Source organism: Mirounga leonina, unplaced genomic scaffold (genome assembly GCF_011800145.1).
Source record: "Mirounga leonina isolate KUSES-001 unplaced genomic scaffold, KU_Mleo_1.0 Mir_127, whole genome shotgun sequence".
In the NCBI taxonomy this organism is placed as follows: domain Eukaryota; kingdom Metazoa; phylum Chordata; class Mammalia; order Carnivora; family Phocidae; genus Mirounga; species Mirounga leonina.
In genome coordinates this window covers 67,148,675-67,220,763 of record NW_023270316.1, presented here as the reverse complement: position 1 = coordinate 67,220,763, position 72,089 = coordinate 67,148,675, and positions in this window count along the sequence as shown.

The window sequence follows — 72,089 nt, the reverse complement described above, 5'->3', positions numbered from 1 at the left end:
TAAATAAAAAGTACATTTCTGGAACTTCAATGCCTCATCCTCTGGCTACTATAAACCAGCCCCTCTTGTTTCTTATATGCTCCTCCTTCCCCAGCTAGAGTTTTAGACTGTAATGTAGAAGTCTGTATGTTTGGATTATCCAAGATATAGTAGTAGTTAGGGTGTTTTTGGGGAGAAGGGAGGAATAAAATAATTCCTTGGGAATAATAAAAATGCTATGATGAGAATTTTTAAAACATAAATATTATAAAAAATTTTCATAGTTTTCTCTGCCAATGAATAAATAAATCATATTTCTTTAAGGCATGTATTAGTATGCTGATGAAAATTTTAGGATACAAGAGGATATCCTCTTGTACCTCTTATGGTACAAGAGACCAATTATACTGTAACATTCTTACAGTATCTGAGATTTAATTTCAATGACTCATAGACATAGAAGTAGAAAAATTAATACACTGGTATGATAAAGCACAGCTTTTAAAAGTGAAAAGGACTTTAGTAAGGTAGTTTAAACATTATTTATGAATAAAGGAGGGTTATCTTTTAATACCTGTATCCCATGATCAGGGAAGAATTGACTTTTCTGTTCTATAACTTTCCTCATGGTTTATTTGTCATTGAGTATGATAGATAAGGAAGGCTAGAACTTTGTGGAACTGGAATAAATGGTCAGGTACACCTAACCAACCCTCTCATTTTATGAGGGGGAAGGCAGGACTGGGGAGGTCAGTGTCTTGACTCAGGTCTTGCACTTTGCTGGAACCAAAACCTGGGAAGTTTATTTGTCCAAAGTTTATTTATGTTAGGCATGCTTTGCCCATTGGATAAAACGCAGATTTCTAGGACTCACTGCCAGACCTCAGAGCTTTGAGGATAGCATCCAGAAAACTGTGGTGTTTAAAAACTTTCCTAGAATGAGTCTTATCTACATTGATGTTTCAGAATCAATTTCTTCAGTCAGGAGTTCTTCTCCTCCCATGTATTTTCCATGTAGCTTAGGAATTGGGGTGGGGGTACAGAGAAATCACCCATGGGGTTAGATGGTGGTATGAAGCAAGGGAACAAAAGCCATAGAATGAACCAGGACCATCAATCCTCAGGATCCATATAACTTGAAGATTTGGGAAAAATTTTATTTTTATACCTAACATTACATATAAAGTGGTAGTGAAAGAAGCATCTACACAACCTTTAAACCAAGACTTCCAAGAAATTTGGGGCTAAATTGCACAGCTTCACCTTCCAGCCAGAACACAATGTTTTAGCTGCTTCTGGCTTAGAGGTGCTTTCAGTGTTTTTTACCTTGAATTTCTCAATCAGCAATTTCTCAGTCACTGTTATTAACATGATCTTTGTAGAGTCCTTCCTGCATCAAAACTGACTTAAAGTTTTTATTTAAAGTAACTTACTCTTTTTATATAAACTGATCTTAGTAGCCTTCTAATGTATATGCTCTGACACCAATTCTCTGACACCAGCTGTGTCCTATTATTCAATTCAATCTGACACCAACTACCCAAATTTAGTGCAGACCCTACAAATAAAGGAGCTAAATTCCACAAAACTTCAATGCCAGACACAAGTCCTGGGTGTCCTTAATCACCTGCATTTATTTCTGCCCAACCAGCTGCAAATTCAAGGTTTCCCATGAACCCCTCTGGTTTGATAATTCACTAGAACTCAGAGAACTCAGGAAAAGGCAATACTTATGATTACAGTTTCATTATAAAGGGTGCAACTCAGGAACAGCCACAAGGAAGGAGATATATAGGGCAAGGTCTTGAGGGGGTGAGGTGCGAGAGCTTTGTCCTGGTGGAATTGGGATGTGCTGTCTGCCTAGTACATCTATGTGTTCACCAACCAGGAAATTTCCAAGCCTCATTCAAGGTTTTATTACTTAGTCATGATTGATGAAATCATTGGCTAGGAGATGAACTCAATCTTTAACCCCTTTCCCCTTTTTAAAGGAAGAGAATTGAGAATCCCAAACTTCAATAATATGGTTGGTTTTTATGGTGACCAGCCTTCAACCTCAAGCTACCTAGGGCCCCTCTCATTAGCATACTCAGGTACAGTTGAAAGGGGCTTCTTATGAATGACAAAAGACACTCCTGTCACTCAGGAAATTCCAAGGGTTTTTGAAACTCTGTGCCAGGAACCAGGGACAAAGTACAAATATATATATTTATTATATAGCATATACTTATATATAATATATATTAATATTACATTATATATTTGTTGTATATATTAAATATAATCATTATGTCACAATGTGATAATTATATGTTTTTTTTCTAATGAATCTTTAAGTATCAAAATATTAAAAATAGCATTGTGCCTCTGTCTGTGTCCTTTTTGGCTTAACAATGGTAGATATATCCGCTACACGTGGGCAAATCCTGCTTCAACACATTGCCATAAATACTGGAAAGGAGAATTTGTAGTTTAATGTATTTGTTTTAAGGTTTTACTATCTAAATTTCTATGCCTCACCAGTACGCGACCCATCCTTTAATGAAATGTGGATCAGTTCAGATTGGGTTTAAGAATTGTATTGGTCAGAGTTCTCCAGAGAAACAGAGGCTGAGAAATCCCATGATCTATATAAGCTGGACTGTGTATCTATCTATCTATCTATCTATCTATCTATCTATCTATCTATCTATCCATCTATCTATGTAGACTATATATTTATAAGCAGGGCCCTAAAGAAAGCCAATGGTGTAGTTCAAAAGGCTGAGAGCCAGAGCGTAAACGTAAATTCCAGTCCAAGTCTGAAGGCCTGAAAACCAGGGTGCTGAGAACAAAAGATTGATGCCCAGCTCAAGTAGTCAGGCAGAGAGAGAGAGAGAGAGAGAGAATCCTCCCTTCCTCCTCCTTTTTGTTTTATCATTGCCCAGTTAATTAGATGATGACCACCCACACTGGGAAGGACAATCCACTATCTCTAGTGCTAATCTCTTCCAGGAACTCCCTCAGAGGCACACCAGAAATCCAGCTAAATTGACACATAAAATTAACTATCACAAGAATCAAGGATCATTTTTTATAAGTTAGGATATCAATATTTCTTGAGGGGGGATAGTAACTAATCACTAAGATTTACACTTACATGTCTGAAATTAAATGCCCAGCACACCCACTAGCCTATGAGATCTTTGAAAGTAAGGGGTATATTTTATTCTTACATCTCCAGAGTCTGGGTGAATGTCTGGCACATATTGAATGTATAATTACTATATTTTCTGAAACTATATATCAGTCTATTAATTTAGAAACTCAATATAAACAATTACTTTACTCTGGTACTTGGATATGTAGCCAAATTAAAACCACTAAAACAAAATGATAATTGGTCCTCACAAATACAGCCCTTAGCTCTTCAAAGGTTAATTGAATTAAACTGGAATAACTAAGTGTTACACTTTAGATTTCAAATAATAATAATTATTATTACATCCACATTTGACATCAAGTTACAGGTGTTTTGACATCTTAAATGATAATCACATTTTCAAATCTACCATTCAATAGCCTGAACCGCTACTAGTGACCTGAAATATCAGAAAGATTTTTCTCTATCCTAGTTTCATTTGTTACATAACATTACCTTGTTTTGGGTATGTAAAACCATGGGCCACATAGTTTAAATATTTTACAACAAATTTGAAACCACCTGGTTGACCATGCAAAGGAATGCCCATGTTTCAACTTAACTATTTGATTTTTCCAAGGATCTCTCTCCTCTAAAATTATTTTTGAAGAAGCTATTTGACATAAACCAATTTATTACAGTCCTGAATGGTCTCAAAATATATCTGCAAACAATGCAACTTTAAATGGGAATGTTACCTATGTTTTTTAGCTTGAATGACATGTGATATATAAGCAAAAAGCATAAAGTTAATATAAAAGAATAACAACAGTATAAACAAAATCAATTGGATTTTAGTTACTATTTGTTGAGTGGTGACTATATGTCAGGTAGTGACCTAAGAACTGTATGTGCATTATCTCATTCTGACTACTCAACTGTATAAATTAGGTACCAATTTACCCTCATTTGGCAGAGTCTTGAAAAGCTGAACAGTCCACCCAAGGTCACTCAGCCTCTAAATGATATAATCAGAAAAATTAAATGGAATTTACAGGTTGAGTAACCTCAGATAGAAGCACAGGCCTGCAAAAAGGAATGAAAAACATTAAGAATGGTAATTATGTAGGTAAATCTAAGTGAATATTGACTATAAAATAATAGCATGTAGTGAAGTTTTATATACACAGGATTAAAATGAACAATGATAATGCTAAATGTGGAAAGGAGATAAATGGAGTTAAAGTGTTTTCAGAGCCTTGTGTTGTCCAGAAAAATTTAAAAGTACACATTTATATGAGGTTTTAAAAACCAAGCATGGGATGCCTAGGTGGTGCAGTCGGTGGAGCATCCAACTCTTGGTTTAGGCTCAGGTCAGATCTCAGGTTGTGGGATTGAGCCTTGTTGTCGGGCTCCATGCTCAGCACAGAGCCTGCTTGGGACTCCCTCCCTCGCCCTCTGTCCCTTCCCTCACTCTTTCTCTCTCTCAAATAAATAAATAAATCTTAAAAAAAAAAAAAAAACCAAGCATGTGTGTTTCAATCTCACTGCAATTAAAAGAATTAAAATAAATTCTGTAACTAGAAAGCTAATAGAGTAGTGAAATTATCTTATTAAGGAAAAAACCAGCATGAAAACAAAAATAAAACAATGATAAGTGGTATATTTTATGCCAATATAGCAGTAATTACATTAAATATAAACTGACAAAATTGTCTAATTAGATGACAATGATTGTCAGATGAAATTAAAAACAAAACAAAAGAAAACAAAACAAAATCTTTGCATTGCTTACAAGAGACACATCTTAAATATAAGAGCACATAAAGGATGAGAGTAGAAGAACACATAAAGTTATATCATGCAAAAATGAATCAAAAGAATGCTGCTATAGCTATACTAATATAAAAAGACAGGCTTTCGGTCAATAAATAGAAAATAGAACAGAGTATGTAATTTTTTAATAATAAAAGAGGAAATTATAAAAAAAAGAAAAAGGAAACTGTAATACTTTAAAATTTGTGTGCTACTATTCCCATAATTCCAGAATATACTATAAAACTGTTGGCAGACTATAGAGGAAAAAGACAAATTCAAAATCATAGTGGGCAATTTTAATATATTTCTTACCATAATTAAAAAGAACAAAGAAAATATTACTAAGGATAAAGAATATTTAGAGCATAATTATCAAATCTAACCTCAATTTATTTTGCATCCCCCACCTACAGATTTAATATTCATTTGTAATGCACATGTAGTATTTAACAAAATAAACCATAAGTTGGGCCCAAATGCAAACCTCAAATCTCAAGGACTGAAATCATACAAAAAAAAGTTCTCTGAACCCACTGGAATTAAGTTAGAAACCAATTTATAAAGAGATTCTAGGTGGAAAACTAGCAAATGTTTCAAAATTCAGCAATTCATTTCTGAATGTCTCATTCAGATTCAAAGAAAAAATATTTTAACCTGAATAATACTGAAAATGCAATGCATCAAAATTAGTGGGATGCATCTAAAGCCATACTTCGAGAAAAATTTTAGCCTTAAGTGTGTCTATTAGAAAAGAAGTTGAAAATTTATGATCTAAGTATTGACCATAAAAAGTGAGAAAAAGGATGACAAATTAATGCAAAAAAAGTTGAGCAGTGAAATAAAGATATTTGCAGGCATTAACAAATTAGAAGGAATAGTAATAATAATAATAATAAACAATGAAACCAAAGTCAATTCTTTTAAAAAAATTACAAAATAGGTAAATTTCTAGCAAGATTAAACAGAAAAAAAAAAGGAGGGCATAATGTATCAATAATATGAATGAAAAAAAGGTATATCACTAGAGATCTCGCATTTATTGGCAGAATAATAAAAGGGTACTATACACAATTTTATGTCAATAAATTTGAAAATTTAGATGAAATAGACACATTTATTGAAAAATACAATTAAAAACTGAATCAAGAAAAAAATGAAAAATTGAATAATCCTGTACTTGTCAAATTAAATGGAATACCTAGTTTAAAACCTTTACCTCCACCCGACCAAAGCAAATTTTTTTAAGCTCTAGTCTTAGATAGTTTTACTGTTGAATTTTGCCAAATATTTAAGGAAAAATAGTACCAAATAACACAAATTTCTCCAAAGAATAGGGGGAAAGGGAATATTTTTTAATCCATTTTACAATGCCAGCATAACCTTGATACCAAACCTGCCAAAAAAAAGTTCAAACTGTTATCACTCATGAATAAAATTGCAAAATCCCTGAATGAGATAGATAATAGCAAATCAAATCCAATTATATATAAAAAGGAGAGGCACCTGGTTCAGTAGGTTAAGCTTCTGACTCTTGGTTTCAGCTCAGGTCCTGATCTCATGGGTCCTGAGATTGAGCCCCACTTTGGGCTCTGCTCTCAGTGTGGGTCTGTGTGTATATTCTCTCCCTCTGCCCCTTCCACTTGTTCTCTCTCTCTTTAAAATAAATAAATCCTATTAAAAAAGGATAATACATCATCATCAAGTAAGATTTATTCCAATAATGCAAGGTTGGCTTAATATTAGAAAATCAATCAATATAATTCATCAAAAGATTAGATTAAAGGAGAAAAACGTAATATCTTAGTATATGGAGATAAGTCATTTGATAAAATTCTGTCCCTTTTCAATATAAAATCTCTCATCAAAGTAGGGACAGAGGAGGAATTTCTTAATTTGATCAATGATATCTAAAAATCCCTACATCTAACTTCAGTATAAAGGTAAAGTATTGACTGCTTCTTACCAGAAGTTGGCAACAAAATAATTATGTCAACATTGTACTTGAATACTAGCCAGTGCAGGAAAGCAAGAAAAAGAAATCAACATTATAGAGATTGGAAAGGTGGGGAAAAGTCATTATTCTCTGAAAATGTGATTATGTATGTAAAAAAAAAATTTAAAAAGACTCTATAAACTATAAAAATAATAAGCAAATTAACAAAGTCTCAGAATACAACATCAATTACAAAATCAGCCATATTTCACAAAAGTCATTATGTGATTGGGGACAAAAAATAACAAATAGACCAATAAAATAGAAAAAGACCCAGATATATAGATTCTCTTGATATATAATAATGTTCTGCTTCAATTCAATAAAAAATGACCTTTTCAATAAATGGTGCTGGGTCAATTGGACATCTACATGGAAAAAAACCCCATAACTTCTATCTCATATTATACATAAAAATTAATTTGAAATGGGTCATAGACCTAAAAAAAAAAAAGACAGTAAAATTTCTAGAAGAAAATGAGAGAGCATATTCAAGACTTTGTGGTAGGCAAAAATTTCTGACATAAGACACAAAAACAGTAACAATAAAGAAAAGATTTATAAGATGACTTCATTAAAATTAAGAACTTTTATTCATCTAGAAAAAAAACATTAAAATAGTAGGCAAATCACAGAATGGGAAAAGGTACTTATAATAAATGTACCTGATAAACGACTCATATCCAGAATATATAAAGATCTCCAAAAAAGAACGAACCAGTTTTTTTCAAATGTGCAAGAGAGATACCATTCAGTTGATAAAAGAGGATATCCAAATGGTCAAAAAGTATATAAAAAGATGTTCAACATCATTAGTCATCAGGAAAATGCAAATTAAAATTACAGTGAGATACCAGAATACATCACCAGAATGGCTAAGCTTAGTAAGACTTGTAATATATTTTGAGGAAGATGTGGAGCAACAGGCACTTTATACATTGCTTTTGGGAGTGTTCACAGGTACTTTGGAAAACACTTTGGTAGGAGCTACTAAAGCTAAACATTAGTATCTTTTATGATCCAGCAATTCTACTCTTTGGTACTCACCCAAGAAACTTAGAGTTTATGGTTACAAAAATGACATATATAACAATGTTCATCGCAGGGTAAATATTCTCATTTCAGGCCACTTCTCCTTCCATACAAAGGATATGACCAGATGCACTGCCCACATTTCTGTCCATTGGGAAGAGTCTCCCTCCCTTCTGCCTTTCAGGGCAATTCCAGGGTGACTGTAATGTGGCCACCATCTATTTTGGGCTTGCATCAATTTGTAAGCCAAGCTTGAGGTTTTCCCTCCTTTTCTGATAGTTGTATAGAGTTTGTCATTCAGCTATAGATGCAAGGCTGAGGGAGTTACATTTAATTTGGACACCTACAAACTTTACTAAAATGGTATATCCCTGAATCTTTCTAGGATTTATTTTCCACCTTCTGGACTCCTATGTCTTACTATGACTTCCGGCCATCTCTTCCTTGTTCTGCCAGATCAACATGATGTCACCAATCTAATTGACAGCATCATTATATTCAGGATGCACACATGGTTTAGATCTCTTCAGATTGCATTATGATCTAGGGTGGGAGAGTTAATATAGCTCTAGAGCTGAACTCTAAATGAATGTCTAATCCATGAGAATAAGCACTGTTTCTGAAAGAGAAGGTATTCCAGTCTGTGCACATTCACTAATACACACATTCACTAAAGAACACATTCATTCATTAAATATGGCATCTTATCATATACTATTATTATTAATCTAATTTAGTATCAATACCATCTAGCATGGCAGCCATGATCAGTGCTACTAGTTGGTTGAACTTGCAGTTTTCCAAGACCCATCTTGTTTCTGCAGGGGGCAGACTGGGTGAATTGAATGAAGATGATAGGGACCACAACCCTTACATCCTTTAGACTTTAATGGGGATGCTCATCACCATCTTTCACCCTGAGATGCTATATTGATTTTTATTTGCCATCTTGACTAGGGTTTGGGACAGTTTCAGAGGCTTCCATTTTGCTTTCACCAATATGACAGTACCTAACCTACAAAACAAAGAGCTACTGAATATAAGGGTATATACTGCCCAGGTATATATACTGATATACTGGCAAGTATATCAGTCACAATTATTACTTGGGGATTGGGGAAATTATAATCAGTGGATTTGTGGGCCTAGCAGTCCCATTGTAAGTCAAACATCAACTAGGATTCCACTTTTTACCTGGCCACTATATGCTTCCACTCTAACAAGGGGCCATGGTGACACATCACATCTCTGAGTATCAATGTCAATTCAGACCCTTTGTCCAGTAGTCCTTGAAATATCTGGGTATCCTCCTTCTCCCAGTGTAAAATCACCCAAGTAAATGGGCACAGTTACCTCTGGGAAAGAATTGCAGGAATCATCACAGTATATATTTACTATACGTGTCCTTCCTCCTGAGGATCTGGGCATCCATTCAGTCAATGGGTTCCAGACCTTCTTCCCCTCCAGTCTTTCTTCTGATTATAGATGTGAAGAAGATTTCTCAGTAGCTTCCCATCTCCTTTGCCTCTAGAAACAATTTTTTTTAACCATCTCCATAACTCCCTACAATTAATGCTTCATAGGCTGTGCCTCCAATCTTGCCAGTCATTGCAGTATTATGGCTCTCTGGCTTCTGGCTTCTCTATTGCTTCAGGGTCCAATCATCCTTATGGATGGTACCAAGCCTGGCTCTGTGACTGCCTGCCCTACTGCCTACAGAGGAAAAGCTCCAATGAGCATTTTAGAGATGCTGGTGTCCCTCTCATCCATGCATTCCTGATGGCCTTGGTGAATGGTATGTCCTCTGGGTCTTTTCATAGAAAGAATCCTCTGGCCTTTCAGCCTCACATATCCCCTCAATGTATATTCTAGTGTGCCAGCATCCCTGAGCTTTTTACCCCTTTCTATGTCATCTGCCATGGCGCTCAGGCATTTCATCTTCATCAACAAAGGCCAGCACTCTCTCTATGCCTCTTAGACCCACCCTAGTATTAAATCTTTCCTACCCTCTGGGGTCTTTGCCAGAGTGTTAAATCCTATGTCTCAAAAGAGTGCCCCCAAATCAATGAATTCCTGCTTATCAAATCTTACTCTCCAGCCCCCTTGGTCAAGCACCCTCAAAATCCAGGCCCAAGGGTACTTCCCTGGTTCTTGTTAGTATATGCTAGCTAATTCTTGCTGCTCCTTTGGGGTATAACTTCCTTCTTCCCTTTCCATGTCCAGCACATCCCAGCAGGTTACCCTGGGATTTAACCCTGCTTTTTGGTCCGACATCCAGGACAGATGGTGAGACAATTCCTGGGGCAGTGAAGGGGTAAGGGGGCACTTGTTGTCTTGTTGAGAAGCCTCCACAATATCTTCCTACATTGGGAAAGTGTCAGTTCTTGGAAGAGATGAAGACCATCTCTGTAAACACTGCCGGTCCAGGGGAGTCTACAGAAGCACAGTCATCAGGGACATCCATCCAGATGTCCCCAATCCATATTTCAGAGTCTCAAGTTTTTTAGCCAGTGACCTGGGCTTCACGTGACACAACTCTAACTAAGTCTTATGCTTGCTGCTTAGCTATGTCTACTCTTCTACTATAGAACATGAGGGCCTTTTTGTAAGCTATCAAGTTCTCACCTATCCTTTAACTTTTCATGAACCATCTCAGCTCATTATCCCTCTATAAACCATCAATACAAATCAGTAATAACCAGCCAACTCCACTGACCTTTTGCTTTGGTCCCCCAATGTCAAATGTTGGAATCACTGCAATAGTAAAGGTATTGCCTTCCACCAGGATGTTTCTCCAGGTTTCCACTGGTGAAAGCCTTAAGAGCTGGCTCACCACCTTGTGTCAGGAACTATCTGTGCCCCACATACCAGTCACAATGGGGTCTTCACTGAGCTTCTTCCTTGCGAACCAGATGGTGAGTGATCTGACCCTCGAACTCTATCTTTCTATCTCTTTTCCTGGTACCAGCTGTCTCCATTAGGGTCTTCTGGGAAGGAGACACCATGATAGAATTAGAAGTGAGAGAGATTTATTAGAGAAATGCCCATGAACGTAAAGGGAGGAGGGAGCAATTGTAGGTGGGAGAGCCTCAACCACAATGCAGGTCTGACTCCCATGAAGAGAGAGAGGCACAGATGAGAATTTGGTTGGGAGAGCCTCACACTACAGTTTAGCTCTGAGAAGATCTTGGCCAAGCCTGTATGGGGCCCCAGAGCAGAGACTGGCCATGAGAGGAGTCCTGGATTGTGCAGGAATGGCCTGGTCTAGGGTTTGGGCCTTGTGTGGTCATTGGCTGGGAGCAGCCCAGGGAGAGAGTTGCCTTGGTGTGGACACTATGGTAGATTGCAAAAGTACAGCAGCTGGAGACTGTCGCTAAATCCACTCCTCCTAATGTGTGCTCCTGAACGGGATCTGAGTGAAGAGAAGATTGGAGTGCTTAGAATAGTCTATATTCTGACCTAGGATGTGGTGAGATAGGTGTGTGTACTTTGTGATAATTAGTCATGTACAGAGGACTTGAGTACTTTTTAATGTACATTTTATACAAGTATGTATGTTATGCAAATAAATTTACTTTAAAGATGTCAAGTAAAGAATTGAAGCTACCATTCTGAATATTCTTCCTCGATATTCTAGAAACAAACTTACTGCTAGAAACAACCATCTAGTGAATTACAAGTAGTTTTGTTTTTATGTATGTTATTTAGAGAATTGCCTCATTTCTCCCGCCACACTGTACAATCTCAAAATAATGAGTTATCTCTGCATGCTTTATAGTAATGAAGATAAGGGCTTCCTTTTTGAACCGCAATATTCTGAGAACATTTAAACTTCTGAAATATCAATTTTCTTCATGCAATATTTTAGGCTATATTGAAGCACCAGGCTTAATGCATTCTTCTGGAATTTCTGCACAGACCTAAGGCCTGATTGCCGCTGGGATGGAAAAAGAGTAGCTGAGATTTGAAGTCCTGTTGTGCAAAATCTATAGCTGTTCCAATGCCTTAGACAGAATTTTGATCAGTAGCCTAGAATATTGGCCAAGGTAATGTTCCCAGTCCTCTGACATAGTCTCGTTATCTGCCTGCTCTGACAGTCACAACAGTCTTTATCTTAAAAACAAACAAACAAACAAACAAACATAGTAATAAAGGGAAACATGAATAGCATAGTGTGAATTCAATACCAGTGAGAAAGCAGTGACTATATTTGGAAGTAGGATCCTTTAGTTTTACCACTTTGGCATTAGGACCTCTGCTTTAGGTCTCAGAAGCCACTCTATGGTTCTGGTCATGGCCCCTTCTCCAAAAGCAAGATCAAGACATACTCTCAAAAGCGAGAACTTTTTTCCCTTTGCAAGAAAAAGAAGACATTTAAGAAGTACTTTTAGAATTTTCCAACTATAATTCCAAGTGAATGTTTTAGAAAAATAAAATGTAGAAAACCAAAATGGAACCAGAATAATTGTCTTTTTTAGTACTATGCCTCTTAATTAATGAGTATCTCGTTAATACAAAGTCAAAAGTAATACAGAATTAAACTTGCTCTATCTTGAAAAATGACCCTGAAATCCCATAAAATGAAATTATAAGTAATCACCCCTCTAAGGTGTGTTTTGATGGAACTATTTTTCAAAATGCAATTAGAAAGTTATAGCTAACTTAATAGTTATGACATAAATTCAACACAAGATTTTTAGAAGGATATTTTTTTTCTTTCTAACAAAGCCACCTTATTTAAGATTAATACGACAAAAACGTGCTCTATTTCTGTCCTGCCTCTGTCAGCAAGAAGTTTTAAAGCTGGCTGCAGTGGCTTTCTAAGGCAGATGTCAGACGCATGTTTTGAGGCATTTGTTAAATAAAGCTGCGTGTCAGATCTGGCCCCAGTGGAAAGTGATGTAAGGGAACTTTTTGCTGTTGACAAGAGAAGAAAAATTTGGAAGAAAATTTGTAATATCCTAAGAGAAATTTCATACATCATTGGAAACAAAGGAGAGTAAAGCTAAAATAGATTGGGCTTGAGCTCTTCTTTTAATCATGTCAATCTAAAGCATTCTAGCCAGTAGCCTGAACACACCACAGATGAGGGCAGATTTACCACTTGACTTCACTGAATAACAATCTCAAAGCTTAAAGAAATCTTTGTAAAAGGGAAATAGTGAAGCTTAATGCATTCTGGTTTTTTTCTAAAGGCAGTATGCTGCTTAAACATGAATTCTCAGAATGTAAAATATAAAGATAAAGAAGACTACCTTGAATATACAATGCATTTGGAAACAGGGGAAAAAAATCTGAAATAGTGCCTGAAAAAGTCATGGAGTCTTTCTACAACAAGAATGCGGAATGAAAGAAATGCCTGGGGCTTTGGCCTGAAGCTATGTCTATATAACAAGACTGATTCAATTATTCTGTGGCTGTTTTCTTTTTTGTTTAAAATAATCCAATAGCTGCAAAATCAATCAGAGACCTTCATAGTTTATGTGATCCAGTTTTCAAGATAGAAAAGGAAATGATAACCAAACTGCATTTACTGATAAACTGTTTCTATAACCAAAATTTCTATGATTAAGGTAAGTGGGGAAATACTTGTTGTTGTTCTTGTTTAAACTCTTTTCCTATAAAATTTACCTAGAGTACATGCAAACCAAGTTAATAAATGTCACCCACTTCTGTTTAAGGCATGGTTCTAGAGAAACTGTCATCTTCGATGGACAACTGTAAAGCTAACTGCTTCCTGGAACTGGTGCTTCATTTTCCATGAACCCTTGTAGTATAATCTATACAGAAGAAGAATGAAATAATTAAGTTGTCCTTCCTCCTTTTAATGGAGAATATCAATTTCATATAACTGGGGAGTGTGGAAGAGAAGGGTGTGTGTGGGATAGAGAATCAACCATAGATGAAAGGGATTCTGTAAAGTAGAGTAGTATTTCCAGCTAACACATAACCTGGCTATTCATCTTTCCCAGTCAAAAGTAGAGAAGTTTAGGAGAATCTTCCTCCAGCAGACATGAGAAATACCCACAGATATTTTAGCTGAAGGCACCAGCCCAGATGTTATACAGTGAAGAAAACCCACACTCCCCAGTCTTTCTGCCATGTATTCAATCTTGGAGATTTTTATCCATTAAAAACCAGAGCAATGAAAAAAAAAAAAAAGAGGTATGCAAATGAGAGGTAGTTATGAGATTTGCATGATATTTGCAAGACAGAAAGTTCTTATGTGGAGGAATTAAGTTGAAGCAATCACGGAAAGAATCCTGTGCATTAGTAGATGAGCCCCAAGCCTTGAAGCTGGTCAACAATTCATGGATCATCACGGCATGTGGATTAATGTGGAAGCAAAGAAGGATCAGGCAGAACCTGGGGCTACCAAGGAACAAAGGATCAGATGAGAGATGCTAATCAAGTCACTGGGAACACGGAGTTTGATCAATACCCGAGGGAGAAGAGGCTATTGCATTTATACTCACAGGGTATTTACAATTGCTGTGAAGACATATAAACTGGAGTGTCCATATGCCACCTTGGCTTGCTGCTCACATGACAGTCTCAGCACCAACTGTACTCAAATTTAGCCAGCTCAAAGTCCCCACCAACATAATTATGGTATCAGCCCCTGTCACTCATGTCCCCAGTCAATTTTAGGAATTCCCAAGCACGCTCACTGTCTTCCTTTCTGGTCTCATCATTTAAGCTTCTGAACGCAGGTTTTGTGAGTTAGTCACCTCTGCTCCATTGCTGCTACTATATTCTATAAAAATGAACACCAGCAGACATGGCCGGCACCTCCGCCTTTGAAGACCTTTCAGACTGCGGTTGTAGTTATTCGACACAGAAATGGAAAGGACATTTTTCTCCTAAACTCTGTGTGATATTGCATTGCCTGGGCCTAAATGCAGTATTGTGTGTGCCAGGAGTTATTCTAGGCCTCCTGTCAAATGGTCCCAGTAGTCTTTCAGGAACCAGGTCTTATCTCGTGGGCCAGCTGAGGAACAGAAACAACCTTGCTCTCATCTTCCCACTCAGAGTCTCTTTCTGCTCCCTCACCCTTTGCCCTGTCCCCATCCTCCCACCCCCAAATACCTCTTTCAGCCAAAATGGAAAAAAAAAAAAAAAAAAAAAACAGAAAAAACCATCATACATGGCAAGGGCAACTCATGAGGAGGGATGAAAGGCCACTGGCCTGACACATCCAAGCCCTACGTGGTTGTTTATGCTGTGATGTGCTGTAAGAAATTGGCCTGAAAAAGATGATTCCTGCTGGGAATTCATCTCAGAAAGGCAAAGTACTACTGATGATGAGACACACACCAGTCTCTGTCTCACAGACCCTTCTACGGGCTTTTCCACAGGAATAATGGCCTTCAAAGAGCAAGAGGCTTGCATTGCTGCTTCTTTTTATATCAAGTGTCTCTGTCTTTGTTTTGCAGATTATAAGCTATGAATGGGTGACCGATAATGAAAAATAATAGTAGAGACAGAGACAATGGGGCCATATTTTGAAAATAAGGAATGAGGATATTTCTGTTGCCTTTCTGAGTTCAAGGTCTTCACCTACGTTGGCCCAAGACAACCATCTGCGTGGGAAATCAAGATTTGCTCCAGAAAGAATGAACAGGGAAAGACTGAGGTTATACTTGGCTCCTGACATTCAAGATATGAACTTTTAGGAATGGAGTGCCTTATTGATACTCTAAATCCCTTTATTCCCTTTACTGGAGGACTATATTCATTTTCTTCCTTGGTGGTGTAAAGAAAATAATCCTTTTAGCTAAGTTCTGATCAGGTAGTGAGTCAACAAGGCTTACAGTTCTATGGCAGACTAAAGACACAGGAAATGGAAGATAGGAGCCCAGAGGATAAAAGTGACCAGAGAAAAAGAAAGTGAGAAAGGGAAGGCCCTTACAGCGTGTGACTATTACATTGTGTGATAGACATTGCCTGTCCTCTCATGGCTTCAGCCTGGGTCCAATCAGGTATCAGATAATTGACTTGATGTTCAGGCTGAGGGCAGATGGGAGTTCCTGGGACTCCCATATATAAGAATGATGTTTTATAGCTGTTCTCTACCAGCCTTGTTCGCAGCCACATCAAAACCCTCTTGGTTGTTCAGCAGAGTTAGGCAGAGGCAGGCCTGAGTTTTAGCTTCCCTGGACCACCCTTGGTTCCAAGCAGCATAGACAGGAGAATCTGGACATGGCAGAGAGCAGCGCCTTCCCCAGGGCTAGGCAGCTTTGCAGCAAGGACCATGGAGGATGTGGCCCAGACAGGAACTCACAAGGATTCATAGCACCCAAAGGAGAGGGGTTGGGGGCTAGGTCACCTACAGAGGACAACAGATACGGACTAGGAAGAGAAGAAGAAACAGCAGCTAGAATGCAGCCATAAAGGTATGCAGGACAAGAGACATCACTCCAGAAGTCAGGGAGCCAAGGGACACCACGTCCAAGGACCCTGATTTTGCCTCCACCGTTAGATCTTTTTTTTAATTTTAAGATTTTATTTATTTATTTGACAGAGAGAGACACAGCGAGAGAGGGAACATAAGCAGAGGGAGTGGGAGAGGGAGAAGCAGGCTTCCCGCCGAGCAGGGAGCCTGATGCGGGGCTGGATCCCAGGACCCTGGGATCGTGACCTGAGCCAAAGGCAGACGCTTAACGACTGAGTCACCCAGGCACCCCTCCACCATGAGATCTGGTATGTCTCACCATGCCCACTGCATACCCAGGTGACTTCTTGAAATGAAGCTAGGTGCTAAGCAGATGACTGACAAAAGTGAGGGAGGGATAATTTGTTTTCCCTAAAAGACTGAGTTCAAAGTGCATTCTAGGTTTGCAAGTCAGATTATGTTTTAACCAAAGTATTAAAGTCAGTTGTCGATTGTTTCAGTTGGTTTGTTCCCAGGTGATCAATGGCAGGAAAACCAGATTGGTTGTAGAAAAAATAAAAGAGCTATATGTTCTCTGCACATCCAGCTGAAATATGAGTGAAATTTATAGTCCTACTAGGAGAAGATGGACAAACATGCAGAAGGACTGGCCATTTTTTGCCTCACCAAGATGAACCCCTGAGTGGAGTGATTCACGACAATAATGAGGAATGACAATGTTGAATCTGTTCCAATATGCATTTTTCGAAAGAATACATGAAAATGGAGTGAATGTCACTAATTAGCTCACTCGAAGAGGCAAAGCCAATTGCACTGAAAAATTGCTCATGCTGAAGTCCTAGTCAGTGACTAAGCAGTAAATATATCTACTTCCTGAATCATGGGCTCAAATCAGGAAGTGACATTCATTAGTGCTTCTCAGTATTTAGTCATATCTAGGCTCCTGTATCAGCTCTCTGTAGCTGCATAACTACTCTAAAATTGGCAGGTTAAAATAACAAGCATTTATTATCTTACAGTTTCTGAGGGTCAGGAATCCCAGAGTAGCTTCGTTGGGTAGTTGGGAGGTCTAGTTTAGAGCCTCCATGACACAGCAATTTAAGCTGCTGGGCACTGTCTGCAATCATCTAAAGGCTGGAGCTGGAGGATCTGCCTCCAAGGCGGCTCACTCCATGGCTGTTGGCAGAAGGCCTTAGTTCCTTATCATGTAAGCCTCTCCATAGGACAGCCAAAGGGTCTTCCTGACATGGCAGCTGGCTTTCCCAGAGTGAGTGATCTGAGAGAGAGAGAGACAGAGAGAGAGAGAGAGGGAGAAGCAGAAGTCACAGTGTATTTAATGGCTTGACCTCAGAAATGACCTACCACCAATTCTGAAATGTTCTATTAGTCACACAGACCAACAGGAACACACTTAGGGATGTGAGCACAGAGGGTGTGAGTACCAGGAGCTGGGATCATTGGGGTCATCTTGGAGGGGAGGCTGCCTACCATGACTCCTTTAAAAGGAAAAATACTTCAACAGACCTTCGGTCTTGTATAAATTATTTGTGTTACCTGAACTTGCAAAAACAGGAAACTATATAGGGACCCCTTTGACATAAATAAGTTGTACAAACATGGGCTATAACTTCTTAAAGTTTTGTTTGTTGGTTCAGAATAATCAGGCCTCATAAAGCCCAGTCTTTGTCAATCCTGGGATACAAATTTTAATAAGGTGTCCCTTGATATCTCTACAACTGTCTTGTTTGTTCACTTGAAGATAAGTTTCACACTGCAGTGTTATTGAAACCTGCATTAAGTAGATGTCTAATCCACTTACCGCTAGAATCAACAGAAAATTCTGCACTGCTTTTTTACTGCTATGCTTTCTGCTGATGAATGGCTGCAAGTTTGCCTTGCAAAAACGCAATTTGCATAACACATCTGCTCCCAGCATAAATATGGTACTGGCTGCTCCAGCACAGATTCTTCGGATTTTGGCATGCCTCTGTTCTGCAGGCCCCCAACATGATTCATTTCTCCTATCCCCTTCCCGATCTGAACCTTCCTTCCTGTTCAGGATGCTAGGACATCATGTGCCTTCACCCAGCACACAAGAAATCATAAATGAAAGTGCAAAGCAGGCACTGAAAGCATGGGGCAGTGCGCAGTTTTCAGGCGAATGTCAAGATGGTATACAACATGTTTATGTTAATTACTTCGAATCACAGAAAGAAAAAAGGGACCACAACTTGTGACATACCAATATGACTGTTTCTCCATGTGTAGCTCCATCCGAAGGTCTCCGCTTATACTGAGAAGCCCGAGCAAATGAAAAAGTGTCAGTGTTTATGCATAGACACATCAGGCGTGTTACCCCAAGAGAGAGGCACACAAAGGTCTCCCTGGAGGGCCCCGCTGTGTCTCCACCTCCAGAACGCGTCCGCCTGAGTCCTGCAGGCGGGAGGATCCTGCCGAGACCCACAGGCCTTCTGTTCGGACTCTCTCATTCTCATGTTCGTCCTGCTGTCTAGACCGAGGCCCCCAGTTAACAGCCAGATGGCAAGTGAGCATTTCAAAGGCATAATCGAAGGGGCCGAACAACAGTAGATATTAGGAATCTGTTGCCACCATATAGTTGGCTTGGCTTTGGAAAATAGTACCCATATGTTCAAGGAGATTTTTGAACCACTTGGCACTTCATTTCCTGCCACCATCCAGAAAATACCCTCCGGGCCCGAGGGCGTCTTAACAAAGGATTCCTTCGCTTTGACCCTCCGCGTGGCTTGTAAGGATGATCCCGAGCCTCTGACCCAGACATCTGGACTGTCAGCTCCACGGCCGTGATGTTCTAACAGCCTCTCAGGACTCCTTGCCTGGCTGAGCAGATAGAAGAATCCTCACAAAATGGCTTCCTCTGGGTGCCGAAGGCCCCTCGGCTCTCACCTCATACAAACCCGGGAGAAGGAGCCCTGGCAGTGGCTTGTCCAGCTCTGCCTGCTGGGTTTATTGCAACTGACAGTAATGCCACACCGGACAGACACAGCGCATGGGGTCTTCCTTCCTGGTCGCCCCGTTTCCGGTCTGCTGTTAGGAGAGGAATGGCCACTTATTCATTGCAAGGGACAAACAAATACAATCTCTCACACACACTGCTGAATGGGCACCCACTCTGGGCATCCGTCAAAGTGCTGCGGTAGACGGAGAAAGCCCCACCGTCCCCACCCCAGCTCTGCTCTCTGGCTAATCGGGACGTGGACTGGGGGTGCTTTTCACAAGGACTAGAGAGAGAGCAGCGGGAAGCAGCATTTGCACGGTGCTGATGTTGACTTTGCTCGGGTGCCTCTGCTTTTTGAAAACATCCTTTCAAAACCCTAAAGACTTTGAGGGCATAAATGGCTGGAGACAAAGAGAACCCGCTTTGTGAAGAAATCCCGTGGGATCATTCTCTGATCTACTCAGGGTTCCAGGTGGGTGCGGAAGTTCCCAGAGATCCATTTTACTGAGGGTCCTGTTCCTTCTTTACTGTTGAACTGCTGCAGGGCATCTGAACTAAAGCAGAACAGGGAGAATGAGGAAAGCCTCGCAGCAGCTGAGCCGCACTGGGAGAGCCCACAGCAAAAGCCGATCTGCCAGCAATAATCTTGGGTCCCCTGGGCAAAAAGCCCACGCAGCTCAGTGACAGCCAGACTCCCCTCTCACTGCTAATGCAAATGCGTCCTAGAGGTATCACCGAAAATGGTCATTAAAAGTGAGCTGTGCGGCTCTCCCTTCATCTGCTTGCCTCGGGGGCTGGGAGGAGCCCGCGGTGTCTAGAATCTCATTAGACCTGCAGCCAGGAAGCAGTTTAAAGCATTACGTCATAAGGTTGCCAAGGTAACTGGCCAGGCTGCCTCTCTGGCCTCCTGCGGTCCGTGATGACAGGTTCTCCAGACCAGGTGAGGAGTAGAGGGGTGGCCTACAGCCCCAAGCAGGACAGCTAGCAGCCCAGGCTCAGAAAGGTGACATGTATACTGGGATATTGCTTCGAGGCTGGATCGTGAGGCAGGGCCCAGCAGTCTTGCAAAGCTTCCCATCCCTGTGTGCTAGGGAGGACTATCCTTGGTATTACCTACTACCCAGAGCTCCAGAAGAGTGCTTCCTGACCATCATCAGCCCGACAGCTGCAAGACGCTACAAAGCTCATTAAGGACACTGTTAAGGGCACTTCCAGAGAGCTCAGGCCCCAGCTTCCTGTCGCCTCTAGAACAGGACTCTGCAAAGTGCCACAGCCCGAGTGTCCTTAAACAACTAGTCTTTTCTAGATCTGGAGGCTTGAAGTTTGATATTAAGTTTATTGGCAACGCCGTGCTTCCTCTGAAGTCTCCAGTGCAGGATGCTTCCTTGCCTCTTGCAGCTTCTCAGAGCCCCAGCTGTTCCTTGGTCTGTAGCAGCCTCCACTGTCACGGGGCTGCCTTCCCTCTGTGTGTCTGTGTCTTTACACGATGTTCTTCTCTCTGTGTCTGTCTCCATTTCCCTCTCTTATAAGGACACAAGTCATATCGAGTTGATCTCAAATTAATTCCATATTCAAAGACCCTATTTCTCAATAAGGTCACATTCACAGGTAATGGGGGAGAGGACTTCGACCTATCTCTCTGAAGGACATGATTTGATCCATAACATGCCCACTCTATTTTGCTCAAAGACAGGTGTCCACATCGCATTCCCAGGCCTACGCTGGGCCAGGCCAACACCTGGCTGACTAACAGACTCACTGAACCCCAGGTGGAAAGTCAAACCGAAGTCAGGTGTTAAAATGGAACCACTGAAGAAATAAGAGCAATAGTGTGGCCTTAGAAATCAAGGTGGCTTCATGATTCTGAACATGCCAACAGCTTCCATACATAGCTGCTCTTGTCTCCCTTCCTGGGGCTCTAAGGGAAAGTGTTTGGGACAAGGAGCTCTCAATGAAATCAACTGGGAAGGGCTTCCCTTCTTGTAATCACCAGAAAAACATACTAGATGTTATCCTCGCTTTCTGTTCAGTAATAGTCTCCAAGACCTCTAGACTGGGCAAAGTTTCCTCAACATTCATCCTCCGCAGTCCAGAGAAAGCTTTTCTGGTGAGAAGTGCTGGTCTTTTCTCTCTTGAGAGAGGCCATTCTTTTAAGATCAGCAAAGTGCTTTTGCATTGTCTTAATGTCAGAAGCCTGCCAGAACTCTTTAAAAAGGTGGTATTCTCCTGAATTGAGGCAACAGGGGGGGAAAATCCCACTCCCAGAAGCATCAAAGACCTGGAGACTATGCACTCTGCTCACGTGCTTTCTCCAAGGCCTACAGAGAGGGAGGCTCCCAAGATTTTCAGCAGAAGCTAATATTGTGTTGTTTGAAACAACACTCTTAACAATTGGATTAAGGCCACAGATGGAAATAGCAATTTTCTTTCTGCAGATAAGGATATGGTTAATTTCAGGTGAGCAAAGGTTAATGGCCAAATGTAGCAGAGTTAGAACATCCTTCTCACAGCCAAGGGCAGAACAGAGATGCCCGGAGAGATTTGGTGTTCAACCCAAAGTTCTTTCCCACATTCTGGGGTTATTTCTCCCACATCCTGAAGCCAGCTTGGTCCTAGAAAAATTGTGAATGTCATTTCATCACTTGCTGGGCACTTTACATATATTATCTCACAGACCCGTAAGGAGATGGTATCGCATAATGGCAGATAACTCAGGCCCCAGAGTCAAATGGCCAGACTCAGGTTCATACTCCTGCTTTTCACCTCCCCATATGACTGTAGGCAAGTCAGTGAGTCTCTTTGTGCTGTGAAACGGGAGGTCCAAATTCTGACGTTATAGAGTGGCTGTGAAGATTAAAAAAAATATCCTATAGGAACACTCAATACATGTTAGTTCCTATTATTAGGTACTGTCCTTATTCCCACTTTATATATTACATCCCACTCTTAAAAGAAACCTGAGATTCAGAAGAGCTAAATAACACGTTCCGGTCACACAACTAATTGTGGGGAACAGGTTCCAGTCCAAGCTTTGGCCAACGGAAGCCCCCCCATGCACAACTGTTTGCCTAACAATCTGGAGCAACATTGCCCTGGGGGCTCCCTGACCTCCGTTTTCAGTTCAGACTTCTGCCTTTCAGTGTCCTTCTGGGAATACAGTATCCTCCTAGGTTCCCCTTCTGCCCAGAGCCCGGAGCTCCCTTTAAAACCCACCTTCCCCAGAGAGCACCACATAGTTCCAACCAAATCTCTTCCCTCAGCTCTACCCCTGGCTGTCTAATCAACATGGGCCACCCCTGTCTGCTCGAATATCAACAGCTGGTGGTGGCTTAGTTCCTTGTCTTTCATTTATTCAACAGTAGCATAAAAGACAGACGTTCAAGCACTGTGGCCCAGGCGCTGTGTTGGCACTGTCGATACAATCCCAGCTTATGGCCCCAGTCCTCACAGAGTCTCTGATCTGGACAGGAAGGAAGACGTGTAGAGCATTAGCGCTTACCCTCCAGGGCAAGTGGGCTGCTGATGAACCACGACTTGTGGGAACGCCCAGGTGGGGCTGCTTTGGCTAGGTCCGGAAGACTGAGTCTGATTTCCCCAAGAGGACAGGTGGCAAAAGCATCCTGGCAAAGAAGAGCCAACAATGATAGAATTGGTATAAACCTAAGTAGCCATAGGGGGATGGGCCAGTGCGGCTGGTGTTTGCTGAGCCTGAGGGAGAATGATGGGATGTGGAGATGGAGGTAGAGCCCAGATGGGGAGGTTTTGAATGCCTACTATCCTAGTGCTTTGGTTTTTCTCCTGCATGCTACTGATTCTCAAACTTTACCCTCCATCAGAGTCACTTGAGGGCTTGATAAAAAAAAAAAAAAATGCAGATTTCTACCCACCCTGCAAAACGTTTTGATTCAGTACGTCTGGGGTGGGGCCCGCACACTGACATTTCTAACATTCTCAGGTAACACAGAGGCCACTTCTAGGACTGCGCTTTGGAAATTATTGCAGCAGACAGCGGGTTAACAGAGAACTATCTGGAAACATTTGCATTTTAAGTTGAGGCACCTTGGTTTCTCCTAGGGAAAGCTATTCAGGAACCAGTGGGCGGGCTTAGCTCCTCCTTCCTGTCTACTGTCTCCTCTACCTCTGCTTAGGGCTGGGCCACCACAGATGTTGGGCTATGCTCCGGATTGGGATGGCAGCACAGCACCCCATTTTGCCAAGCAGCAATGCGTTGAGAAAGCCAGAGTCATTTCTGCTGTTTGTATTTCCTGAACAATGATGCTCCCGCCCATGCCCTAAAGCCACTTGCTGGCTGAGGGTCACTGGCTCCCCCTGCTGTCCCACCTGTACCCCAGAGTGGTTGCTAATGGTTTCTGCAGGTTTCTTGTTGTTGCTGCTGCATGTAAATCGGAATGCCTCAGTTCAGCCTTTCCTTACATAGCTGCTAGGATCAAAATCAACTTTGCTGCCTCTTTCCAATGGGCAATAACCCATGTTCCACCTAGGGTATAAAAACTCCATTGCAAAAGCAAACAAAATGTCATCTCAAAAAAGATACGTCATTGAGGAGTTGGAAATCAAACTTTAATGACCTCTGTGTACCTCTCTGAGCTCATGTCTTTCCTTCCCCCTCTCATTCTTCCCAGGCTAGCCACCATACTATTCATCTGACATACCAGGCAAGCCTTGGGGCTTTGTACCGGCTATTCCTTCTGTCTGGAATTTTCTTCCCCTATACCCACTTGGCTCACTCTCTGAGTCTTTCAAGTCTTTCCTCATTGAAATCTGTTCTGGTAACCTGGTTAAAACACCAAACCCCCTTCCCAACACACACACACACACGCACACACTGACACACACATACATACATGCACACTGGGCCCCTAATTCTACGTCATTTTTCTCCATAGCACATATCACTACCTCCCACACTATATATTTTACTGATCTGTTTGTTCATAGTCTGTGTCTTACCCACTAGAATGTAAGCTTCATGAACACAGGACTTCTAGTCTAGTTTGTTCATTATGAGGTACCTCACACCTAGAACAATACTTGGAACACAGTGATAGAAACACAATATTTCTTGAATGACTCAGACTGGTTTTCCTACACCCTGGTTTCAAGATCTGGGCTTATTCAGTCTTGCCCAGAATGGCCAATCAAGCTACTCTATGTCTCTTATTAATGAAATGAGAATAACTTCTGCCTTACCCAGATTTCAGAGCTTGGGGAAGATAAACCAATATCTAAATTATGAAAAGGCTGTGAAACATGAACTGCAATACAAATTCAAGTTATTTTTAATTATTTTCCAATTTCCCCAAAAGAATATAACAATATCCTCAAAGAAGCCATTATTATGACTAGTATTTTTTTTCAGGCATACTTGAAAGGCACTTTCTTTGTTTTGCTGTGTTCATAAATAACTCTTTGTATGTACTAGAGAAATAGAAATGTGAAAGCTTCTAATAGTGAAAAAATAAACAGAAATAAATCAAGTGTAAGATTATTCAATTGAGTATGTTTGGTTAATGTATAAACACTAATGAGTGGCATTAAGTTACAAGGCAATTCAGGGGTTGTTTGCTCAATATCATCTGAGTAAAATAATGGGAAAAAAGTAAATGTTCATCAATTTTATTAATATATATAGCTCAAATGCCCCCGGGCCACCCAAACTACAAGTTTAATTGCAAACACATTGACATGAATTCATAGAGTCTGCTGGCCTACATGATTACAGGCTCCCTACATAACTACAGGCCATCTACAAAGACTGCCCCAATTAGTCTGAGAATGTCTGGGGTATTTCACATTTGCTCATGATTATTTCCACAGGGTGTTTTGCTGCACATTACTCACTGATGTCCACCACCTTCAGCCCCTAAAGAAGATGCTGTGGGAGCCGTGCTTTAGGGCCTGGAGAACCAGATCTCAGTGCTCCAGAGTTTTCATAACCCCCAAAGAGCCTCTGGTCCTACCTGAACTGGAGTCAGATTTCAGAGTGGCGTGTTGGCCCCTCTCTTTCGGTCTTACACCGAGACCCTGGGGATGTGCTAGGAAATGACAACTGAAAAGCCAATATCCTTTTCCCTTGTTTCATGTCATTCAGTTGAAGGCACGTCTTATAAAATGGCCGTTATCAAAAAGCATGCCTTCATATGAGCACAGAGAAATCCTTACTGTTTTACAAGCCATAAATAGACTCGATCTCAGATTTCTTGAAAGCTTTATTGTACTTTCAGTGGTGACTCTGGTGAATTAACTTCTCTAAGAAGCAGACAGACCATTGAAAAGCAGGAAACAGGTAAAATACACTCCCTGGCTTCAACAAAACCAGCCACAATTACATTTGGGTTGTGATCCGTGGTGCTGCATACGCGGCTGTTTTCCAAAGCATTTCTTGCTTCCCCATGGCCACTTTGCACTCTGGGCCAGTGTGGCCCAGCTGTGCTTATTTTCTGCTTACTTTTCTGTGGCAAAGAAATATTTGTGCAATTCTCCTTTCAAGCAGGAAAGAATGACTCTCAATCTTTTCACCTCTGATGGGAAATAAAAGATCAGGGCGCCCTATCTTCTAGAGAAACACAATGCAGGGAACATCTCAGGTAACAGTCCTTGTGACTATTGTTCCTCAGATGAATGTTCCTCCCACCCCGTTTCTCACCAAATAGGCCACAATGTCACCACTCTGTGCCCAAGCACAGAGTGTCCGTGGGCTTCGTGTATCCGCTCGTGGGGGAGTCCACCCGCTAATAAATGCATGGTCTCTTCTCAACCAACACATTGGAGGGATCTTCAAATTCAAATACAGTAGAACCTCTCTTGAAAATGTAGAACATTTTATTTCATTTTTATTGGTGTTCATACACACACACACACACAAACATACCATAAATTTGCCTATAAGCAATCATTTTGTGCTTACCTATGAACTGAATATTCAGTGGTGAAAAGACCAAGTGTTAGCAGCCCAGACTTGAAGTCAGTATGAGATTCCGCCACACGCTGCAACCATATGAGTTGGTAGAGTCAAGACAGTCATTTTGAGTTAATGGGAATTTTCTCTTTCTACCATACATTTGAGGAGAAGAGGTAAGGCCACCAGCATTATTTAACTCCAGGCTTAAATTAAAAATCTCATTGTTGTTTCTTGTGAATAATTTAACAACTTTACATCTTATGAATTTTAAAAAAAAGGTGGTAAAACAAGAAAAAGAAATGACAGAAAATTGAATTCAAGTCACCTTTGATTTCTCTTTTGTCTGGTATTTTTTTAAAAGATTTTATTTATTTATTAGAGAGAGAGAGAGAGAGCAAGAGCAGGGGGAGGGGCAGAGGGAGAGGAAGAAGCAGGCTCCCCACTGAGCAGGGACCCCAATTCGGGACTCTATCCCAGGACTCTGAGATCACGAGCTGAGCCACCCAGGTGCCCCTATTTTGTCTGGTATTTAAAAGCAAACTGACTGGGCTTAATGGAGATGTTGGATCTGAGATTAAAAATGACAACAAAATGGAGAAGACAATAATGGGGAGATAACATGTGTAAGGAACCTTTATCACCACAGTTTTGTCTTTCCCTAGGTACTATTGGAAGTAACCTACTTGTTTGTTCAAAGGTCCAGCACCTTGTCTGGAGCCCAAGAATGATTTGAGGAAAACCATAAGCCATATTCCTGCTCAACTACAGTCTGAAGTTAGGGGTTTGAAGAAAGAACAAGGCACATATAATGGGATCCAACTCTTGCAGGACATCAACAAAAGGAATTTTCAAGTCATTTCTTGTACAACCTATCTGTTCAAATTAGCATACAATCATTTCAGCCTTTCTAGATAAAAGTTTTTTTCAACCTTCAGAGCAAACAAAAAAAATAGGTTCATCGATAATTTAGAACTTTTTGTGAAAGTGTAACATTGGTGTGTATTCTTTGATTTGGTTCTTTAAAATTCATGGGAGGGGGCCCTTGGGTGGCTCAGTCGGTTAAGAGTCTGCCTTCGGCTTAGGTCATGGTCCCAGGGACCTGGGTTGGAGCCCTACATCAGGCTTCCTGTTCAGCAGGGAGTCTGCTTCTCCCTCTCTCTCTGCACCCCCCCACTCCAGCTCTCTCTCAAATAAATAAAATCTTTAAAAAAAAAAAACTCAGTGAATTGAAAAAAATAAATAAAACTCATAGAAATTAGTGTTTACCTCACTAATTCCTTTTATATCTTGAAAATTTCCTTTTAATATAAAATTATTTAATTACAAAGTAATAATTATTCTTTAAATCCTCCCATTTACCTTAATTCTCTCAAAAGTAAAAAAAAATCGTGTCAATAAATGTTTAATTTTTTGATATTTTTATTTACATAATTTCTTTGTTTATGATACAAGAACATTCACCGGAAGTAATCACAAAGTCAATACAAGTTGAAAGACATTCCTGAAATGAAGATAAAGCAGTTTAAAATGTGGCAAAAACAAGCATAACATCTGTTTCTAAAAAATAATACAAGTTGCTAAGTATTTTTTTTGTGTTAGAGTTATCCAGAGAAACAGAACTGACATGGTCTACAGTTGACCCTTGAACAACACAGGTTTGAATTGTACAGATTCACTTCTACGTGGATTTTGTGCAGTTTTGCAAATGTATTTGCTCTTCTTTCTGATTTTCTAAATAACATTTTCTTTTCTATAGCTTCTTTCTTTGTAAGAATATACTATATAATACATATAACATACAAAATATGTGTAAGTCAACTGCTGATGTCATCAGTAAGGCTTCTGGTCAACAGCAGGCTATTAGTAGTTAAGTTCTGGGGGAAGGCAAAAGTTATACACAGATTTTTGACTGTTCAGGGGGTTGACACTCCTAACCCCCAAGTTGTTCAAGGGTCAACTGTACAGAGAGAGAGAGATTTTAAGGAATCAGCTCATAGGACTGTGGAAGCTAATAAGTCTAAACTGGGTAAGACAGACCAGCAAGCTGCAGGTTCATTTTAGAGCTGATGTTGCAGCCTTGAGTCTGAAATCTGTAGGACAAGCCATCAGGCTGAAAACTCAGGCAGGGTTTCTATGTTGAAGTCTTAATACAAAGTTCCTTTTTCTTGGGGCACCTGGGTGGCTCAGTTGGTTAAATGTCTGACTCTTGAGTTCGTAGGTTTGGGCCTCATGTTGGGCTCCACACTGGGCTTCGAGCCTACTTTAAAAAAAGAGTTCCTTTTTCTTTCTAAAACCTCAACGTTACTTGTAGGGCCTTCAACTGATTAGGTGAGGCCCACCCACATTCGGAGGGTAATTTGCTTTACTTAAAGCCTGATTGTAAATGTTAATCACACTTAGAAAACACTTTTATAGCAACATCTATATTGGTGTTTGACCAAATAACTGGACACCATAGCCTAGCTGAGTTGACACACAAAATTAACTATCAGAGTCCTAAAACAGCTCGTGTGCTAGGAGTAAAGGTAAGAGTTGGAATTCTCTTAACAACTACTTTGCCACAAGAATCACTATCCATTATTAATTATCCAATATCAACCTCATAGAAATAGACTTCTGTCTGTGAGAATAAGAATGTGTGTGTGTGTGTGTGTATAAGGGAGTTAGCAAAATGATTAATAATAACTTTCAGTTACAATTTCCATTTGATTATAAATTTTAAAAGAAGTATCTTTTATTCACTTGTTATTAGTCTAGGGGATTTGATGTATAAATAAATTTATATTACTATTAAAACTAAAAAACTATCATTGTTAAAAACTGTAAAAAAGGGGCGCCTGGGTGGCTCAGTTGGTTGGGCGACTGCCTTCGGCTCAGGTCATGATCCTGGAGTCCCTGGATTGAGTCCCGCATCGGGCTCCCTGCTCAGCGGGGAGTCTGCTTCTCCCTCTAACCCTCCCCCCTCTCATGTACTCTCTCTCTCATTCTCGCTCTCTCAAATAAATAAATAAATCTTAAAAAAAAAAAACTGTAAAAAAAATACTGTTTTTAAATTAAATGGCTGCCTGATAATGGTGGCTTATCTTGTAATGAACTAACCTCCATACAGATAATTATTACAAGTACTGTTTAAAAAAAAATACTATTTCAAGGCACAGAGAGTCCCTACAGCAGACACAGACTGCAGGTGGGGAGGAGATGGCTCATGAAGAAAGGGACTGCACTGAGTGAGCCACATTTATATAACTTCTCTACCAAGGACACTCCTTTCCCTGGGAAGCACAGATGGTTAGAACTCCAGCAGAAAGTAGCATTCTTATGAAGTGCTTCAATTCTTAATGAATTTCCACTGGAAATTAAGGGGGAAATCCTGGAAAGGTGACCCCAAATCTCCTTATAGACGACTGGTAGGGGCATCTGGGTGGCACAGTCAGTTAGGCATCTGACTCTTGGTTTCGGCTCAGGTCGTGATCTCAGGGTCATGAGATTGAGCCCTGCATGGGGTTCCACACTCAGCGTGGAGTCTGCTTGAGATTCTCTCTCCTCCTTCTGCTCCTCCCATTCATGCTGTCTCTCTAAAGTGAATAAATAAAACTTTAAAAAACAATAAAATAAAATCAGCTACTGACAAGTAGTTGGCTGACCCCTGAGCTGCACATGCCCAAAGGATACTGCAGCCAGTCCAGCAGAATGCAAGAGCTGGATGGCTAAAAGAATTGGCTGAATGTTCCAGCTGCTACCTATCACAGAAAAGAATTTAGAGTTTGAGTCCTGCCAATAACCTTGTAGACTAGAAGGAAAAACCTGAAATATTAAAAGATTGCAATTTAGTATAGCCACTATGACTTGTCTGTGGCTTTTGGTTTTGTCCCAGAAGATCACATCAGTAATCAAGTGGGTAAATGTGGTCTAGACCACATAAGTGTAGGATTGATGTATCACCATTTGGTGAACCATGATGAAGAAAAATTGTCAGTGGATTCCGAGCCACGATCAATCTGTGTCAAGGGTAATAAGGTATTTTCCTTAAGATGCTATCCAGTGAAATAGGGAGCAGCTCTTTTCATTCACAGAGTGACCATATGGGAGAAAGAGAAATAGTGAATCTCTAATCATAAAGATCCAGATTCAAATGGCCTTGATAAATTGAGGAAGTGGTTAGAATTTAATAGAATGCGATCTCATGGACAAATGCTTAGGAAAGTGGACCAGAAAGTGTAAAAACATACAATAAAGCAAGTGATAGACTAAGAGAGTGGTTCTTAAAATTTTAGTCTCAGAACCCTTTCATTCCCTAAAACAAACAAACAAACAAACAAAAACTATTGTGAACTTCAGAGTCTTATTTGTATGAGTTATATATATTAGAAATTAAAGTTGAGAAAATTTGAAATACATTTAATTCATTTCAAAATGACAGAAATTTCATTGTATATTAACACAACTTTTTTTAACAGAAAAAAACACATTTTTATGCAAAATAAAGTAGTGGTGGGCAAGCATGGCATTATTTTACATTTTTGCAAGTCTCTTAATATCTGACCTACCAGAAGACAACTGGAGTCTTGTGTCTGATTTTATAGTCAATATGTTGAAATATCACATATCATGCAGCTTCTGGAAAATTCCACTCTCCACTCATGAAAGATTGCGAGTGAAAACTACAAATAACATCTCAGTATTATTATGAACTTAGTTTTGAATTTGTAGACCATCTGAAATGGTCTCAAGGACTCCTGGGAATCACCTTTACAGAATGTTCGCACAGAACATGAATATTCTCACACTTTGGGTCACTTCCGAGACTTCCTTTGACTTATTTTTTTCTGGGCCTCTTTATCACCAGTCTTTCAATCTTCTTTCTTACAAATTTTGGGCCATTCCACAGAATCATTTATAACTTCCCATGAATCTATATATCTCCACACCTCTGGCCATCTCTCTTTCTAAGCAAAGTGGACAACCAGATAGATGTATCACTTGAAATTCTGACACTGGGAGAATTTCCCTTCTGGGTCATCTCTTAGTCACAGGTATAAAACTGCAGTATCCCACTTTGGACTGATTTCAACATATTGCATGGAAATATCTCTAAAATAGACTTGAATATTCTCCTCAGCTCTCATGAGGTCATAGCTTCAGGATGAGGGAGAAGTAGGTAATGCAGCAAAAATAGATGCACCGAGAGGATGAGCCACCGGATCTTGCAACATACTGGTACCTTCAACACCTACTCAAACTTAATTTTATAATTGATGATGATCAGCTACCCAAATTTATGGCTCAGTGGTCACATAATGAAACTCTATTTGCGTGGTCACTTGGTATATCTAGGGCCCAAGAACAAACCAAGGGTTTTTTCTTTAAAAAAGAATAAATGTTTTCTGAAAAAGCTACACCTCTGCTCTAAAGCTCGAGGGACTTGCACTGTGATTCTCCTAATGGGTCTTTCCACAAGATCCCTAGAGTATCCCAATCTATCATAGTGAATTTTGAACAATGTTAGATTCACTATGATGTAAAGTCCAAGTGGTAGAACTGCTTACAATGCAGCCTGGTTTGGTTGCTCCCAAATGTGATAAAGTGTTGTCTTCAAAATTCCCAAAGCTCCTTTCTTAAGTGGTGGGAGTTTTGCAAACTTGCTTTCACTTTGGATGTAATATCCTAACATGTCCTGTACTACAGGAGTAACCAGAAATTTCTCTGAGATGACAGGCACATAAATTTTTTTGGGTTTATATTCTACCCCAGACAGGAATATATCTTACCAGGTGTTGGAGCCTATTATGATGTGACAAATCACTCCAAAACGTAGTGACTTAAAAAAAACAATAACCTTTTTATTCTTTCAAGCTTTTGGTGAGTCACAAATGTGGGAAAAGTTTGGCTGGCCAGTTCTAGCTCAGGATCTCTCATGGAGTTGCAGTCAGATTATTGCTGGAATTGGAACAGGGTGGTGAAGCAGCTGGGGAGGGGGAGGCCAGCCTCCCTCTCTTCATGCAGTCTCAGGTCTGTTTGGATTATCTTTCCATTTCCTTGTACCCCAGAGTCCCTTTGCTTATACTGCAGGTGAAGGCTTCAGACACAAATATTCTACTAAATAAGATGGAAATCATTTCATATTTTATGACCTAGCCTAATAGGACACATAGCACCACATCTGGATGAAACAGTTAGAGAATCCCATCCAACTCCAGGGAAGGGGACATAGGCTCCATCTTTATGTGGGAAGAGTGTCAGAATCCCATCATAAGAAAAGCAGGTGGGGCTGGAGATACAGCTGCAGTCATTTTGGGAAAATACGATCTGTCAAACTAGGTATCAAGGGCATGTACTAATTCCTATTGAAAAGGTGTTGTAACATGATATTATTAATATAGGAGACCAGAGTGATGTGGACTGGTGAGAGGATCACAGTTTAAATTTTGGCAGTCAGCGGGAGAGTTGCACTGTTCTGAGGTAAAATGGCAAAAGTGTACTGTGCCTTTCAGGTGAAAGTAGAGTGCTTCTGCAATTCTCTGTTTATTAGAATAGTTTCAGAAAAGCATTTTCCAGAAAAATAGCTGCATAACAAATGTTGGGAAGTGACGATTTGTTTTTCTTTCTTTTTAAAATTTTTATTGTTATGTTAATCACCATACATTACATCACTAGTTTTAGATGCAGTGTTCCATGATTCATTGTTTGTGCATAACACCCAGTGCTCCATGCAGAACGTGCCCTCTTTAATACCCATCACCAGGCTAACCCATCCTCCCACCCCCCTCCCCTCTAGAACCCTCAGTTTGTTTTTCAGAGTCCATCGTCTCTCATGGTTCATCTCCCCCTCCGATTCCCCCCCTTCATTCTTCCCCTCCTGCTATCTTCTTTTTTTTTTTTTTTAACACATAATGTATTATTTGTTTCAGAGGTACAGGTCTGTGATTCAACAGTCTTGCTCACCATAGCACATACACTCCCCAATGTCTATCACCCAGCCACCCCATCCCTCCCACCTCACCCCCCACTCCAGCAACCCTCAGTTTGTTTCCTGAGATTAAGAATTCCTCCTATCAGTGAGGTCATATGATACATGTCTTTCTCTGATTGACTTATTTCGCTCAGCATAACACCCTCCAGTTCCATCCATGTTGACAATTTGTTTTTGTTTTTCTTTTTTTTTTAAGATTTTATTTATTTTTTGACAGAGAGAAAGAGAGAGAGAGAAAACAAGAAGGGGGGAGTGGCAAGCAGAGGGAGAGGGAGAAGCAGGCTTCCCACTGAGCAGGGAGAGCCCGATGTGGGACTCGATCTCAGGACCCTGGGATCATGACCTGAGCCAAAGGCAGACGCTTAACTGACTGAGCCACCCAGGTGCCCCGATGATTTGCTCTAGAAGAAAGACTTTATCTAAAACAATAGGTATAATTTCAATCACCACCTGATTGGTTTATAATAGTCTCTGGTCATTCTCCTAGACCCTTTCATATTTTCCATGGAGAAATAGGTGACTTGTTTGGGAATAAAATAGACATCTCTGAATATTTTATGTCTTTGGATATGATGCTAATGTCTGTTGAAGTTCACCTTGAGGTGCAGTACTGCTTATATTAGACTTTTTTTTAATTTTTAATTATTGTTTTTTGAGGGGGGGCAGAGGGAGAAGGGGAGAGAGAGAGAATCTTAAGCAGGCTCCACACCCAATGTGGAGCCTGACACAGGGCTCGATCTCACAACCCTGAGATCATGACCTGAGCCAAAATCAAGAGTCGGCCCCTTAACCAACTGAGTCACCCAGGTGCCCCTATATTAGACTTTTTTAGAGCTACAGTTCTGGAGTCTTCTGTTTGCCTCCCCTCCCATAATAGTCTTCACTCCTTTTATCAGAGAGTTACTGTGGGGAAGTTTGTCTTTGCAACTATTCCTTCAGGAACCAAAGAAATAACTATGGAATAGAAATGTACATGGACATTGGAATCCACTGTGAGACAGACTTTGGCCCAAACTCTACTTAACGTCTAGCCTGCAAAAGCTTTCACCTCCAAAAGCTTTCACAATGACTTTCTGTGTCTTAAAGGATTCACATAATTCAAAGCCAGTGGTCAATAATCCTCATGGTTCTTGGTATTTATTTCCCCAATTCAGAGTTTTTCTGGCAAGTAGCTATAAATCTCTTTGAGTATGTGTAGAAGAAAACTTGTATAGTATATCACTATTTCCATGTCTTAGGATCTTTCCACAAGGATTTGTGAATTGGCTCATATCTGGGAATCGAGTGACCATCACTCTCACTCATGTGCCTCAAGTCACACCTTCATTTCCAGATTTACATTTGTTTGTTTGTTTGTTTTGGGTTTTATAAATTAAGCAAGACTTTACAAGCCTGCCCATGTTCTAAAGTCCTAGGGATCCCATGATCAATTAACCACCAATAAATATCCTTAGGGGTCAAACAATTGTGATTACTGCACTAACCTACTATTTATTTCAGTAACAGATAATTGTTTTCTAGTGATTAATTACAGCCACTGGTCCTCCGCCAACTGGAGAGTCCATCAAAATCCAAGTCAGAGAACATGTTTCAAAGCCAGGATCTTTCGAAGTTTTCACCTGGGCTTAGCAGAGCATTTGTTCCTGAGCATTCTTCAAAAATATTTGTTTTTACATAGTTAATAAATATTTTGGTCCTTAATTAAGGATGTGTCCTTGGGGCCCTTTCTGGATACATGGTAAGGGGAAGGTGAAAAATCAAACTCATTTAAACTCAATTAAAAAATCAGCAAAACTCAATTAAAAATTCTTATCTCCCTAAGCCTTTGGATTCCTCTTCTTCATTATCTAAGGAATTTCTAGTATCTCAACCTCATTTTGTATAGGCATCATTGAAACTAGCTGGAAACAGAAAAAGGTAGAGCTTTGGCCCAATACTGTCTCACAGTGGGTCAGTGTCCAATAACCCCATGATTATTTCTCAAGTGTATTGTATTGTAGTGCAAAACCCAGCAAACTAAGAATTACTTTTTCCATATTACTTTGAGGTTAAGGTTTGGAACACTAATCAAATACACTTGTGCTGACTAGAAGCACCTAGGGAAGATTTGAAGGAAGAGAGAATAAAAGTAGATCACTAACTGTATACAATATAAATGCACTGAAAGGCTTAAAGGCAAGTATCAAAATAAATTGAGCTGAGACCCAGACCTTTGAAACATTTTATCATAAAGTATAAAACTGAGAATTTTCTGAATTTTCAAATCACACAGAGCAAAAAGTGAGCGTTTTCTGGAGTGTTAATAAAATGAAATAAACGTTGTTAAGTTTTTATTTTTCTCTATACTTGATAATATACATACTAGTATGGTAGCACAAATAATTTACAAAATAAACATGAAGAGAAAGGGTATTTGCTTTAAAAATGTACTGAGGGAGTGTATTTTCAAAAAATGTGAATACTACTGATCTAGAAGACAGAGCACTATGCCAAAAGTTATTGTGTACAGTACTTCAGTTTAAAAAGCAAGCAAAATTCATATATATTTATGAATTCATAAATGCATTCACATGTATATTTCTGTAAGTGTTGTCACTGTTAGACAATTCTGTGCCAATGGTCCAACTTTAAAGACCTCATCAGATATGAACATATAGCTGCTTACTTACGTATTTTGAAAAGTCATTTATTTTTATTCACTGAATCTATGATTTTGGCAACCACTGCCATGACAATGATTTAAGTTAAGAAAAAATTTATCAATGTTCTCCTTCAAAAGAGATTTGAATAATGTATGTAACAGGTATTATAAACAGTGGACCAGAAAGACCAGGTAAAGCCCATCAGACACACTTCAAATCCTACATTGGGCTTTCAGCCACATTCCTAAGTATGCAAAACCCTTCTTATTAAGCAAAAGAACTTAATCTCAGAAATGAATGCTTCTAACTTTCATTCCTCATCAGATGGTCTTGTGATGGATAGAACAATAGCAGTTCTGAAGATTACTTCTATAAGAATAATTTTGGGAAAGACTGCAGATCTTTTATATTAAATCAATTACATCAATGAATATTAGGCAAAGTCAAATAGTTTTCCTAAGAAATATAAATCACCTAATAGTAACGCATTAAGACAATGCACATAATACAAAAAAAATATAATACCCTGTACAATACTTTTCAATAGCCTTTCTTATTTTCTTGAAAATGAAATTGGAATTGCTGAATAGCAAGAGCAAATCTATTTTTGCCTGAGCCATATTTTTCAAAGTCACAATTTAATAGAGATATTTTACCCTAAATCCCCCTATTCCTCAAAAGTTTTATACTTTTTCCTTGACATTTCCATCACCGTACCAGAGTAGAGATGATGAAAGTTGAAACATAAAATCATTAGCCAAAATGACCTCATGTAGAGATACTCAAATCATAATAGGATATGGATATTGAATGATTAGGATTTATAAATATGTAAAATATTTTAACAGACTCTTTCCAAATTCTCCCACCTAGATTGATTCTTAAAAATGCAAGAAAAAATAAAGTAAAGCATTGCATCTGCTAATCCACAATAAATCAGATACATTTAAAATTTAGACTAGAAGAAGACCACTTATGTGGTAAAGGTGTCTCCTTAGAGAGAATTCACTATATAGAAACCTACAGAAATAAGTTTAAGACATTTGTTGTTCAGAAGCCAATAACTACATCCACCCATCTGAATATTGCTCACTCTGAGATATGCTACTTTGAACTGATGTGGAAAATTTGCAAACTGTATATTTCAGTCAGGTTGGCTAGCCTCTAGACTTATTTTTATTGCTCCAATACTGTCTCTTATACCATGCAGTATGAATTATATAAATAGCATATATCTGAGTAACAAGAAGCCTTACTAAGAGTACAGTAACTTGATATTACCTTATTTTGAGTACTGTCATTCATGATAAATAATCAACCACTCTTCTCCACCAGTGATCACAGTTTCTAGTCCTAGAAGGGCAAGGACTCTGTTTTCTCCTGTATTTTCCTATTGTTTCTCTTAGTTTCTTCCATGGGCAATAGCGATAACAAAGCAACAGCAACCCAACACTCTTACTCAGCTCTGGCTAGGGCGTGCCAGAGTTTTAGCAATCTCATGTAGTACTTACTCTCAGAACAATCTAGGAGGTAAGTATTATTCCAGGGCTCTAGTACAGGTGAAGATATAAAGGCTAAAGGAAGGTGAAGCAGATTACCCAAAGTCAAACAGCTGTCAGTCAGACATGCACTTCGAGCTATCCGATCCCAAAGCTCATGCTCTTAACCACTACACTGTATTGCATGTCCTGGAAATGAAATACCAGATCCGATACCAAGGGGAGAATAACTTTTACAGAGTCTGATGTTCACCTCTGACTTATTTTTCTCTTCTATACTATTCTAATAAGGGCATGAACGGTCCTGGAGTGAGTTCTTTCCAGACCTCTCAGGCTGCATTTGATGAGTGCTTGCAGAGATCATGGCTCGCTTACCCTCTGTCATTCTGCACATGGGGTGTGTGTGATGCAGTGACATCCAGAATCCAGACCCTCTTGCCAAGGCTCATGCAAGCCCAGGATGGAAGAAATTCTGGGGATGGCTAGGGGAGTATGACTGAGGAAAATAAAAATTTATACAGTATGTTTTCTCTCAGGTAAAAGTGGACAGACTTATAGTCTTTAATACTTAATAAAACCTACATTAGTTATGCAAATTTGATCTATAAAAATAATGAATTAGAAAAATAAAGTGACATTTATAAAAAAAGCTTGATTAAAGTTTCCCTTTGAACATCTAAAATAGTATCTACCTATGGCTATTATTCAATGAGCACATATTTCTAGTATTTTTTTTTAAGAGAGAGCATATCATTTGTTTAGCAATGTCAGGAACACATTTATTTCATAAATATCTCATATTTACTAAACCAACTCAAGTAGACTTTTTTTATTACCAGTTTAAGATACTTGTATATTTAACAATTAAAAAATGAGAGAATGGGGGCGCCTGGGTGGCTCAGTCGTTAAGCGTCTGCCTTCGGCTCAGGTCAGGATTCCAGGTCCTGGGATCGAGCCCTGCATTGGGCTCCCTGCTCCACGGGAAGCCTGCTTCTCCCTCTCCCACTCCTCCTGCTTGTGTTCCCTCTCTTGCTGTGTCTCTCTCTCTGTCAAATAAATAAATAAAATATTTTAAAAAAAATGAGAGAATGTTTTAAATTGCGTTTTTCTCAGTGATTTGCAAAGGATTCAGGTAGGGATGACTATAAAAAAAAGAGTCTAGTTTTCAGTGCATTATATATAAGTAAAATTAAACAAGAGGCAGCTGGGGCTCAGTTGGTTAAGTGTCTGATTTTGGCTCAGGTCAGGATCTCAGGGTCCTGGGATGGAGCCCTGCATTGGGTTCCCCGCTCAGCAGGAAGTTTGCTTCTTCCTCTCCCTCTGCCCCACCCCCTGCTCATGCTCTCTCTTTCTCTCTCAAATAAACAAATACAATCTTTTAATAAATAAATAAATAATATTAAACTTGTCAACATATAAGACTACTCACTAAATACTAGAATGGAAAAGAAATAATAAATTTTTTTCCCATCAAAATAATGCCCTTTGGCAAATGATGTCAATTAAAAATAAATGTTTTATTTTATACATTTCTTGAATTTCTCAAATGCGTATATCATATCTAATGACGTCTTTTCACACAAGTCTTTTCTTCCTTATCAAACTTCACATAAGCAACAAATTAATGTATTTGATATTCTAGCTTAACGATTTGATCTTTTCTAAACCCAAAAGAGGACCAGAATTGGGACTTTTCCTTGAATGAAGTCCTCAGTGTGATATAGGAAAAAATCCCACAAATTTTATCTTATTCTTCTTTGTCAGTACAATATAATTCTGGAATAGTAATCCTGGCCAAGATTTCAACATTATACAGGTATAGGACTGTGATGTGCCATAAAAGGGTTCTGTTAAACTTTCACAGTTCCAACATATATATGTTCTTCAGGAAAAGTGACAGTAGGCCTTAGCAAATTCAATCTCATTGAAAATCATCCTATAAGACACATAATAAAAATGCATTGATGTGAAAACTTGTGCAGAAGGGACAGGAATACAAAGTAATTCCAATGGAAAAAAGACAGTCTCTTCAACAAATGGTGTTGGGAAAATTGGACAGCCGCATGCAGAAGAATGAAACTGGACCATTTCCCTACACCACACACAAAAATAGACTCAAAATGGTTGAAAGACCTAAATGTGAGACAGGAGTCCATCAAAATCCTAAAGGAGAACACAGGTAGCAACCTCTTCGACCTCAGCAGCAGCAACTTCTTCCTAGAAACATCACCAAAGGCAAGGGAAGCAAGGGCAAAAATGAACTATTGGGACTTCATCAAAATAAAAAGCTTTTGCAAAGCAAAGGGAACAGTCAACAAAACCAAAAGACAACCGACAGAATGGGAGAAGATATTTGCAAGTGACCTATCAGATAAAGGGTTAGTATCCAAAATCTATAAAGAACTTATCAAACTCAACATCCAAAGAACAAATGATCCAATCAAGAAATGGGCAGAAGACGTGAACATTTTTCCAAAGACATCCAAACGGCCAACAGACACATGAAAAAGTGCTCAACATCACTTGGCATCAGGGAAATCCAAATCAAAACCTCAATGAGATACCACCTCACACCAGTCAGAATGGCTAAAATTAACAAGTCAGGAAATGACAGATGTTGGCGAGGATGCGGAGAAAGGGGAACCCTCCTACACTGTTGGTGGGAATGAAAGCTGGTGCAGCCACTCTGGAAATCAGTATGGAGGCTCCTCAAAAAGTTGAAAGTAGAGCTACCGTATGACCCAGCAATTGCACTACTGGGTATTTACCCCAAAGATACAAATGTAGGGATCCGAAGGGGTACGTGCACCCCAATGTTTATAGCAGCAATGTCCACAATAGCCAAACTATGGAAAGAGCCAAGATGTCCATCGACAGATGAATGGATAAAGAAGATATGGGGTATATATACAATGGAATATTATGCAGCCATCAAAAAGCCGAAATCTTGCCATTTGCAATGACATGGATGGAACTAGAGGGTATTATGTTGAACGAAATAAGTCAATCAGAGAAAGACATGTATCATATGATCTCACTGATATGAGGAATTCTTAATCTCAGGAAACAAACTGAGAGATGCTGGAGTGGGGGGTGAGAGGGATGGGGTGGCTGGGTGATAGACATTGGGGAGGTTATGTGCTATGGTGAGCGCTGTGAATTGTGTAAGACTGTTGAATCACAGACCTGTACTTCTGAAACAAATAATACATTATATGTTAAAAAAAAAAAAAAGATAGTAGGAAGGGAAAAATGAAGGGGGAGAAATCGGAGAGGGAGACGAACCATGAGAGACTATGGACTCTGAGAAACAAACTGAGGGTTCTAGAGGGGAAGGGTGTGGGTGGATGGGTTAACCTGGTGATGGGTATTAAAGAGGGCACCTATTGAATGGAGCACTGGGTGCTATACGCAAACAATGACTCATGGAACACTACATCAAAAACTAATGATGTAATGTATGGTGATTAACATAACATAATAAAATTAAATTAAAAAAAAAAAGTAAAAAAAAAAGAAATACAAAGTAATCCAGTGAGCGGACAAATTCTGGGCTATAGAATGCAAAGTTGGTTAGATCCATGGCAAGTAAAATATGGCTAGATCCCCTCTCTTTGGTTCATCCAGTATGCACATTTTTATTCCATCAGTTCATGTTATTTTGGTGCCATTTTGTTATTTTCCTCATTACTGGCCTGATCATCACTAAGAAAGGCAATAATAGCAAGGTTGTAGGTGTGGATTTTAGCATAAAATTTAGTTGAAACAGAAAATTTTAAAAATTGCAAGTATGAAAGTATTTTTAATCTATATAAAATTCAAATGGAAAGCAATTTTTTTAACTGAATTTTCCTACAATATAGCAAAATATTTCAAAACCATCTCGTACACTTAGGAAGTCCAAACAGTTGAGGTCCAATGTGTAATTGGTGTTGTCAGCGGGATGGTGATGTGGACATTTATCTCAATGGAGAACATTTTCAAAGTAAGGGCTAAGCCCACATTTCTTTCCACTATGGTCTCCTATCTCTTGTATTTCTTTAAAGTTACATAAGCAGCTCATCGATATTATCAAAAAAAAAAAAAAAAAGAGTGTCACTAAAATAAGACCTCTTTTAAATCTCTCTCATCCATCACTGCCAAAGTGATTGTCTCATTTCGGCCACCCTGCCAAAGAAATTTGAGCAGATTCCTTTCCATTTTCTGCAAAACATGCTCTGCCTCGTGACCCACTTTGAGTTCTCCCGGTTAGTCCACTGGACAGTATACTCTTCTCCATAATAATAAATGAAAAGGATAGGCTTTGAGACTGAAAAACAGACTACTATCTACATTAACCAGGGTACATGATACACACCAAAAAGTGGCAAAATGCTGAAGATGACATTTTCACTCTCTCACCATTCTTAAAGTTTCATTGAAATACTCTACTGGGGTGCGCCTGGGTTGCTCAGTCGGTTAAGTGCCTGCCTTCGGCTCAGGTCATGATCCCAGGGTCCTGGGATCGAGACCCGCATCGGGCTCCCTGCTCAGCTGAGAGCCTGCTTCTCCTTCTCCCTCTGCCTGCCGCTCCCTGATCTCTGTCTCTGTCAAATAAATAAATAAAATCTTAAAAAAAACAAAAAGTAATACTCTACCAGATAGGGCCTTGAGTTTGGGTTCTATGACTGGTTAAGTATCTAAATCTTGCTGAATTTTGGTTTCCACACATAGATAGGGGTAAGTAATAATAGAATATGATAAGTAATCCATGGTTATTTAGGGGAGCAAGTAATATGTGTAAAAATTTCAGTAAATTGTAAAGTTATTAAAGTTACTATAAAGTGCTATTATTGCAGCTGATGATTGTGTAAGTCCACACAGCAGCGAAAACAAACATGTATCTACTCCTGTTTGTGGACGGTGAATGGTCTATGCGGTACACATTTTGAAGAACACAAATTCTTATTGCAGAATTAAGTTTGAAAGAGGAAAATCATTCCCTCGTACTTAGAAAAAGACACTCATCTAGTTTTACATTCTCATGAGTATAAAAACATGACTGATTCAATTCTGACTTTGATTCAATTCAAACCTACAGACTTTGATTCAATTCAAACAATTGTTCTTTACCACCCAGTACAGAATGGGCACTGGGCTGGATGCTAAGGGCATCCACAGGAATCAACACTCAGGCCGGTTCTTCCTACTGCCCACGTTCTGCCCGAAGAGCTCACAAGTTTCTACTTCCTTTAGATAGAATGTCAGCAAAATTATGAAAGTCAGAGGACACTTAAAAACAAAACCAAAATAGGCATTAATCTGGCAGAAATGTGGAGTGTGAAGAGAACTTTAATACAAACCGAAGCCTATATTTTGGTCAGATTTAAGCATGTCGTGAAGTTCTTCTCCACAGAGAAAGGAACAAAGTCTGAGGGAGTACTGTTATCTGCAAAGTTGCGGAAATTCATGAACTGTGTATGGCTTGAAAGGGCTTCCTACTATTAAAAATGCTTTCCAGGGGTGCCTGGCTGGCTCAGTCAGTAGAGCATGCAACTCTTGATCTCGGGGTTGTAAATTCAAGCCGCATGTTGGGTGCAGAGATTACTTAAAAATAAAATTTTAAAAATGCCTTCCACAGTGTATCAGTTTTCTAGGGCCATAACAACTAAATACAAAATGGGTGGCTTAAAACAACAAAAATGTATTCTTTCAGAGTTCTGGAGGCTAGAAGTCAAAACCAAGGCATTGGTAGGATCATATTCCCACTGAAGGGTGTAGGGAAGAATGCTTCCTTCTTCTACCTAGTTTCTGGTGCATCCCTGGCTTTTTGGTACATCATGTCATCTCTGCCTCCACCTCCACATGGCCTTCTTCCCTTGTGTATTCTCTGTATCTCTGCATCCAAATCCCCCAGCCCTTTCTCTTATAAATATATCACCCCTCAGTTTTAGGCCCCATTCTAATCCAGGATGACCTTAACTTGATCACATCTTGTTGGCTCAAAACCTCCTCAGAAGTTTTTCAGGCATAATCTGACACCAAGCCCCATACCCCGCAGTCAGACAGAAACCAAAGAAAGAGGCAGACCTCTCCAAACTGGTGGGTGGTATGTTTAATAAGCAAGGGAACTTACATATGAAGCTTGCCTTGGGCAGCAGCAAGATGAGATCTCTGCACCCACCTGCCGAATCTTAAAAGTTTACAGAGAAGCCTTAACATAAACTGTCCAGATGATCTCAATGCCACATTGCTCTAACAAGGCCGTGTCCTTGATAGGCTTCTGGCAGCAGGGAAGTCCAGCAGAATGCAACGACAGGGGAGGGGATAAAGAGCCTCTGATTACCAGGTTCCAGCTCACAGGTCAACTGGAGGTCACGTCCTCTGAAAGACCTCCCCCAACACATCTGCCAAATCCCCATTCCCAAATAAGGCCACATTAACAGGTACTGGGGACTAACACTTGAATGTACCTTTTTGGGGAACATAATTCAAACCACTGCACCTAGTAAAAGAAGGATTTCATTCAAGCCTGAAATATTAGGAGAGTAATAGATAAAACAATATGAATTAAGGGTTAGTGATTAAAGTACTAAATCAGACCTATGTGTATTTCTTGAAAACTGGCTTTAAGTATACAATCTTTTAGAAAGATTGGGACACCTGCTCTCTCTCTCTCAAATAAATACATAAATCCTAAAAAAGTAGAATGTATTATTCACTTTTATACCCACGGAAAATATTAAAAAGTTGAGAGAAAACATTTAAACATGAACAAAACAACAGTTGAAATAAAGAATACCATAAATGAATTCAAGAGTCACATAAATTTCATGAACAAAAAAGAATGAATCAGAAAGTATGGTACTATCCCAGAAATCACCAGGAAATTATAAAAAGATAAAATACAAAGGGAAACTAGGAGATACAGAATATAGAAATAAAAGTGTCAATATCCAGAAGATAGAATTCCCTAAAGAAAAGAAAAATAAAAAGAGTGCAGGAAGTATCTGACAAATAACGAAAATAAATTTCCTAGAATCAAAGGAAGGTGAAAGGTCAACTTGAAAGGGTTTACAGAGTACCAACCAGGAAAAACAACACATGGACACATTATGGCGAAGTTTAAGAATACCAAAGACAAAGAGAAAACTCAAAAATATTTCAGAGAAGAATAGAGGACCAACAAGGAAATGAGAATCCTATGGACCTCAAACTTGCACTCCTGAATTAGATTCATTCTGTTTTAAATGTTGGAATTTAACTGAGAAAAATAAGAGAGTCACAAATGTTGACATATCTGGAAAGCTCAGAGCAAATTCTGCTGATAGAAGAAGATATTCTCAATTCTTTTTTTTTTTTAATCTTGAAACATGTAAATAGTTTAGCCCAAGTATTTTCACACGTTCTGTTTTTGTCCCAAAGGCTTTTCTTTGATAAATATTTTTATACAACAAACTTTTATTCTTTTGAATGTTTTGCCAGACATAAGTGCTACAAAGCCGTAGTCATCCCAATTTCATTCCGTTGTGACCTAGAATATAAATTTATCCTATTAAAAATAGGAATGCCAACAAAGAATTCTTCCCGTAAGTCAAGAAATTCAAAATGGCCATTGTTTAATTTGAAATTGTTTGCTTTGAAAAGTGAAACTTTAACTTTTTGATCTTCCATGATTTGATTTATGCAGTTCTTCCTCTGCTTCTGTGGTAATAATTTTAACTGTCCTCTTGTTTATGATCTATGTTTTCAACAATTGCAATTAACCAAAAGTCTTGAAAGATTAAATTTTGCCGTGCTCAGCATGTTGAATACTTTGATCAAAAGTTTCCAAGTAATTTTGAACAAGATGCAATAAAAATTTAGTAAACTCATTTACAAAATAGAAGTTCTATTTTTTTTTTTTTTTTTTTTGTGGCACACTTGAGGTTCTAAGAAGTTGACAAAGTAGTTCTTCAAACTCAGTATTTTTACACGTGAACTGATGATGGGCCATAAAAAGAGAAAGCATGCACTGTCATGCGTTAAAGTGTTTCTCCTAATTTCAGCATTAGCGTCTTCACAGATATGTTGTAGTTCATGTATTCTACCGATGTATACATAAAAATATTTATAAATTTTGACAACTCTTGACTTCGACTTCAACTGGTAGACTACCAAAGATTGTACCAGCATCAGTGAGTTATGTGTGCATGACCACCAATTCCAGATCTGATTCTGCTCAGTCTCTTAATTTAGTCAGCTTTTTTTCTTTATATCATGACACTGCACTACACCAAAATTTATATTCAAATAATTTTATCTTCAATGTTGAAAGTTTTAACCAAATTTATCATAAAATTTACAATAATTGCAGATATTTTATCTTCTTTTTAGTGAACATTTGAAGCTTTATTTTGGTTGCATAAATTGAAAATACTGCACTATGACTGGAATTAATTTGACAGATTTTTCTATTTGAATCATTTGATGATACTGATATAAAACTCGCATCTTTCAATTGTTTGCCAAATTCTTCTAATATCAAGTTCAACTTACTAAACAGCTGTCTTTCACTTCTCATGCATGCACAGGAAACCACAGGGTCTAAAATGAGTAAAATAAATTTAGACAAACAATCATTTGATCTAAATGAATAATCATGCAATAAAAATTAAACACACTTCTTGCTACTATTCATGTTAAACTATTATCCTTGGACATTTCTTTAATAACTACCAATTTTTGACATATACATCATTACTTCTGTAGCAAATTTGTATCTTTTGGTTTTCTTGTAGTTAATGGTATCATTATGACACCCATAATGGATGGTAAATGTTCATAAATATTTTCTGCAAGTCATACAGTTATTATCACTTTCTTGGGAAATAGAAAATCAGTACTTAATTTTAGCTAAACATGCACTTTCATTTTTCTTTTAGCTTGTTGCTGTCAAAAAGGTTTACTGGGGGAAAATGTATTATGAAATAAAAAGAAGCAGTTATAGAATTACACCCTGAAATTATTGACAAAACCACCGAAGCAAGGGTGTTCAGATTGTTATTGATATACCCTACTGCAGACCTTATCAGACTTTATTTCCCAGACATATTTCACGAACACCTAAATTATGATTTCCCGTGTTTCCTACTGACTCCAACTAACTCTACCAACCGGCTGTCTCGTGTCCTCATGCATCTCACAGGGCAGAGCATAACTTGCTTCTCCCACCACCATCCACGTAATTAGCAATGTCCAAGAACACTTCATTTTATCAGTAAGAGCCCCACTCGCTGTTTGCAAAATGGAGGGGTTAATTGAGTGCATCTGGAAAGGACTGAGAAAGAACATGGACCATGTTCCTAATTTAACCGTGTATTAAAGTGAGAATTCTCTTCATTGCATATACATCCCACATGCGAAAAGAAGGCACCAGCTGGAAAGACAAAGTGAGGGTTTATTAAACCCATCCAGCTTTATTCTAATACAACTATAAATAATAGTACCATATATAAAAATAATAAATTCATAACGAATGCTAGACAGAATGCAGGGCACCAGATTACAGCCTGTGATTAAAGGGTGTCTAGTCACTCTATGTTTAAGGCTTATACAATAATTTAATACTAAAGATGCCAAAAAGACTTCAAGATTTAACATATAATTGAATAATAAAGCTATTCATATCATCAACTCTTCCTGATGGAAGGTGAGAGGAGTCCCAGATGCCCCCTGGGTACATTTTATTTCACTGCAGGAAAAGTTTGTAAAAAGAAGGAGTAGTTACTTAAAACTACAAACTCAAAAATGGCAAATCTCAGAGTGCCAAGAACTAATTTTAAAATAATCTTTTAAAATAAAAGAACCCTTATTTTAGGGTAGCAGGTTGAGAACAGAAGTATTAACCATCTAGTAGTTTTAAGTTACCCAAAATTAGACATGTTTCAGATTGGCTATAGGTTTTGTTAAAAATGGGACGGGAGATTTTCTGCATAACTCAGAGTTCATATGGGGAGATCTGCAGTACAAAGATCCTTTTTGCCAGTTTTTCTCCACGATGCTACAATTGCAGTAACCTGGCAGCTTTTATGATCCGAAACATCACAATCCTTCACTTAAAATTTCTTAATTCAATATCGTGAGCATGCAGGAAAGAATATGTGTCATTATTAGAACAATAAATCTGTTTACTAACTGAAGGTAAAAAAGAACAAAAGTGAATTTACTAAGATTAATAGGTGACCAGTTTTTAAACCCAAACCATTTTGAAGTCATCAGATTTGTTTCTGTATGTCTCTTGTTACCCAAGTTTCTGGGAACAGTACATACCCCTAAGTGCCTGAGTTGAAACTAAAAGGTGGCCTTTTGCTGGGACAAGTCTGAGAGAAGACAATTAGGTCATGTGAAACTGAGACCATAGTTTATCCCGGATCTTTAAAATTTTTATTTCTTTTTGAGCAATCCTTGATGACTTACTTGGTTTCATTATTAAAAGGGTCATCCTTAGAATAAGGTGATCTAGCTCCCAAAAGCTATGTAGCACCATCTAAAAAAGATAAACTTGAGTGAAGAAATAATGGGTTTCTCCTTCTGAAGTTAAAAGTTACTCAGAAGATCCTATTTTCTTACTGAGAAGCCATTCTTCACAAAATTCTCACGTTTTCGCTGTATGTTTTAAATGCTGCCAATTGGTGAAGTGCTATGCGGCACTGTAGCGATTCCATCCTGTGACCCATAGCTACACTTGGTGAGCTCATAGTCAAAACTATGGAGAGAAGCCGGGGGGTTGAACGTATGACCTCATCCTCCCAAATACTAAACTTGACCCCAGCCAGATATATGCAAGATGAGGTCAGAAATGAAGTTTGCACTCGGGGCCTAAATGGCCTCTTTCCTTTTCTTTCCTTTCCCCACTCAGCCATTTTAATGCTTTTTCCAGAAAAGTCTGTGAAGTCTTCTACAGCAAGGGCTTGCTTATGCCCCAAGAGGACTTATATCAAGCTCTGCTGACACCTATGGAAGAGACATATTTGTAAGAAACTCTTTGACTCTTTACTCATGCTCAATCCCATCTCAGGAGACTATGGGTGGGAGAGTTTCTTTCTCACTCAAAGGAAAAGATGGTGACTTTGGGCTTATTACTAATCCCCTTTAGTGGCTTAGAAGAGGAAGAACAGGTACTCACTGGCTGCTCCTCTCTTATGTGTAATGAATCTCTCTATGGCTGAGGTAGGCCATTAGAAGGACCTCACACAAAGTTTTAGGTCTTTTGCAGAGCAGCCGGATCTGTGCAAAGAGCCAGAGAAGCAATAGCCCTCAATGTGTGACCAGGAAAAGATGCTGAAAAATAGAAGGAGTTTTCTGACTAAGGCATGCCAAGTTCTCTAATATGACTCACTTGACTGCTAGAACAAAACTTTATCCTTTCTTTAAGTACCTACACAAGTGGTGGGCACCTGTCTGTGGCTCTTAATATTTCTTTCCCTCTGTCCAGACATAAACATATCAGAGAAGTTTTCTTGGAAGAATGGAAGGGGCATTTAGGAGTATGTGCAACCCATACCCTGCTGAGCCAGAGAAAGAAAAATTAGACCCATCAGAAATAGGAAGCACACTTGCCTACCTCAAATTGGTTTTCTTCTCTTGTACCAACATGGAAAGTAACTTTTAAAGCAAAATAATTTACAAACAAAGTGTACAATTTCTCCTCAATATAATCTTTGATACCCAACTCATGGGTGGACACTATCCTATTTGATTTTTTGAAAACTATACTATCAAACATGATAGAACATCCAAAGCAGCTGTTATCACTTAAGCCTAGAACAAGATCACGTGGAACTCAAATGCCATTAATCTTTAAAGAGCAACCTGCCCAGCAATTTGCTCTGGAAGCCTGACCTGAGTTCTCCACCAGTTTAGCCTGAACAGAAAGTTATACATTGCCAAAGTCATGGATATCAAGCTTGAGCTAGATGGCCCTGGGTGGGGAAAAAAAAACTATCCATAACTGTGAGAGAGACTGATGGGCTTAAAGCAATGGTGTAGGAGGTAGAAAGGAATCGGAATTTTAAATCACAGTCTTGAATATCTATTTATTATTATAATTATTATTTTGAGTATCTAATTATTGAGTGGACTTCCTTGCAGAGAGATCATCATTCTGCAAGGCACTGTGCTCTGGGGTCTTCTGAAGGAAAAGAAGGAGACCAACTTCTACTGAGCATAAGCCATTTGATAAGCCTTCAACATCCACTTCTGTAATCCCCATGACAATTTCATGAGGTTCATTAGAAGGACTCTTAACACATCTTCACTTACCAGACACTGAAATGACTGATGTTCTTCATTCTGTCCATATGCCAATGGATGTCTGTAGTCGGCTGGGAGGCTGTTCTATATGCTCACTGGCTTCTGCTCTCACCATTTGAGTTGTTTGCTTGCCAGACACCAGTTGCATCAGCTTATAAACCAGTTGCAATTATTATTAGGTAATCTAATGAAATAGTTAACATATCAATGAAAAGAGTGAAAATGAAAGCAAGCTGTTGTTTCCATGAAAACTAAATTGAGTGATCTAAAAGGACTGATTTTAAAGGCAAGTCAATGAAAAGAAAACAAAACAAAAACTGTAATCAAATTTGTCACAGGCCAGACAACTATAAAAAACTGAAAAATAAATAAAGAGTAGAGATAATGCAAGTGGGAATAAAGATCTAGAATGATTGTGTACTTCAACTGAACTAAGCCCCATTTTATAAATGAGGAAACTAAGGCTCAAAAAGAGTAAGTCGATTTCTCAAAAAGCCACAGCTGGTTAATGGCAGAGCTAGACTTGGCTTTTTGCTGTCTCTAAAATGGAATTAGTTAATTTTGTGGTTACAACTTTCAAATCCCATTTATTCTATCCTTGTCCTTTCAGTCCTCGGAACCAGCTCAGAGCCTTGCAGGCTTCCTACAGCCTACGGCTGAGGTCAAATGGACTCTAGGCAAGTGCCTGAGGGAGATGAGCACAGAGAACCTCAGCTGAGCCTCCTCCTCTGTGCTCCTCCTGAGCCCTGGTCCTGGAATCTGCCCTTCTCCCCAGCCTAACCAGGCTACCTTCTTTGGGCAGATTTACTGAGCTCTTGTTGGATCTCTATTACCTCATGCTCTATAGCTGGTAGAATAATCCTACCTCCCCCTCTAAATATTTTCATAGCCTCCATCTTAATCTTGTCTGTTACTGGGCCCTTGAGAGAGATTTCCATGCATCTTCCCTGTGAAGATGCAAAGTGATCAGCCACTAACTCTTTCTTCACTCTCTTCTTGTCTCTCTGTTCTTACTGTTTTTGGAATTAGGGCATTCTCAGTCAAAACCTAAAAGGAGGCCTTAGGGAGGCCTCAGGGACCTGTATCTCAGGCTATTTGATTAGTCTGAATTCACAGAAAAGATGAGTGAATGTTCTCTAGGACTCTCCATGTACCACACTGAACTGTTTTCCACCGATTCACCACTCTTAGGGGAAAAATAATAGTAACTGAGCAGAACTGAGCAGCTTTTTTACTTTCTTTAAAGGATAATTTTGAGTATGATATCAAACAATGGAATGTCAGGGGTTTATCCACCTATTTGGGGAGGGCATCAATAAGCAGCTAAAACAGGAATTCATAATGGATGGCCCAGCTTAACCCTAATATTTCACTGTCCCCACATTGTCATGATACAGCTGTACAGAACAGTGTGAAACCATCAGAAATAATGAGTTGTCTGTGAAAATGTTGCAGGCTGAAACCCTAATGAGCTATTTAGGCTAAAAAACTTAAATATTTTCATTCCTATAGTGGGAGCTTATACAAATGAATTTATGAATATAAATATAATTTTAAAAACTGGAAAATGGTAAAAGGAATATTAAATGAAGCTTCTTCTTCCATGTATATCCCTGATTTGAGTTGTCATACCTAAACCCAAACCTTTGCTCAATATCCCTCGATAAAGAAATAACTTCAGCCCACTGCCAAGAGCATTTGCTTCTACTAATTTCATATCCATGATAAATGATCTCTAAGTTCTCATGAAAATATTCTGGAAGACAGAACATATTTGCATTTGGGATGAATCTGGGCTTGTAAGAGAGGGGGGAAAAAACTTCTCCTGTGCTGAGCTCTTACACTTTGAATCTATTTCGCACAGTTAGTCTATCCTACCTAACACTTCGGATAATAGATGGGTTGGGATGAAAAGGCAGGGATGGTAAGCCAGATGAGGTGCAGCAGCCTAGACAACCCCCTCTACCATTGAGTACTGTCTCCTGCAGTGACACTGCTCCTCCAGGAAGCTTCATACTTTGTTCCCTCCCAGCCCCAGCCACGCTTGGGAAATCAAATCGGAGAGGCCAAAAGAGCAAGTTACTCCAGCTGCGGGTGAGCTACCAGAAAGTTTGGATCCTAGAGCAGCCCTTTCCAAATTTTTGAATCTAGCCAAATAATAACCTGAATTAATTTGGATCAAATTGGGATTTTTCCAGTGCCTCAAATGCATCATAAAAGCCAGCATTCTCATAACTAATCTGCTTAGCTAGGGAGTTTCTAGGGACTCCTGTAGCAACAGAGCCACCAGGGGCTTAGAGAGGGATATTTAAATAAAGGGGCTTCACCAGAGGCTGCCAGGGTTAACCTGTGCAGCAAGCACTTTGTTTTATAGGAAAATGTTTCTCTTTCCTTACTGGTGATTGTACAAAGAAGAATAAATGTCTGATAGTTAGGTGTGGTGGTAAACACCTATGGTGCAGATGAGGATATTTGCATACTAAACACAAACCTAGAGTTAGCAGAGGGAAGGCAAAAGAAATGGATAATGATCCAGAGAAGAGTTTGGATACCTACTGTATGTCAGATAGAGCACTAAAACTATCATGGTACGTCAAGACCATTAAGCGCCCTCAACATATCACATTTAGGAATCATGTCCTAAAAACAACACTTCAATCAGTCTTTTCGAAAACTTTTAAGTGCATCTGTTTAGATCATGTCAGAGTTCAGATTTTCTGATATAGCATAATAGCTTCCTAAATACTGTTTGAGACACCTGGAGAGATAATCGGAGAATTTAGTAATGTTTGTTAAGTTCTTGCAAATCTTTGTGATTCTCAAATGTCATAATGAGGAAAGAAGTGTAGACAATGTATTCTTTCTTCTACGCCTCCCAACATAAATGGTGGATGCCTACTTAACCATCTCATTTAATTTAGGATAGCTGCTCAAAGATCTAAATCTAAGAGCCAAGACTATAAAACTCTTAGAAAAAAAAACCAAACAAACAGGGGAAAAGCTTCATGACATTGGACTTGGTAGTGATTTCTTCTACGTGACACCAAAGCGTAAGTAACAAAAGAAAAAAAAATAGATAAATTGGATTATATCACCATTGAAAATGGAGACTATCAACAGAGTGAAAAGGCAACCCACAGAATGGGAGAAAATGTCTGCAAGTCATGCATCTAATAAAGGGTTAGTATTCAGAATATATAAAGAAGTCTTACAACTGAACAACAACAACAACAAAACAGACAAAATGAACAAAGGACTTAACTAGACATTTCTCCGAAGATATACAAATGGCCAATCAATACATGAAAAGATGTTCAACATCATTAATCCTTAGAGAAATGCATATCAAAACCACAATGAGATACCACTTTTCATCCCCTAGGATAGCTATTACTAAAATAAAAACAAAAGCCAGAAAATAAGAATTGGTAAGGATATAGAGAAATCAGAATCTTTGGGCTCTGCTGGTGGGAGTGTAAAACGGCACAGCTTCTATGGGAAACAGGATGGCAATTCCTCAAAAAGTCAAAAATAGAATTACTGTGATTCAGGAATTTCACATCTGAACATTTACCCCAAGGAACTGAAAGCAAGGACTTGAACAGAAATTCCCTAAAGTGTTCTTTGCAGAATTATTCACAATAGCCAGAAGGTGGAACAACCCAAGTGTCTGTCCATCAATGGATCTGAATCTTTAGAATATTAGTCTCATCTCTAAATATTTTCATAGACTCCGTTGTCCCAAATGGATAAATAAGATGTGGTATACAGATACAATGGGAGATTATTAAGCCATAAAGAGGAAGAAAATTTTGACACGTGCTATCAAATGAATGACCTTGACGACATTATGTTAAGTAAAATAAGCCCTTCACAAAAGGACAAACACTGTATGATTCCGCTCATTTGGATTTCCTAAAGTAGTCAAATTCGTAGAGACAGAAAGTAGAATGGTGATTGCCACAGGCTAAGGGGCAAGGGAAATGTGAAGTTAGTATGTTTAATGGGTATAAAGTTTCAGTTTTAGACGATAAAAAAAGTCCTCAAGACGCATGGTGGTAAGATTGTACAACATTATGAATGTACCTAATGGCACTGAAATATACAGCTAAGAACGGTAAAATGGTAAATTCTATGTTATATATATTTTACCACAGTTTAATAAATAAAAACAAATTAAAAAAGGATAATGGCACATATTGTGAATTATTTAAAAAGCACATTAGCCTCAGTTACATACATAATTTAGGATTAAGGGCTTCAAGAATCTGAATTATTCAGAAAATCTGTATGCCCAGAACTAGTCTTTTGGGAGATGAATAATCTGCAAGGAAGGTCTTTATTTCCATTAAGAAAGAAAGGTGAAGTAAGTTTGTTGCGGTGACACTTCTTCGGAGTACTTTACTCGGGCTCGAACCCTTTAACTGCCTTCCTTGTCCGTGATGGATCCCCTCTGTCTACACGACTACTACTACCACCACGCATGCCGTGTATACCATGAGTCTACACTCCCTCTACAGCCAATTGGAACAACAACAGTCATCTGACCCAACTTAGGTCAGTGAGAGACCTTGGCCAATGAATTTGGAATTAGGAGACAAAGACAGAGAGGGTGTGATAGGCACCCTCTGTAAAGGCCCCCAGTGTTCTCTATGTACTGGAATTTATGCCCTCTCTCCTTGAGTGTGGACTGAACCTCCTGTCTCACTTCAAACAAATAGAATAGGAAAAAAGTGATGGCGGGTAACTTCTGAGATTAGGTACTAAAAGAGAGCAACTACGATCTTGCTCTCCCTTTCTTGCTCATTCTGATAGAAACCAGCTGCCATATTGTGAGTCACCCTTAGGAAAGGCCCGTGTTGCAAGGAATTATAAGAAGTCGATAACCAGGGTGCCCAACAACCTCCAAGGAATCGAATCTTGCCAACAGACATGTGAGTGAATTTCAGAGAAAATCCTCCTTCCATGAAACCGTTGGATGAGACTACAGCCAATTGAAATCAACATTTCAATTGCAGCCTCCTGGGAGATTTTGAGGAGGAGGCACCCAGCTAAACCACACCTTGTTTCCTGCCCTCACAAAAACTATAGGATAATAAATGTAATGAATGAATGAATGAATAAAGTAAGATCACAAAAGTCACGAAGCTTTAAGGTAATTTGTTATTCAGCAATAGATACAGATAACCGTCATCACCTTTTGGGAAGAAAAATTAAAACATATAAATGTAGCAGTTGAGGATGGCCCCATTATGCCATGTAAATAAAGGAACAGAGACATGGGTTTTAAGAGAAAGACAACGATTTAGGGATAGGCATGAAGAGAAACAGAGACCAGAATCTGAGTGAGGCTCTGTCTAGGGTCCCAGTGGCCTGCCAGTTCCCCCATCCTTCCTGAGGCCTGGCTGCATTCCTGTTCTGCATTTGTGTTCTGTGAGGTCTCCGGTTCTGTATAATAAATTGCCCATATTTACTTTCTCTCCATTGATTTTTATACCGTGTAATCAGAATCCTAAAATCCTCGGATGTATCAAATTGCATAGTTGCAGCGGATGTATCAAGTCTCCGACAAGGCTGATTTTTTTTAAGATCTTCAGGTACTTGACAATGAGTTGGGCTGTTTAAAGAGGCCCTTGGCCAGAGAGGCACCCAGATATTTTAAGCCACTTGACTTTGGGTCAAAAGAAATTGAGCCAAATTCAAGAGTAACCAGCTCTCCACCTACTGCTCTAATCAATGATCAACCATGGCAACATCTATCCAGGATCAGGTGGTTTGGATAATGTTTGTGCAGAACTTAGAGATCCCAGCTGAAAGCTGTTTGAAATAGACAATGTTGCTGTTGATACAGAACAAATTGTTGCCCTTTCTTGCAAAGAACACAGTGATATTTTTGGAGCTCTCTTATTATGTTACAGGATGCAAATACATATCCAGAGGAGGCATATTTTAATTCTTAGAAATAGAGTAACTACATAAAATGGACTATCCTTCTCTCTTAATCCAGTTAAATCTCCTTGTCGCTTTCTGTTTTAAAGTCATGCCCCTGTCTAATCACTCACTATCTTAACAAAATTCAAAGCAGTTTATGTATTACAATCTTGGCAATAAAATAGAGACTTAAAAGCAATAAACAGCTTTGAAACAATTCATCAAGCCCTAAAAAGGTGCCAGAATGAGTTTAGGAATGATAAGTTTGAACTTAAAAATCAAAATTTGTTCTCAGGCTGGGACTTAAAATGTCACAAATACATTTTTATAGCCCAGTTATAAACCTTGAAAAATAGCCTAGACCTCTAAGCAAATACAGCTGTGGTTCTTCTACACTGCCAATACCCTGTTTTGGTCCCATGCATGAGTGTATTCCCATGTGTATGAATTCTCTGGATTTCTGCCTTATGACCTATTTCCACATGTTTAGCATTCATTCCTACACTGAGAGATGTAGGTTTGGCGTGATATAAAACATCATGCTGGTATACCCTGAGTCCGCAAAAACAATACACACTTGACCTAAAGGCATTCTAACTCAATTTTTATTTTTTATTTTTATTTATTTTTATTTTTTTTTTAAGATTTTTTATTTTATTTGAGAGAGAGAATGAGAGAGAGAGAGAGAGAGAGAGCACATGAGAGGGGGGAGGGTCAGAGGGAGAAGCAGACTCCCTGCCGAGCACGGAGCCTGATGCGGGACTCAATCCTGGGACTCCAGGATCATGACCTGAGCCGAAGGCAGTCGCTTAACCAACTGAGCCACCCAGGCGCCCCTCTAACTCAATTTAAAAAAAAAAACATTCAACAGTCTATTAACTGCTATTATCCTTAGGCCAAACAAAGCATCCTCAAAACAAGCCCTCAGGCCTAGAGCTGTCAACCACAGGTAGAACTTTTCTTTCCTCTCAATTCAATCTTAAACCTCTCCTGGTCTGGTGTCCGGTCCCTCCAGGACCCATGCCCTGTACGCTTAGCTGTGTGTCACCTCCATCCATGGGCAAGTCTTTCCGACCCTCCCAGATGATCCTAGTTAGTGTAACTGGGCCCCGGATGCCAGGATCATGACTGCAATTGTCAATGGGTTTCCCCATTTTCAGGTATCTCTTTTGAATAATAGCACCAGGGGTTTTTTTCAGTTCTGACATTTATAATGTCAGTAACATTGAGAATATCTGGGGAAAATACTAAACTGTGTGCAGTTTACCAAGTTGTGTACTTTGGAAAGACATATGCCTGTGCAGATATTCATCATATGGATGCATATCTCAGCAACACCTGCTGGTCTCTCCTTGGGTTTGCATTCTCTCCTCCCTCTTCAGGGAGGGCTCTTCCTCCAGAGACCCAGCTCACTTCTTTCTCTTCTTTAGGTCTCTGCTCAGATGTTGCCTATCATGGAGGTTTTCCTTTACTGTCCTGTCTCAAATAGCACTCCTGCCCTTCCGCCACACACACCTCTCTCCCTTGTCCTGCTTTATTATTTTTCATTGCGCTTACCACCCTCGACATGCTACTGTCTGTCTTCTGCCCCTGGAATCTCAGTGCCAACAGGGCAGAAATTGCTGTGTGGCCAGAGCCTAGAATAGAACCTGGCCTTCAGTTGGTTCTCAATAAATATCTGTTGCATGAATAAATATATACACTGTATGTAGATACCAAAAAATCCATGCAACGTTTCAATGAATTGTGGCCATTAGGCCTGATGAAGCTTGATGAGCACTAGAATCATCTTATCTTGCTCTTTGGGATCTTTCTCTCTGCATCACTGGTTCATCTTTCTTGCATTCTTGTTCCTGTCACACTGATCTTTATCAAATTGCTCCCTTGTATTGTGTTTGAAATACTGCTTTGCCAAAAAATCTTACTCTCTCTGTGGCAGCTACTCAAAGTGGTCATTATAGGTCAAGTTCTGATCAACTCTATACCTCTAATTATTTCCATTACTGTTGGCTTCTGTACAACTCTCTGCAGTGTGAGAACCAGAAATGTCCTCCCTTCTCAAAACTGCACTCAGCAAAGTGCCAGCAGAAATGAGCTAAAGTGGCTTCTATGCTCTGTTTTATTGTGTATGGTTTGGGCCTCACCTCAGACCCACACACTTGCCTTGGTGTTGCTTAGAGTCACGGAGCTTGGTTGTTGCTGCTTTTACTTCTACAGACCCAGGGCCCTGAGTTGCATCCCCAGTGTTGTGTGGGTGCCTCATTCTACACCCAGGCCACTCAAGCACCTGGACACTCCCCTGTTGCTGCAAAGTGCATACAGATGTGGATCCAAAACCTAAAGGGTATTAGGGTATTAATATACTATAGAGGCAAGTTTCAATCAACAGGACTTGGAAGCCAGTGAAATAATTCTTCTCCCTTTCTCCCCCCTTGAGAGACTGGTGAGAGAGGGGCCAGCATCATGTGTTCTTTTTTTTAATTGTTATGTTAATCACCATACATTACATCATTAGTTTTTGATGTAGTGTTCCATGATTCATTATTTGTGCATAACATCCAGTGCTCCATGCAGAACGTGCCCTCTTTAATACCCATCACCAGGCTAACCCATCCTCCCACCCCCCTCCCCTCTAGAACCCTCAGTTTGTTTTTCAGAGTCCATCGTCTCTCATGGTTCATCTCCCCCTCCGATTCCCCCCCTTCATTCTTCCCCTCCTGCTATCTTCCTCTTTTTTTTTTTTCTTAACATATATTGCATTATTTGTTTCAGAGGTACAGATCATGTGTTCTTTCTAGAGCTTTCTATGGAACTGAGACATCAATTCATCATGGAGGGCAGGCATCTCAGGAATACGCTCCCTTCTACTTGCTCACCCTCCTTCCTTCTTCACTCCACTTCTTCCCTCCTGTTTTCTTGGGGTTCATTCTTCAATAAAGTGTAATCACATAAGTTTTGTTTTAGGCTCTGTTTTCTTAGAAAATTCAGGCCACAGGTATACACACACATACACATATATATGTGTATACACACACACACACACACACATATACCCCTACCTTTTAAGGGACAGAAAGTAACTTTTAGGCTGAGAGCTACCAAAAAAAAAAAAGTACGACAAACAAAAGCAAAGACAAAACAATCACCAAAACTGTTCTTTTGCCTGGAAGTTATCATCACTGTTATTTGTTGTGCCATACAATAAGAAATTTTCCCTATATAGAGTGGCTTGATTTTGCTGTTTAATTATTTGCTCTCCAAAGATGTGTGGGCCTTAAAAACACTTTAAAATATACGATGTTTATTCATATACATCATCTGATTTCTGTCTGAGTTAGGAGGACAGGCACTGTTCACCATGTTACATTAAAGAGTAAATTCAGCTCCTCCCATACCACCTAAGAATCCTTCGGCAATAAAGCACCCGTAACCTAGGAATGAGAGGGTAACAATGATTTCTGCAGTGCGGGTAGAGAAGGTCGGCGAGATCTGTGGGTCACAGAAGCATGGTTGGCGCCTCAGATCAGACCACGCTGGCAATTAAGATTTTAGCTTAAGTGTATTTCTGCCTCTAGTAAAAAATTAATCCACATTGTTTGTTGATTCTCTATAATTATAGTTTCTATATATTATATATCTATATATTCTCTCTATATTATATCATTCAGATTTTCTTTCAAAATATGGATATTTTATGATTTTGGTAAAGAGTTTTTCTTAAAAATCAATGTAGAAATGTCAATATAAACAGCTTATAGTGAGCTTAGCACCACGAAATGAGAAAGGATCAAAAATTTACTTAATGAAGTCAAGAGTCTAGAAATGAACACAATCATGAACTTTCACCATCTGAATGCTTATATTTAGTTATGTGTTCTGCTAAAAGTTAGTTCAGGGCAAGGAACCTACTACTTTGAAGAGTGGCATCTCTAAGTCAGTCTTTTGGAAGTTGGAACATATTTCCCATGGGAATGATATCCTACACAATGATTAAATTCCCAAACCTACTCCTCAATGCCTATTTAACCCATAATGCAGTTGAATACTACTTCTGGGGCTATTTGGGTGGAAGGAAGAAGAACAAAATGAGAAAATGAACTTCTTCTGGTTTCCCTGGCTTAGGGCCATCCTGCAATGACTTTAGAAAAAGAACATATTTGACTTTGGCCTCATCTCACTTCCTTCTCTTCAGCCCTTTTCTACCTCTCAGCATTCCTGCATGAAGACCACGTATCACTCCAGGGCATGCCACCCACTTTTCCATCAAGGCCGGCACCCCTGGGGTCTGCCTATGATCCACAGGATGGGCACCTGCTCTACGCCGCTCTTCTCTAGATGCTTGGGATGAACACCATCCACCTGACTAATTGACATGAATGTGGGGCTGGCCAATGACTGACCAATCATCAATAACCCTCCTGTAAGTGTAGACCTGCTTGAATAGCTTGGTTTCATATACATGGTTGTCAATATAAGAGAATTGTGCATATATCAGATAACCTAAGGGGATAGCCCAGGGCCTGACACACCTGTGGTGACTGGCTTCTCTAGACCAGTCTCTCTCAGATGCCTTTCATTCCAGTGATGTAAGGATCTGAAAACACCAAAGTCTTTCTCCAGCTTCTTATTCTGTATCAAATGGTGGCTGTGTCATATAGGCTAGTTTTCCGGGACTCTGTCCTCTGCATCAACTCCCCTGAGATGATCTTACTTTCATCATTCCTTTTTTTTAAATAACATTTTCTATTTTTTTAAAGCAGTTTTAGCTTTACAATGAAATTGAGAGGAAGTACAGAGATTGCCCATATACCCCCGGCCCTACACATGCATTGTTTCTCCCATTATCAACATCACTCCCCAGAACTGTACATTTTTATGGAGGATGAACGTATATTGACACATCATAACCACTCAGAGTCCATAGTTCCCATTAGAGCTCACTGTTGGTGTTACATTCTATGGGTTTGGACAAATGTATGATGATGTGCATCTACCATTAGAGTATCATGCAGAGTATTTTCACTACCCTAAACATCCTCTGTGCGCTGCCTATTTATCTCCCCTCTCCCTCACCCCTGGCGGCCATTGATCTTTTTATTGTCTCTGTAGTTTTGCCTTTTCCACAATGCCATATAGTTGGAATCACAGTATGGAGTCCTTTCAGATTGGCTTCTTTTACTTAGTAATATGCACTTATGTTTCCTTCATGTCTTTTCATGGTTTAATAGCCTTTACCACTGAATAACATTTCATTTTCAGGATGTACTGCAGTTTCCTTGTCCATTCACTTACTGAAGGATATCTTGGTTGCTTCCAGTTTTGGCAATTATGGGAATAAAGCTGCTGTAAGCATCGGTGTGCACGTTTCTGGGTGGATATAAACAAATTTTCAACCCATTTGGGTAAATACCAAAAAGCATGATTGCTATTGCTGGGTGGTATGGTAAGAGTATGTTTAGTTTTGTAAGAAACCGCCATGCTGTCTTCCAAAGTGGCTGCACCATTATGGATGCCCAACAGCAATGGTGGGACTAGTTTCACTGTTTTGCATTCCCACCAGCAGTGAATGAGAGTTCTTTTTGCTTCACATCCTCACCAGCATTTGGTGTTGTCAGTGTTCTGGATTTTGGCCATTCTTTTTTTTTTTTTTTTTTTTTTTTAAGATTTTATTTATTTATTTGAAAGCGAGAATAAGAGAGAGAGAGCATGAGAGGGGTGAGGGTCAGAGGGAGAAGCAGACTCCCCGCCGAGCAGGGAGCCTGATGCGGGACTCGATCCAGGGACTCCAGGATCATGACCTGAGCCGAAGGCAGTCGCTTAACCAACTGAGCCACCCAGGCACCCGATTTTGGCCATTCTAATAGGTGTGTAGTGGTACCTCATTGTGGTTTTAATTTGTATTTCCCCGATGACATATGATGTACAACATCTTTTCCCATGTTTATTTGCCATTTATTGCTTCTTTATTTCTGAAATTATGGATGTCTTTAAAAGACAAATGAGTTTTTGATGTGCTTTGCCTGCTTCCCATGGTAGTGCCAGGGACTCCAAAGGAAGGAAGAGAAGACAAACAGCAGCCCTAGATGATGGTTGTCATTTGGACATATGAGTGATTAGTAAATTGGGGATTAATTATTAAGTACACAAAAGAAAATTCTGGACATCTGACAGTAATTTCTGTTTTAGAGAAAAATATGACATTTTTATTTACCAAAATAATTAAGTCATAAAAAAAGCTTGACCTTTTACATTAAATTCAAGGACTAATAGTCCTTCTCGCTCTCTCTCTCTTTTTTTAAAGTTTTATTTATTTATTTTTTAAAAGATTTTATTTATTTATTTGACAGAGAGAGAGACAGCAAGAGAGGGAACACAAGCAAGGAGAGTGGGAGAGGGAGAAGCAGGCCTCCCGCCGAGCAGAGAGCCCGACGTGGGGCTTGATCCCAGGACCCTGGGACCATGACCTGAGCCGAAGGCAGATGCTTAACGACTGAGCCACCCAGGCGCCCCTCTTTCTTTTTTTTTAGAGAGAGAGAGAGCACCATGAAGGGGGGAAATGAGGAGCAGAAGGAGAGGGAGAGAGAGAATCTCAAGCAGGCTCCACACTCAGCACAGAGCCTGATGCAGGGCCCGATCTCACAACCCTGAGATCATGACCTGAGCTGAAATGAAGAGTCAGAGGCTTAACTGATTGAGCCACCCAGGCGCCTCAAGTCAGTCCTCTAAATCAGCACAGTGAGATCAGGAGCTGGTGAGGGTGAGGATAGGAACCTCCCAGCCCCTGCCAGGCTCCACTCACACTTCCCCACCTCTAGGACCTAGAGCACCACTTTAAAGATAAAAGATGTTCAGTAAGTGAGTTTTATTAAAATTCAATATATTACAACTTCTACTTATTCTTCTAAACATATCCAACAGTGGGAAGAAGCAGATTCATTGACACAGCCTTTTCTCCTTCAGCCCAGTAATGGAAGGGAAAAGAAACAGAACCAAGAACTACGCTTCCGGCTCATCAGCTGTGTAACTTGGCAGTCCTTGGACCAAGAAGAAATAAATCAAAACCCAGGAAGTTTCCAGTCCCCACCACATGGGGCCACATGAAGAGGTAGAGCAGGGCAGCCAGCAGGAAGGGTGGGAAGATGATGAAGGCTCACACTCTCCTGGGAGACTGGTTAGAATGCTGTAAATCAGCATGCTAGAGGATGAGAGACCCTGCAGAAAGGTGAGGAACAAAACAGAATAAAAGGAGCCAGACAGTGGCCAGGAGTTTGGGATGGGGTGGGGGAGCACTCTGAGCACCAGAGGAACCAGCTACAAACAGCCTGGAAGTATGGCCCGAGCTGCTAAGGACAATACAGCCCAGGAGACAGCTGGCAAGGCCTTGAAGAGCAGGTTCTCACGCACTGGGGGCCCTTCGTTTTGACTTAGCAACTAGATTTCCTTGGAATGCTCCAAGTCTGCCTTTTCTGTAGGATGGAAGGTACCTTCCACCCATACCCACACCCACCACCCCAAGCCTCCAGGCTCTCACTCTTGTTGTGTGGAAGATATATTTATTATGAAAATAAAAGTACTGTTATTAAATGTGTACTGAGCACTCTTGTCTTCTGTTTCTCCTCTGTCCTGCTCTCAGTATTTATTCAAGCCTTGAGGAAAGGTGTCTCAGTGGGATGAGAGGGGTGAGGTACGGGTTGGGAGACCTCAACAGAGCCTGGTGCCTAACAGCCAGAACAGCAGCGAGATGCTCCGGAGGAAACGGCACCTCCCCATCTGTGAGTCCTCCTACCAGCCCCAGCCTGGGAGCAGCTGGGTTTGTCTGACAAAGGGAGCACCCAACCTCATGGCCCCCTTCCTGCCCCATTATCCTGCTGTGAATTTTTGCCTTCTTGCGTCTTTGATACACAATCAAAAGATTGGAAGGACTAGCGTTTTTATCTTCTTTTTACTGATGAGGAAACACGCTGAAAGAAAATAAACCTTATAAAGTCAAGCCAGGAGAAGCACTGATTTTGGCATTTGCTCCTAAAAATGGCCTAACAAAATCACTTTAAGCAAAACTTAGCTTTATTTAAGAAATCACCTTCTCCAAAGAATACCTGTTGGAGATACTCGTCTCGAGAATTTCAACATGATTAAGTTAACATTACTGTAGGTGCAAGGCTTTGGACTAGGCAGAGGAGCCCAGTGAAGAAAACCAGACACAGCCTTTTTCCTCCTGATTTGAAGGAAGATACCTTCTAACTGGTTGAAATTTGGGGACCACATTTCTCTCAGCTCCTGTAAGAGAATATTACATTTCTGAGTAAAGACTTTGTCCTTCCTTTGAGATGAGGCATGACTTGCTTGGGAAAGAGCTTGCTTTTACACTAGAAGAGAAACAATGGGTCCCCAGTGAGTTTGGGTTAACCGTGAAATGAATAATTGCCAGTTGATCTGGGGGAGATCAATTCCCATAAAAAGTCACCAAACAGAAGTTCTGGGGCCAACTGACATCCGCCTTCAATCCTGATCCTCTGAGCATCAGCGTTCAAGGTGCTGTTATGTCAAAGTACCACTGTGCTGTTTACACTCTATTTCCTCGTTCAGTGGTTTTACTGCAGGTACGCAAACCTAAGGACCCACCTGGAGACACAAGGGAAGCTGCCCCTCTGATCTGGTCATTTCGATGGCCTCACTGAGTAGTGCAGCTTGATCTAGGCAAAGCTGTCGGGATCATTTGCAATGACAGGCCCTTCCATTGCCTGGTTTATTCACTCACTCCATCTAGACTCCAATTTCTGGAGTCTTTAGTGACTTATTTTTCAACAAAATGCAAGTATTTTCACTTTGCTTTGCCTTAAGCACTATATAACCTAATATTTAATGTGCACGAGTAATACCATGTGTACCCCAGCAAAAAGCAGTCTGCAGATGATCCCAGAATATCATATCACTTGGATTCATCATAATTACACATTAACCCTTTTACTAAAATCTTGGTCTTGTGAAAACTTGCATTTTAGAACCCTACTCAAAGCTACAGCATTGACCTGAATACAATAATGCCTTTTATATCTCATATTTCGTTTACAATGTCTTAAAATGCCATAACTTTACTTTAGGTTGCCTTTGAAGTAAATGCTGTCTGTTCCTCTAAAACTTAACATGCTATCTTGAAAGACTAGAATAGTCAAACCATAATGAGTGATTTTTCAGGGTGCCTTAAATGTCAAAATGCAGAGCCAGGAGCAAAATGTTGGGGATTGTTCTAAAAGCAGCCAACTAGGAGCATACAGACACATCATCATGGGATTTGACTATGTCATGCTTTCAAACAAACATATGTAGGTACAGGGGCAAAAACCTTGTTTGAGGTTCTATATTTCTGGGGCTCTTGGGAGAAAAGTCTATCCTTTTCTGCCTATAGATTATCAGAGAACTGGTGTCAGAGGCAGAAAGCAATCTGGTGGAGTCATTTTGTTGAGCCCAGGGCAGTGGTGGGGTTACGTATCCCTACAACGCTAACCGTTCTCTAGCGAGAATGGCCCCTGACCTTCATGTGGAACATTGTTCCACAGGCTAATAAAAATGATTTACTGAAATAATGTTTTCCTTCAAGACTGTTAGTTCTGCTAATTCTATACGATCATTTGAAACATGTCTGCCCTGCCCTGGAGTTTACCTTTTCACATACATGTTTCCTGTTACCTAACCAGAATTTTCTTAATTTTTTTTCTCATAAACCAATCTTTTCAATATACTGTTTTCTTTCAAGTTCCTCCTTTCTATTCATTTCTTACTTTTTTTAAAAAAGAATCATTATTTCAGTGCATGTTTGTTGAAAGTCCACTGTAAGCCAGATATATCTTTTTATTCATTATATATATTACATATTTTTATAAATTATATCTTTTGGGCCAAAGCATGGCAATGCATGGGACAAAGTCTCTGTTCTTATGGAGTTTTAGACAAGGGGATAATAATAGCTACAATCATCAAATGCTAAAACCTTTATACCCATCACTTCCTTGAATTCTCTTGTCAGTTTTATAAGGCAGGCATTATTATCTTTATTTTGCAGGTGAGAAGAGTGAAGCTCTGAACAGCATGCCCAAGGCCCCTCAGCAAAAAGAACTGAATCCTGAACTGCTTCTGCACCCAGCCCACTGTTGCGGTTTATCAACATCAAGGGGAGAGCCCTGAGCTACCTTTCCTCTGGTATCCCCACTCCTGCACGCACGTGGGCCTTCTCCTCTCCCTCTGCTAACAATCATACGTCTCAAACTGGCTTTCCTTTATTGTCTCTGGGTCTCTTTAGCAGTGCCTAGTCATACCAAACAACTACTGTAGCTATATTCATGATTACTTTCACCACATGATTACCAAATGGGAAAACATCTGTAACATTACGGGTTTCCTTCCTCTCTTAATTATGGGTTTAGCAATCAGAGGAACTTTAATATTTAATAGCTAAGCAAAACACTTAATGATTACAAAGTGATGTTCCACTTCTGATGTAAAATCAGAGTTAAAGTGAACTCTAAGCAAATCGACTCTGTGCGCCTGACACACAGGCAGGCCAGCGGCTGGAAGAAAAGAATGCATTTAAACTCATTACCGATGACCTGCATAACCAACTCCTGCCTCCGCTCTGGTCCCTGCTTTGCTTTTTGCTCATGAATTATACAGGCAATTTAAATCACGAAGAAAAGCAAGGCCTTGCATTGTCAATACCCTTCCACATACCCATGATACAGATAAGTGGATAAACGGGCTGCTAATTATATTAACATTTTGCAATGTATGATTCAGTGTTGTTCACTGTAAAAACCAACCTCCTTTCCTTAGAATACTTATCTTCTTCCCTGATTGTGCTTTGCTGCGGGTAAGTTTTGGAGGATGGACAATATTATTCTCCTATGATAGGTGACAGATTTCAGGAATTATCAGATTATATCACTAAGTGATCTTTTTTACATTAAAATGAAATACCAGGACTGCCTAACAGATGACAACTTGAAACTAAGGGGGAACAATTTCTTTTCATAATAAATTGTCAGAAAGATCCCTGTTTATGAATATTTATAGAGGGTCATTGAGAGTAGCTTGACTCTGCCAAGCCTCTTTTAAAATGAGCCACCTAAGGGTTGACTGGGTTCAGTTTTTGCTGGGGCCATAACCATGTATGGGGGCGGGGTGAATTTCAAGATTTCTGGTTTAGGCTCTGGAGGATTACTTGGGGCAATAGAAGATGGTAGAGCCAGAAAAACCCCACACCTCCTCAAAAGACAATGTTGAATAAAAATGATGACAAACCCCAGGTTTCATGCGAGGGAAGGAAAGAGATCAGAAGCTGTAAGGGTGGAGGCTGCCAAGGCAGCTTCAGATGAAGAGTTGGAACCAAAGCTAAGAATAATGCAGTGTTTTGGGGTCACATCAGGGGCAAATTTTTACACATTGCTGGGATATTTGTGCAAAGCCCCATAGCTTTACCTTGGCACAACAATGGAATTTATTTACTTCTCACTGAGTGCCAGGAGACTTGGTTTAGAATATTGGTCCTCTAACTAACTAGGTGGCCTTAAGCTAATAAACTGAGCTTTCTAAGTATGTCTTCTACCACTTACATGTTAGAGCTGTTAAAGGATAAAATATGATGTGACTTAGCATCTCATCCATGGAGGTGCCCACTTGTAGGTTTTATTATTCACTTATAATTTATTATTACTGGTGTTATTATTATTGTCACTAATACTTATTTTCTGAGGTGAGGTAATTTATATGAGTTTTCTTAATTATTCCCTTCCCTCCCTTTGGGAGGATTGTATTTCTTTGCCCCTTTTGACATTAGGCTTGGCCATGTGAATTCTTTTAGCCCATGAAATATAAGAGAAAGTAATTTGTGCCTCTTTAGGGTGAAAGCTTACAAAGTCATCACGTAACATTTTCGCGACTCTTTTTCTACTGCCCAAGGCCAGAGTTTCCCAGACAGCCTGAGTCTTTCAAGGATCCCACAGGGATGACACATAGAGCAGAACTATGGTTGACCTGCACCTGCCATGTAAGGTGAGTTAAAACTAAACATGTGTCCTAAGTCACTAAGAGCTATTTGTTATTGCAGCATAACCAAGCAGAACTGACTAACACATGGGATTTCCAGCACTAGGGTAATGGGAAAGTGACCAAGTTTTCAGTCACAATCCCATCTACCTCTAAAGATTCTACTCCAAGCTTCTCGTGATACCAGTAATGGTTCCAAGTGTTGAGATGCCATTGTGATAAAACAATAGAATTTCTTCACAAGCTGTTTTTATTTCTCAGTCACTTCCCATTACCCACAGCTCACCCCACACTGAAAGCCCCATCCATCCTTTGCATGGAACATCTAACCTGAACACCGTTGCATGTAGTGGTGAATTCATACTAAGAATTATTAAGACAAATTGTTGAGAAAGCAGAAAGAATCCCAAGAAATGTCTGTGGTAAATATATAGGAGCAGAAAACACGGCATTTGTCTCCAGTGGGCAACCTGCAAACCCTTGTCAGGTCCCCACTGTTGTAGGAGTTGTAGAAAATCCAAATGTGATTAAGACATACACCTTTTCCTCCATGAGGCTATGGGTGAAGGAAGATGAGATACCACATGAGCAACCACAACTGAAAGTGAATGTGATAAATCCCACAGAGAGGTGCGAACTTCTACAACATGCTGTGAGATCACAGAGGAGCAAGAAAGGGCAACTGTCTGAGGTCAGAGAAAACTCATCAAAGTAGCTGGTCTTTGACTTGTACTTCGGCAGGCTAGATGGTGTCTAGAGGGGCAGATATTGAGGTGAGAAAGCATTCCAGGGGGTAGCAGGACAACAGCAGAACAAAAGCATAAAAATAGGAAATTAAAGTTATTTTCAGGAAATTGTGAGCAATTCAGCTTGATTGGAGCAAAGGGTACATGAGGAAGTAGTGGGAAGCAAGTCTATAGTTCATCTGTTTGGTGCTGAGTCAGGGAGGGCTGAAGAACAAGGAAGGGGGAAGACCTTCTTGGGAACACATTCCATGTCTTTGAAACAGGGATTGACTGATCAGAACTATAGTCATTCCAATTTCTACACAAGCAAAAGAAAGTTGAAAGCTTTGACTGACAAGTAAGGATTGGAATGGAAGGATCAAGACTTTCTAGATGGTGGCCCAAGCACATGTATTTCACTCCCTTCCCACCCTAAGAAGCACAAAAGCAATAGATCCATAATAACACGGAGAATGGGGGAGTCTATCAACCGCCAGAGATTTTGATAAATTTTCATAAGATGGAAATTTAACAAGATCATATTTGTAGATAAAAAAAGAATGCAGAGGGCGCCTGGGTGGCTCAGTTGGTTAAGCGACTGCCTTCAGCTCAGGTCATGATCCTGGAGTCCTGGGATCGAGTCCCATGTCGGGCTCCCCTGCTTAGCAGAGAGTCTGCTTCTCCCTCTCCTGCTCCCCACCTTGTGCTCTCTCTCTCTATCTCATTCTCTATCTCATTCTCTCTCTCAAATAAATAAAATCTTTAAAAAAATAATAAAATAAATAAAAAATAAAAAAAAAAATAAAAAGAATGCAGAAAGTCCTCACTCAGCATCAAAAGTAGTAAACACTCTTTAACTCAGGAGATAAACTCAGGAGAAGCTTGAAGCTCCAGACTAAGTGAGGACAATGGGGATGGAAAGTAAAGCAAAATTCTGGTGGTAATTGAAGGTCTATCTATGAATCAGCCTTGCCAGTAGGTATCTCCCACCACCACTTCTCAAGCACCTACCACTGGGGTATTTACCTCCCAGCTACAACTGGGAAACTCCTCTCTAAATAGGTGATAACCCACCAAAAGAGGGCTGGGGCTATTAGCCTGTGGGTTGTTAAGGCTCTCTTCATTTGAGTGGAATGGAATATAAGTGAATGAAGCCATATTTTCCCTCCTAATGGGTGTCTGGGGATACTGTCTAAAGTCGATGGATGAAAAAAGGTGTGAGCACATTATTTAGAGGTACAGAGGTAAGCAAACAAGATCCAAATTTATAACATTACAAATGGGAGACGTGGGAGATGTGGAGAGATGCTTAGGTATGCTGAATTCCTCATCTTTCACAAGCTGATGTTACTAGGTTCATTTAATATATTTTTTAAGCACCGAAAGAAGTATTGATGTAATCACATGATTTAGATGTACAGAGGTAGCCACTGGAAGAACCAAAACAGACAAGATTAAAAACTGTGCCTTCAGAGGACTGAAACTTGGGTCAGGTAGAAGACTGTAAGGATTGGGAGAGAGGTTTCTATTTATTTATTTATTTGTATTTGTATTTTTATTTATATTTTTTATGTTATATTAATCACCATACAGTACATCATTAGTTTTTGATGTAGTGTTCAATAATTCATTGTTTGCGTATAACACCCAGTGTTCCATGCAGTATGTGCCCTCCTTAATACCTATCACCATGCTCACCCATCCCCCACTCCCCTCTAAAACCCTGTTTGTTTCTCAGAGTCCATAGTCTCTCATGGTTCGTCTCCCCCTCCGATTCCCCCCTTCATTTTTCCCTTCCTTCTCCTATTGTCCTCCATGCTATTCCTTATGTTCCACAAATAAGTGAAACCATATGATAATTGACTTTCTCTGCTTGATGTATTTCACTTAGCATAATCTCCTCCAGTCCCATCCATGTTGATGTAATAGTTGGGTATTCATCCTTTCTGATGGCTAATATTCCACATCTTTATCCATTTGAGAAGTTTTTATTTTATTTTACATCTTTCTATTCTTTTTTGGATGTTTTTAACCATGCATAAATATTTTCTATTGCAACTTTAAAATGGGAAGAGAGATCATTTGACTTTCACTTGATGCCTGGATGACAAGCATTACCAGTAAGTTCTTTCTTGACCCTAAGAATTCTTAGGAAAATGACAAGTATCAAAAGTGCACTATGAAATTCTCTTCCTTCTCATGTTTATGAGCTGGCATTAGCATATTTTTGTTGCTGCTGTTCCCCTGCTTTACATGGTTTTCTTCTCTTAGAAATAAAAAAAAAAAGTAGTCTATTTCTGTTGCGTGATCCCTACACTTGGACTTACACATGTCAGTTTATTAGTGGTGTCTAGTTGTACGGTCCCTGGGAACCAAGAGCCCCAAAACAACATCACATGAGCTCTGAGTGTTGTTGGACCAATCGTAAGGAATCTAAAGAAAAAAAAATGACAGATATTCAGTGTTAAAAATGTAGTTGTATGTAAAAAGTACTATAGAATATACCTAAAAATAAAAAATAGTTTAATTTAGACATACTTAATTGGTTCAATTTTCCCTAGCCTGCCTGACTGTACACTGAAATTTGCATGAGAGGAGCTATGAGGAAAGATTTAAATGAAGTTATTTTCCTAATAAGATTTCAAATAGGCAGATGTTTGCCCCAAGGAGCTGTTCAGACAACAGAACTTACAGAAGAACATCATGAGAGCCAGAAAAAAAAAAAGTGCATTTCAGCTCTCCAATTTTTGCATCATTTTTAAGACAGATCATGGTCCATCTGAATTTCCATTGTACAATTTTTGAACTGGCAAAATTAACCTTTGTCCAACAATACATTTTCCAATGAAAAAACCTGGAAAACTAAATGTTTACCCTGAAAATTCTCCTGAGACTATCATAGCTTTAAAAAATGTTAATTTATACAGATACAAACTACTCAATTAGACTCATGCTCAGAACAGACTTCACTCACAAGAGCTCCCTACCATCTGTTAAGTCAACTATTCCCATTTCCAATGATCCCAAGTTCATCATTTTAGCTGCTGGAATTGAAATTCTCAGTCAGTCATAAATATCATCTGTTCTATCCCTCCATCCTCCTCCTGTGTTCACTTAGGTGATTATTTTTTTTCCTTCTTTTTTAATCAACAAATTTGAAGGCAACACCACGGAAAGGATGTATAAACAATTTCATTTTCTTGGCCGATGGCTTTGAAACGACCACTAGCTCAGTCTGATGGTCCAGACTATTTCCTATTCTCTAGAAAGAAACAGGTGGCAGGTGGAATAGAAAATCCATAGTCCAGGGAGGACTGGAGGAGGACCTCATTTTCTATACCCTTCTCCAGATCAAGAGTCACTTCACACCAGCATATAGTTACCTCTTCAATTCTAGACAGTCTGACAAAGTCGGAGATCCCATAACATCTAGCAGTTATTTATTGCAGTAGGTAATATTTTTATTGCCACTCCTTAGTCTAGAATTTTTAACTCTGGGAAGCCTCCAACAAACCCCTGAAGAGTTGGTCACCCTAGCCACATTTCTCTCATGTCCCTTCAAAATCCTTTTGTTCTCTGCTCTTTGGCAGGGAAGCCTAGCAGTTAAGGTGAAGTCCTCCTTTTCATAGGCTCCATTCTCTATGCTCTGTGTTACAGAACTCTGTGGAAGGAAGGGCTAAAGTGGTCATTTGGTCCAGTCTCCTAACTTCAAACAGATAAGGTAAAGATTCACTTTGAAAAAGACCGGTCTCCAGGAGCCTGAACTGTACAAA